The sequence below is a fragment of the Mesoplodon bidens genome (assembly GCF_964165515.1).
Source record: "Mesoplodon bidens genome assembly, chromosome: 4".
Classification (NCBI taxonomy): Eukaryota; Metazoa; Chordata; class Mammalia; order Artiodactyla; family Ziphiidae; genus Mesoplodon; species Mesoplodon bidens.
This window is the reverse complement of record NC_138160.1, coordinates 154,352,123-154,424,211: the sequence shown is the minus strand read 5'-3', so window position 1 is coordinate 154,424,211 and position 72,089 is coordinate 154,352,123. Positions and strand designations below refer to the sequence as shown.

The 72,089-nt window shown below is 42.1% G+C and overlaps 2 protein-coding genes across 2 annotated transcripts; one reads left to right on the top strand and one right to left on the bottom strand.

Annotated features, from left to right (window-relative positions):
* Window positions 1-50,106: 50,106 nt before the first annotated feature.
* On the bottom strand, window positions 50,107-52,700 carry LOC308616205 (homeobox protein prophet of Pit-1; the record flags this gene model as incomplete). Its single annotated transcript, XM_081232381.1, has 3 exons — window positions 50,107-50,445; window positions 51,187-51,419; window positions 52,592-52,700. 3 exons carry the CDS (start codon window positions 52,698-52,700, stop codon window positions 50,107-50,109), a joined length of 681 nt encoding a protein of 226 aa, XP_081088507.1.
* Window positions 52,701-65,303: 12,603 nt separating this feature from the next.
* LOC308616433 (olfactory receptor 1f45-like) lies at window positions 65,304-66,233 on the top strand (the record flags this gene model as incomplete). Its single annotated transcript, XM_081232675.1, has 1 exon — window positions 65,304-66,233. The coding sequence occupies one exon, from the start codon at window positions 65,304-65,306 to the stop codon at window positions 66,231-66,233; it is 930 nt and encodes a 309-aa protein (XP_081088801.1).
* Window positions 66,234-72,089: the final 5,856 nt, after the last annotated feature.

Sequence of the window (72,089 nt, the reverse complement as noted above, 5' to 3'; positions counted from 1 at the left end):
GAGGAAACTTTAATGGATACAAATTTTAAAAAATATCCAGGATGCTGGAAAATCCCAGGGTGGAATGCAGGCTGAAACAAATGAATATAACTATATTACGATTACATGACATAACCTCACTGAAGGTAGTGGGGAAAAACATGTAACTGACCTAAGTCACTTTGCAAAATACTGTTTCAACTGAGAACTGTAAGGCTGAAGACCAAAGGAACTGTCCATAAATGCTGTACTCTGGTAGGTATAGTTGTTTCACACAGGGGTACAGGGTAGCAATTTTGAAACTACTATACATATATATTGGGGTTGAACAAGTGAGTAAATAAACTATGGGTAATGAGAGCCTGGTTTCTCACTGTCCAAGAAAGAAGTTATAAATAAGCAAAGGGGGAAGCTGGATTAGTCAGAGACATTACTATGAGGTCATGTTTATGTTATGTACACAGACAGATGCATACAGAAATAATTACAGGACCCGGAGGAAGATGGCGGAAGAGTAAGATGCGGAGATCACCTTCCTCCCCACAGATACATCAGAAATTCATCTACACGTGGAGCAACTCCTACAGAACACCTACTGAACGCTGACAGAAGACCTCACACCCCCCAAAAGGCAAGAAACTCCCCACATACCTGGGTAGGGCAAAAGAAAAAAAGAATAAACAGAGACAATAGGATAGGGACGGGACCTGCACCAGTGGGAGGGAGCTGTGAAGGAGGAAAGGTTTCCACACACTACAAGCCCCTTCGCGGGCGGAGACTGCAGGTGGCGGAGGGGGAAAGCTTCGCAGTAGCGGAGGAGAGCACAGCAACAGGGGTGTGGAGGGCAAAGCAGAGAGATTCCGGCACAGAGGATCAGTGCCCTCAGGCACACACCAGCCTGAGAGGCTTGTCTGCTTGGCCGCCGGGGCGGGCGGGGCTGGGAGCTGAGGCTCGGGTATTGGCTTTCAGTCGGAGCGCAGGGAGAGGACTGGGGCTGGCGGCATGAAGAGAGCCTGAAGGGGTTAGTGCACGACGGCTAGCCCGGAGGGAGTCCGGGGAAAGGGTCTGGAGCTGCCGAAGAGGCAAGAGACTTTTTTCCCTTTTGTTTCCTGGTGCGCGAGAAGAGAGCATTAAGAGGGCTGCTTGGGGAAGCGCCGGAGACAGGCGCGAGCCGCGGGTAAGGCGCGGACCTCGGAGACGGGCGTGGGACGCTGGCGCTGCTGCCGCCGCCGCCGCCGCCGCCGCCGCCGCCGTGGGGCCTGTGTGCGAGCACGGGTCACTGTCCGCCCCGCCTTCCGGGGGGCCTGTGCACCCCGCCACTGCCGGGGTCCCGGGACCCGGGCTCGGCTTTCCTGGGAAAGCGCACGGAGCGCCACGGGCTGCTGCAACGTCACGCCGGCCTCTGCCGCCGCAGGCCCACCCCACACTGCGCGCCCCTCCCTCCCCTCTGCCTGAGTGAGCCAGAGCCCCCGAATCAGCGGCTCCTTTAAACCCATCCTGCCTGAGCGAAGAACGGACGCCCTCTGGCGACCTACGCACAGAGGCGGGGCCAGGTCCAAGGCTGAGACCCGGGAGCTGTGAGAGCAGAGACAGGGAAATCTCTCTGTGCAGCCTCGGAGGCAGCGGATTAAAGCTCCACGGCCCATTTGATGTGCCCTGCGTCTGTGGAATGCATAAATGGACAGCGAATCATCCCAAATTGAGGAAGTGGACTTTGAGGACAAGATTTAACACTTTCCCCCCTTTTCCTCTTTTTACAACGAATTATCCCAAATTAAGGAGGTGGACTTAGAGAGTAAGATTTCAGACTTCTCGCCCTTTTCCTCTTTTTACAACGAATTATCCCAAATTGAGGAGGTGGACTTGGAGAGCAAGATTTTTTATTTTTCCCCCTGCTCTCTTTTTGTGAATGTGTATGTGTAATCTTCTGGGTAAGATTCTCTCTGTATAGCTTTGCTTCCACCATATGTCCCAGGGTTCTATCTGTCCGTTTTTTATTCAATAATTACTTTTTAATTTTAATAACGCTACTATATTTCATACTTTATTCTATTTTACTTTACCTGCTCTTTCTTTTTTTCCTACCTTCCCTTCCTCCCTCCCTCCCTCCACTCCTCCTTTCCTTCTTTCTTTTTCTTTCCTCCCTCCCTCCCTCCCACCCTTCTTCTTTCCACTTTCTTTTTCTTTCCTTGCTCCCTCCCTCCCGTCTTTCTTTCTTTCCATCCTTCCTCCCTCCCTCCCTTTCTTTCTTCCTTCCTTCCTTCCTTCCCTTCTTCCTTCCTTTCCCTCTCTCTTTCTTTCTTCTACTAATTCTTTCTTTCTACTTTTTCTCCCTGTTATTCTGAGCCAGGTGGATGAAAGGCTCTTGGTGCTGGAGCCAGGAGTCAGTGCTGTGCCTCTGAAGTGGGAGAGCCAACTTCAGGACACGGGTCCACAAGAGACCTCCCAGCTCCACATAATATCAAGCAGCGAAAATCTCCCAGAGATCTCCATCTCAACACCAGCACCCAGCTTCAGTCAATGACCAGCAAGCTACAGTGCTGGTCACCCTATGCCAAGCAACTAGCAAGGCAGGAACACAACCCCACCCATTAGCAGAGAGGCTACCTAAAAACATAATAAGGCCACAGGCACCCCAAAACACACCACCAGACGTGGACCTGTCCACCAGAAAGACAAGATCGAGCCTCAACCACCAGAACACAGGCATTAGTCCCCCCCACCAGGAAGCCTACACAACCTACTGAAACAACCTTAGCCACTGGGGACAGACACCAAAAACAACGGGAACTACGAATCTGCAGCCTGCAAAAAGGAGACCCCAAACACAGTAACATAAGCAAAATGAGAAGGCAGAAAAACACACAGCAGGTGAAGGAGCAAGATAAAAACCTACCAGACCTAACAAATGAAGAGGTAATAGGCAGTCTACCTGAAAAAGAATTCAGAATAATGATAGTAAAGCTGATCCAAGACTCTATTTCCAAGATCCATAATCTTGGAAATAGAATAGACAAAATGCAAGAAACAGTTAACAAGGACCTAGAAGAACTAAAGATGAATCAAGTATCGATTAAAAACACAATAAATGAAATGAAAAATACTCTAGATGGGATCAATAGCAGAATAACTGAGGCAGAAGAACGGATAAGTGAGGTGGAAGATAAAATAGTGGAAATAACTGATGCAGAGCAAAATAAAGAAAAAAGAATGAAAAGAACAGAGGACAGTCTCAGAGACCTCTGGGACAACATTAAACGCACCAACATTCGAATTATAGGGGTTCCAGAAGAAGAAGAGAAAAAGAAAGGGACTGAGAAAATATTTGAAGAGATTATAGTTGAAAACTTCCCCAATATGGGAAAGGAAATAGTTAATCAAGTCCAGGAGGCACAGAGAGTCCCATACAGAATAAATCCAAGGAGAAATACGCCAAGACACATATTAATCAAACTGTCAAAAATTAAACACAAAGAAATCATATTAAAAGCAGCAAGGGAAAAAAAACAAATAACACACAATGGAATCCCCATCAGGATAACAGCTGATCTATCAGCAGAAACTCTACAAGCCAGAAGGGAGTGGCAGGACATAATTAAAGTGATGAAGGAGAAAAACCTGCAACCAAGATTACTCTACCCAGCAAGGATCTCATTCAGATTTGATGGAGAAATTAAAAGGTTTACAGACAAGCAAAAGCTGAGAGAGTTCAGCACCACCAAACCAGCTTTACAACAAATGCTAAAGGAACTTCTCTAGGCAAGAAACACAGCAGAAGGAATATACCTACAATAACGAACCCAAAGCAATTAAGGAAATGGGAATAGGAACATACATATCAATAATTACCTTAAATGTAAATGGACTAAATGCTCCCACCAAAAGACACAGAGTGGCTGAATGGATACAAAAACAAGACCCATATATATGCTGTCTACAAGAGACCCACTTCAGACCTAGAGACACATACAGATTGAAAGTAAGGGGATGGAAAAAGATATTCCATGCAAATGGAAATCAAAAGAAAGCTGGAGTAGCAATTCTTATATCAGACAAAATAGACTTTAAAATAAAGACGATTAGAAGAGACAAAGAAGGACACTACATAATGATAAAGGGATCGATCCAAGAAGAAGATATAACAATTGTAAATATTTATGCACCCAACATAGGAGCACCTCAATACATAAGGCAAATACTAACAGCCATAAGAGGGGAAATCGACAGTAACACAATCATAGTAGGAGACTTTAACACCCCACTTTCACCAATGGACAGATCATCCAAAATGAAAATAAATAAGGAAACACAAGCTTTAAATGATACATTAAACAAGATGGACTTAGTTGATATTTATAGGACATTCCATCCAAAAACAACAGAATACACATTTTTCTCAAGTGCTCATGGAACATTCTCCAGGATAGATCATATCTTGGGTCACAAATCAAGCCTTGGTAAATTGAAGAAAATTGAAATTGTATCACGTATCTTTTCCGACCACAATGCTATGAGACTAGATATCAATTACAGGAAAAGATCTGTAAAAAATAAAAACACATGGAGGCTAAACAATACACTACTCAATAACGAAGTAATCACTGAAGAAATCAAAGAGGAAATAAAAAAAATACCTAGAAACAAATGACAATGGAGACACGACGACCCAAAACCTATGGGACTCAGCAAAAGCAGTTTTAAGGGGAAGTTTATAGCAATACAATCCCACCTTAAGAAACAGGAAACATCTCGAGTAAACAACCTGACCCTGCACCTAAAGCAATTAGAGAAAGAAGAACAAAAAACCCCCAAAGTTAGCAGAAGGAAAGAAATCATAAAGATCAGATCAGAAATAAATGAAAAAGAAATGAAGGAAACGATAGCAAAGATCAACCACACTAAAAGCTGGTTCTTTGAGAAGATAAACAAAATTGACAAACCATTAGCCAGACTCATCAAGAAAAGAAGGGAGAAGACTCAAATCAATAGAATTAGAAATGAAAAAGGAGAAGTAACAACTGACACTGCAGAAATACAAAAGATCATGAGAGATTACTACAAGCAACTCTATGCCAATAAAATGGACAACCTGGAAGAAATGGACAAATTCTTAGAAAAGCACAACCTGCCAAGACTGAATCAGGAAGAAATAGAAAATATGAATAGACCAATCACAAGCACTGAAATTGAAACTGTGATTAAAAATCTTCCAACAAACAAAAGCCCAGGACCAGATGGCTTCACAGGCGAATCCTATCAAACATTTACAGAACAGCTAACACCCATCCTTCTCAAACTCTTCCAAACAATTTCAGAGGAAGCAACACTCCCAAACTCATTCTACGAGGCCACCATCACCTTGATACCAAAACCAGACAAGGATGTCACAAAGAAAGAAAACTACAGGCCAATATCACTGATGAACAGAGATGCAAAAATCCTCAACAAAATACTAGCAAACAGAATCCAACAGCACATTAAAAGGATCATACACCATGATCAAGTGGGGTTTATTCCAGGAATGCAAGGATTCTTCAATATATGCAAATCAATCAATGTGATACACCATATTAACAAGTTGAAGGAGAAAAACCATATGATCATCTCAATAGATGCAGAGAAAGCTTTTGACAAAATTCAACACACATTTATGATAAAAACCCAGCAGAAAGTAGGCATAGAGAGAACTTTCCTCAACATAATAAAGGCCATATATGACAAACCCACAGCCAACATTGTTCTCAATGGTGAAAAACTGAAACCATTTCCACTAAGATCAGGAACAAGACAAGGCTGCCCACTCTCACCACTCTTATTCAACCTAGTGGTGGTAGTTCTAGCCACAGCAATCAGAGAAGAAAAGGAAATAAAAGGAATCCAAATCTGAAAAGAAGTAAAACTGTCACTGTTTGCAGATGACATGATACTATACATAGAGAATCCTAAAGATGCTACCAGAAAACTACGAGAGCTAATCAATGAATTTGGTAAAGTAGCAGGATACAAAATTAACGCACAGAAATCTCTGGCATTCCTGTACACTAATGATGAAAAATCTGAAAATGAAATCAAGAAAACACTCCCATTTACCATTGCAACAAAAAGAATAAAATATCTAGGAATAAACCTACCTAAGGAGACAAAAGACCTGTATGCAGAAAATTATAAGACACTGATGAAAGAAATTAAAGATGATACAAATAGATGGAGAGATATACCATCCTCCTAGATTGGAAGAATCAATATTGTGAAAATGACTCTACTACCCAAAGCAATCTACAGATTCAATGCAATCCCTATCAAACTACCACTGGCATTTTTCACAGAACTAGAACAAAAAATTTCAAGATTTGTTTGGAAAAACAAAAGACCCCGAATAGACAAAGCAATCTTGAGAACGAAAAACGGAGCTGGAGGAATCAGGCTCCCTGACTTCAGACTATACTACAAAGCTACAGTAATCAAGACAGTGTGGTACTGACACAAAAACAGAAAGATAGATCAATGGAACAGGATAGAAAGCCCAGAGATAAACCCACGCACATATGGTCAACTTATCTTTGATAAAGGAGGGAGGAATGTACAGTGGAGAAAGGACAGCCTCTTCAATAAGTGGTGCTGGGAAAACTGGACAGGGACATGTAAAAGTATGAGATTAGATCATTCCCTAACACCATACACAAAACTAAGCTCAAAATGGATTAAAGACCTAAATGTAAGGCCAGAAACTATCAAACTCTTAGAGGAAAACATAGGCAGAACACTCTATGACATAAATCACAGCAAGATCCTTTTGGACCCACCTCCTAGAGAAATGGAAATAAAAAAAAGATAAACAAATGGGACCTAATGAAACTTCAAAGCTTTTGCACAGCAAAGGAAACCATAAACAAGACCAAAAGACAACCCTCAGAATGGGAGAAAATATTTGCACATGAAGCAACTGACAAAGGATTAATCTCCAAAACTTATAAGCAGCTCATGCAGCTCAATAACAAAAAAACAAACAACCCAATCCAAAAATGGGCAGAAGACCTAAATAGACATTTCTCCAAAGAAGATATACAGATTGCCAACAAACACATGAAAGAATGCTCAACATCATTAATCATTAGAGAAATGCAAGTCAAAACTACAATGGGATATCATCTCACACCAGTCAGAATGGCCATCATCAAGAAATCTAGAAACAATAAATGCTGGAGAGGGTGTGGAGAAAAGGGAACACTCTTGCACTGCTGGTGGGAATGTGAATTGGTACAGCCACTATGGAGAACAGTATGGAGGTTCCTTAAAAAACTAAAAATAGAACTACCATATGACCCAGCAATCCCACTACTAGGCGTATACCCTGAGAAAACCACAATTCAAAAAGAGACATGTACCAAAATGTTCATTGCAGCTCTATTCACAATAGCCTGGAGCTGGAAACAACCTAAATGTCCATCATCGGATGAATGGATAAAGAAGATGTGGCACATATATACAATGGAGTATTACTCAGCCATAAAAAGAAACGAAACTGAGCTATTTATAATGAAGTGGATAGACCTAGAGTCTGTCATACAGAGTGAAGTAAGTCAGAAAGAGAAAGACAAATACCGTATGCTAACACATATATATGGAATTTTTAAAAAATGTCATGAAGAACCTAGGGGTAAAACGGGAATAAAGACACAGACCTGCTTGAGAATGGACTTGAGGATATGGGGAGGGGGAAGTGTAAGCTGTGACAAAGCGAAAGAGAGGCATGGACATGTATACACTACCAAACGTGAGGTAGATAGATAGTGGGAAGCAGCCGCAGAGCACGGGGAGATCACCTCGGTGCTTTGTGACTGCCTGGAGGGGTGGGATGGGGAGGTTGGGAGGGAGGGAGACGCATGAGGGAAGGGATGTGGGAATGGATGTATATGTATGACTGATTCACTTTGTTATAAAGCAGAAACTAATAAAAAAATTTTTTAAAAAAAGAGACCATTGGCTGTGGGCTTAAAGCCGCTCTTGCTGGAAATGGCCACAAGGCGGCAGCATTTCTACATTTCCAACTCTGCGTTTTGGGCAGCAGAGCCTTCCTGGAAATCGTCTTAGTAGGCTGCAAATTAGAGGGGAAAGTGCCAGGGCACATCCACAAGACCTTATATCTCCTTGCTTCTTGTTTGTTTTTTAAATTTAATTTTTATTAATTATCAGAGCAAATTTGATAAAACTATTTTGTTTCTCCTAGGTGTACAGAATCTGGTTCATTATATCAATGTATCTGTCTATTTATCTTTGGATCCTTTACCGTGTAGGTTATTACAGAGCGTTGAGTAGACCTGTCTTGGTATTCCATAGGTATTTTGTGATTACATATTTCATATGTATTAGTACATGTCTGTTAACCCCCATATCGTAATTCATACATTCCTTACACTTTTCCATTTGGTTAAATTAAATTTTTTCTCTTAATCCATGCTTTTCCTTCTCTTGGAAATAAGTTCATGAGTATCAATTTTTAGGTAACACCTATAAGTGATGGCGTAGGATATCTGTCTTTCACTTTCTTTCTTACTTCAAGTTGGGTGATTATCTCTAGGTCCTTATATGGTGGTGCAAACGGCACTGTTTCATTGTTTTCCATGGCTAGTATTCCATTGTTTACATGGACCACTTCCTCTTTGTGCATTTTTCTGTTGATGGACATTTTGGCTTCTTCCAAGTCTTGGCTATGTTAAATGTTCCTGCAGGGCTTCCCTGGTGGTGCAGTGGTTGAGAGTCCGCCTGCCGATGCAGGGGACACGGGTTCGTGCCCCGGTCCGGGAAGATCCCACATGTTGCCGAGCGGCTACACGCATGAGCCATGTCCATTGAGCCTGCGCGTCCGGAGCCTGTTCTCCGCAACGGGAGAGGCCACAACAGTGAGAGGCCCACTTACGGCAAAAAAAAAAAAAAAAAAAAAGTTCCTACAGTACAGGATTGCCAGCCTGTGTCTTCTCCATTCTGCTCTGCTCAGCTGATAGGCGCATCAAAGGACCTACCAGATCACATAGTAGCTCAAATTTACCCTTAAACGCACCTCCATTATGTTCTCACTACTGGCTGTTACCAGTTTACACCCCCCCCCAGCAGCTAGAGGGTACACAGTTCTCTGAAACCCCTTCAGCATTTATTCTTTGTAGACTTTTTGCTGAAGAACATTCTGACGGCTGTGAGGTGAACGTTTCTGTAATTGAATTTGCACGGCTTTATTAATTGCTGATGTTGCACATTTTTCTATTCCCTTTTATTTTAAAGGAAAAAAAAAGAAAAGACAAAATGTGCGTAAGATATGCCTCTTGAAATGGTCTTCTTTAAATGTTGGCGTCTTTTGAATTTTCTGGTCGATTTACCACCCCAGGATTTTTTTTTTTTTTTTGATGGCAGGTGTCATTTACAGGCCTGCCATTATTTTGAATATTAAGTGACCATTACCGCTGTTGTGTGAAATGACCAGAAGGCAGCAGCACTTCTCCTTACCAAATCTGCTTACTAGGGCCACAGAGCCATAATGGAAGTTGTGTTGTAAGTTGTAAATTAGAACGGAACGTGCCAGGAAAAGCCCCTTAAGATTATGTCACATTACTTCTTGTTTGTTTTTTAAATTTAATTTTTATTCTTTATCACAGCAAATTAGATTACAATGTTTTGTTTGTTGTAGACATGCAAGATGTGGTTCTTTTACGCATATACATATATCTATTCTTCTTCAGATCCTTTTCCCATGTAGGTTAGGACACGACGTTGTGTAGTCTTCCCTTGGTATGCCGTAGGTTTTTGGTGATTATATATTTCACATGTGTTTGTATATCTCAACCCCAATATCGTGATGTATCCAATCCTCACAGCTTTCCATTTGGTGAACCATAAGTTGGTTTAATGAATCTGTGATTGCCTTTCTCTTTGGAAATATCTTCATTGGTATCAAGTTTGAGGTAACACCCATAAGTGATATGATAGGATATGTGTCTTTTGCTTTCTCACTTACTACAAGTGGCAATGATTACCTCTAGACTCCTCTATGGTCCTGAAAATGGCATTGTTTCATTTTTTGCCTTGGCTAATATTCCATCTGTACACGTACCAGTTCTTCTGTGTCCACTCCTCTCTTGATGGACGTTTCGGTTGCTTCCATGTGTTGGCTATTGTAATACTTCTACAGTGCAGATTTGCCTTCCTGTGTCTTTCCAATTCTGTCTTCTTAGGATTTAGCCTGGGAAGTGGGCCTGCTGGATCATATAGGAGCTCAAGGTTTACCTTTTAAAGGCACCTCCATTCTGTTCCCACTAGTGGCTTTTAGCAGGTTAGGTCCCACTTCCAATTGAGGGTATGCATTTCTCCAAAACCTCTTCAGCATTGATCACTTGTAGTTTTTTTTGCTGATGGTTATTCTGAGTGGTGTGAGCTGATACTTCTTTGTGGTTGGGTTTGCATGTGTCTCATACTCCCTTGAAATTGAGCTTTCAGGCATGTCCTTTTAGTTTTCAAACTGTTATTACAGCTGACTTCTTCAAATTGTTTTCTTGAAGTATGTGCCACATTTTGCAATGTTTTGGCCTTTACCTGCATCAAGACATTTTTTTTTTTTTTTTTTTTTTTTTTTTTGCGGTACGCGGGCCTCTCACTGCTGTGGCCTCCCCCGCTGCAGAGCACAGGCTCCGGACGCGCAGGCCCAGCGGCCATGGCTCACGGGCCCAGCAGCTCCGCGGCATGTGGGATCCTCCCAGACCGGGGCACGAACCCGTATCCCCTGCATCGGCAGGCGGACTCTCAACCACTGCGCCACCAGGGAGGCCCCCATCAAGACATTTTTAAGGGCAGGTTTCATTTGCAGCCCTGCAGTACTTGTGCATATGAAGTGCCCATTAGCACAGATTTCAAAGCTGCTGTTGCAGGTATCGGCCAGAGTACGGCAGCATTTCTACGTTCCTCACTCTGGCACCTAGGGAAACAGATCTTCCTGCCAGTGGTGCTCCTCAGTTATAAATTAGAGTGCAATGTGCCCTGATATACCCCCAAAAGCTTACGTCTCCTTACTTATGTTTTTTTTAAATTTAATTCATAGTTTTTAGTGGAGCAATATTCCATTCTGTACATGGACCACTTCTTCGCTGTGCATTCCTCTGTTGATAGACATTTTCGTTGCTTCTAAGTGTTGCCTATGGTAAATATTGCTGGAGTGCAGTGTTGCCAGCCTGTGACTTTTGATTATCATTTTCTCAGGTGATAGGCCCAACAGTGGGTATGATTCATTGACTGGTAGCTCAATGTTTACCTTTTCAAAGCACCTGCATTGTGTGTTCATTAGCGGCTCTTACCACGTCCCAATTAACACTGAGGGTGCGCGTTTTCCCACAACCCCTTCAGCATTTATTGTTTGCAGAATGTTTGCTCATGGCCATTCTGACTGGTGTGAGCTGATAGGTTTTTGTAATTTGGATTTGCATGTCTTTAATAATTCCTAATATTCAGCATTTTCCCACACATTTCTCTTTTATTTAGAGAAAAAAAAAGTGTGAGTACAGTATACCTCTTGAAATTGTCTTCTTGGAAGGTTGCCCTCTTTTGAATTTTGTGGTCGTTTTTCGACCCCAGGATTTTTTTTGAGAGCAGGTGTCATTTACATGCCTGCAGTGATTGTGAATTTTTAGTGACCATTAGCACTGGGTTTAAAGCGGGTGTTGTGGGAAACGGCCACAAGGCGGCAGCATTTCTCCATTCCCAAATCAGGTTACTAGGGCAGCAGAGCCTTTCTGGAAGTCCTGTTACTAGGTTGTAAATTAGAATGGAATGTGCCAGGAGAAAGCCCCTGAAGTTTATGTCTCATTACTTCTTGTTCGTTGTTTTAATTGTTTTAACCAGGGTAATGATTAGAATACAGTTTGTCCTAGGTGTACACAAACTGGTTCATTCGTACATCATATATATCTATTCATGTACACATCCTTTTCCCGTGTAAAGGATTCCAGAGTGTTCTGCACACCTCCCTTGCTTTGTGCTCGGGCTTTCTGATATATGTGCTTAATCTGCATTTGTATGGGTATGGTAAACCTAATCTTAATTTATCCATTGCCACCACCTTTCCTTTTAGATACACAGTTTGTTTTTGAAGTCTGTGTGTGTCTTTCTCTGTGGAAATATGTCCATTTTTGTCAGTTGTTAGGTAACACCTGTAAGTGATATCATAGGATATATGTCTTTTGCTTTCCAACTTACCTCATATTCTGTGATTACCTCTAGGCTCATCTGTGGTACCTCAAAGAGCAGTGTTCCATTTTTTCCCATGGCTAATATTCCACTGTGTACGTGGACCACTTCTTCTTTATCCATTCATCTGTTGATGGGCATTTAGGTTGCTTCCATGTCTTGGCTATTGTGAATAAGGCTGCAGTGCAGCTTTGGCAGCATCTGTCTTCTGGATTCTGGTCTTCTCAGGTGAGAGGCACAGCGGTGGGCCTCCTGCATCGAACGGTACCTCAATTTTTACTTTTAAACGCAGCTCCTTTCTGCTCTCATTATTGGCTGTTACCACTTTACATCTCACCAGCAGCTAGAGGGTACACAGTTCTCAAAAACCACTTCAGCATTTTTTATTTGTAGGCTTTTTGTTGATGGTAAGTCGACCTGTGTGAGTTGAAACCTTTTTGCAGATTAGATTTGCCTGAGTCTAATAATTCCTGAGGTTGAGCTTTTACCCATTTTCCTGTTTTCTTTAAAAAAGAGAGTCAGTCAAACTTACCTCTTCATACTATCTTCTTGAAAATTTGGCCAGATTTGAATTTTCTTGTCCATTCCCTACCTCAGCTCAATTGTTTAGGGCAGGTGTCCTTTATAGCCCTGAGTCCTTGGGAATGTTAAGAGACCATTAGCTGTGGGCTTAAAGCCACTCTTGCGGGAAAAGGCCACAAGGCGGCAGCATTTCTACATTTCCAACTGCGTTTTTGGGCAGCAGAGCCTTCCTGGAAATCGTGTTAGTAGGCTGCAAATTAGAGTGGAAAGTGCCAGGGCACATCCCCAAGAGCTTATATCCCCTGTCTGAAGGGGAAAAGAAATCTCGGCAGTGTAGTGTTAGCAGAAAGAGGAAAGGCCTCTGTCTTGCTCAGACTGGCTGTGGTGTGAGGTTATATGCTGTTTAATTCTACCAGAGCCTCAAGTCTTTAATCCTCCTACTTCTGGGGACCACCTTCAACTCCATCTTCACTGGCTCCCTGCATTACTTCAACCACCTAAAGGGAATGAAAGGGAAATAAGAAAAGGGGTTTACTCTATAGTGTCCAGGTAGAATCAGCCTCTGTTGTGGTTTCCTGCATGTGAGAGTCACACATGACATGAAGTGGTCATAAATTAAAGCTCAGGCTCATGCAGGGCATCGAGTGCCCTCTCCCCTTAGAAGCGAAGCAGTGCCAGGCTGGCAGAGTCCCCCCTGGGAGCAGCCAGGAAATCAGGATTGTGGCTGGGAATTCACCCTCCAGGGCCTGAGTTAGCAGAGGCCAGGTCTGTGCCAGGAGCCTCTTCTCTGCAGCTGGGACTCCCTAAAGACACCACCCCCACTTCACCACAGGCAACTTCCATCTAGCACTAGTTAGCCAAAAGGAACAGCTCTTTGTGAGCCCATTAAAACCATTTGGGCACAAACCATCTAGAGGGGTTGGATAGGGAGGTTGGGAGGGAGGGAGATGCAAGACGGAAGAAATATGGGAACATATGCATATGTATAACTGATTCACTTTGTTATAAAGCAGAAAATAACACATCATTGTAAAGCAATTATACTCCAATAAAGATGTTTAAAAAAATAAAATAATAAAATAAAATTGCAGCCTCCCTTTTAATATACTTTGTAACTGCTTGGGCTGTGTCTATATGAACTGTGTACTATATGCTTCTGTTATAGTCCTTACAATGTTTTATTGTCTTATTTTCTGTAACAATTTTCCATGGATTCTTTGGGCTTAAGGTATATTAGAAGGGAGACTGCAATTCTGGCACTTCCCTGGTAATGCAGTGGTTAAGAATTCGCCTACCAGTGGAGGGGACATGGGTTCGATCCCCAGTATGGGAAGATCCCACTTGCCACGGAGCAACTAAGCCAGTAGGCCACAACTACTGAGCCTGTGCACCACAACTACTGAAGCCCATGCACCTTGAGCCCATGCGCCATTTATTTTTTGGAGAATAAAACCACCTCTGAGTGATCAAAATTTAGACCAGCTAGTCAAAATGCTTTATCACCTGTTCTTCTAAAACCCTGATCAATGGAACAAGTTTTACTAGGGATAACAGTGTAATTGTATTCTGGAGTTCATATCGGCAATATGGTTTATGACCTTGATGCTGGATCATGACATTTCAATGGTATAACTGTTATTAACTGTCTGTTCAACGATTAAAGTCTCACGTGGTCTGAGTTCAGACTGGAGTCATCCTGGTTGCTTTCTGTCTATTGCAGATTTCTTCCAGTATGAAATGACAAGGGCAATACGGCTTACTTTACAAAATGTCTTCAAGCTAAATGATGATATAATCTACATTCAATTAATTTATACATACCCTAATGTAGAACAGGGTTTGTTACGGTGGCAGAGCCCAGTAATTATGTAAAACTGAAACCTTAATCTGCACTGGTTCAAGTCCTCTTCCTAATAATATGTTTATAATCAACATTCTTTCACAAATGACCCAATTTAATTCACCATAGCATTCCTCATATTAACTAAATGGAAAATCCTAGGCTCTATACAAATCCAGAAAGGGCCAAAAATCATCAGCCCCCATGGATGATTACAACCCATTTCTGAGTCATTCAAATTACTTATTAAAGAACCACTATGTCCATCAACAGCATCAATTTATATATTATTGCCCCAATGCTAGCCTTAACCCTGGCTCTCACAACATGAATTCCTCTTCCCATATCTTATCCACTAATTAATATAAATGTAGGCCTATTATTTATATTAGCCATATCACACCTAGCCATTTATTCCATCCTCAGATCTGGATGAGCTTCAGATTCAAAATACTCACTCACTGGAGCTCTAGGGACAGTAGCACACACAATCTCATATGAAGTAATGTAGCAGTTATTCTATTCTCAGTCCTACTGATAAATGGATCATTTACACTTTCAACAGTAATTATTACACGAAAACACCTATGACTAATTGTCTCCTGACCCCTACGCAGAATTTGATTATCTCCACAGTAGCAGAAATCCAATGAAGCCCCTCTTGATTTAACAGAAGTAGAATCAAAACCTGTATATGTCTCCAATGTAGAAAATGTAGCAGTCCCATTCACCCCATCCTTCCTAGAGAATATGTCAATTTCCTTATAATAAACGTTTCCACAACAATCTATTTTTAGGAGCATTCGACAATCCCTAGGTGCCAGAATTATAGATTCTTTCATCTTGTGAATATAGTTTTTTTAAAAAAATAATTTCTATAGTTTTACTACCTTTAAACAAAATGTACTCCATTGCTGTGGAATATTCCTTCATAGGAGTGTGCATGGTTCATTTCTGCATCCGCTTGTGATGGCCTTCAGGTTCCTTCAGGTTTGGCTCCTATGGCTGCAGAGTCCATGTCCTTGTGTCCTGGTTCAGGGCTGGGGGGTGGTTGTGTTCAGTTGGGAGGAAAACTGTGGGTCTGTGTGCACGGACTTCGCTCTCTGAAGCCCGATTGTTTCAGAAGTGGTTGCACCCCCCGCTGCACACCAGGCTTTCCATTGCTCCACATCCTGCTGATACTTGATACTGTGTCTTCATGTCTGCCATTCTGATAGGTGTGTGCACAATAATTTTCTTATGGTTTTAATCCCTCGGTTGTTAGTGAAGTTGTGCATCTTGTGGTATTCATGGACTACTTCCTGTTGTTTTTTTAAAAGTTTTAAAAATTGTGGTCAAATACACAAAACATAAACTTTACTATCTTAACTGTTTTTAAGTGCACACTTCAGGGTCAAGAAGTGATTCGCACTGTTGTGCAAACCTGACTGCCATTGTCCTCCAGAAGTTTTTCATCTTGCAAAATTGAAACAGTCCCCATTAAACACTCAGTCCGCATTGTCCCTCCCTCAGCCCCTGGCACTCAACATCCTACATTCTGTCTCTATGTTTCCGACTGCCCTAGGGGCCTTGTATGAGTGGATCAAACACTGTTTTTTTGTGTCTAGCTTACATCACTGAGCATAATGCCCACAAGGTTCATTCCTGCTGCAGCCTGTGTCACAATTGCCACCCCTTTTAGGCTGAATAACATTCCCTTGTATTGATGGACCATGTTTTTCTTCTCCATTCATCCATTAGTGGACACATGTAATATCTACATTAATTTCTCCTGTCATAATATTTGTGGAATAACATCAGAAAGTCCTATGAATCCAAAGTCATTTGCCATTAACTTTTTTCTTAAACTTTTTATTGTGAAAAACATCAAAGCTAAGAAAAGGGAAAAATACATGTCAGCTTCACTTGTGTTCAGGACTTAATGCTTTACGGATTCACTTTATGGATTCACTTTATTCCCTGTGTGTGTGCTATGTACATGCATGTGCATGTGCCTGTTTGCATACATATGCTGTGCATGTGCATAGGTATGTGCACTTGCACACGTTAGTGTGCACTTGCTCACATTAGTGTGTGCATGGGCATATGCGTGCATGTGTGTTCATATGCTAGTGTGTGAATATATTTGAATATATTTGTGCTGTGCACCTGCATATGTTTCTGTGTGTGCTGTGCCCGCCTGTGCACACAACTGTGTGTTTTCTGGAACCACTTGCAGATATATCCACATGCAGCTGCTCTAACAATCCTGTGTAGCCACGTAAAGGTCACAGATCTCAGGGATTTAAATGGATGGAGCAGGATGTCCTGACAGAGTCTGTCTTCCAATGACTGTCTCGGTCTCAGTAACATCCTTCACACCTTCTTTAAGCCCCATTCAGGGTCCAGTTTAGACCCCCATTACATTCAGTCACCTACCCCAGGTCCCCTAAAGCGACAGTGTCACAGTTGGAGAGCCTGGCCAAGAATGGGGGTGCCCCTCCTGTTGGCCTGGCCTCCAGGCTCTGCACTTGGCTCCTGTGTTCCCATCTCTCAGCCAGGCCGCGACTTGGATGGGGCCGCCACCTCTTTCCTCACAGTGTCCCATCGCCCAGTCAAGGGGGTTCATTCTCCCAGACTCAGCATCAGGAGTGGGAGTGTGACAGTCCCCACTGTGTCTCCTTCATGTGAGACCCTGTGCTGTTGAAAGAGCAGGTGCCCTGCCCTCGGGGGTGGGGGCTGGGGGGTGACATGCGGCCCACGATGGGCAGGTGGGTCACCAGGTGGGGCGAGCAAGTGTGCAAGGTGTTCCATGGTGGGTTCTCCTCTCCAACGGCTTCTGTGCCCCTACCTCTCCCCGTGCCTCCCCTCGAAGACAGCGCGGTGCCTGGGACCGGAGCCATGGGAGCCGTCAGCCACTGCCCCCTCTACACACACACACACACACATGCACACACACACGCACATGCTACAGGGAAGCAGGTCCTGAGTGCAGGGCTCTCAGCGGGCCTGAGTGCCCTGCCTGGAATCAGCCAGCGGAATGGACAGACCGGATCTTCTGGCCCGGACCATGCAGGACTGTCCTGCCTGGGCTTCCCGTGCAGCCACTTCCTTCTGGAAGCCTGGGAGGCTGGAATCAGGCCACTTCTTGTCTGTCCTGGCAACAGACTGGGCTGCACTCTCAGAAGTTTGTGGCTCACCCGTGGATCCTGACCATCAGGTGGCCAGAGATATTGGTAACATTTCTGTTTTGCCTGTTGAAATGTTTAATGACAAAGATTTTGTTCACTTTCCTGATGTGGGTGTCCAAAGATGAGAGACCCATGTGTGTGACCTGTACCTCCTATGAGATCAGCCCTAAGCTAGTTTAAACATGATCAAGTGCTGTCTACATGGTAGATTTAGACCTCTGCATGTCCTGTCTACTGATTATGTTTAGAGCTGACCATGTGTTGTCTATAATAAGAAGATTTAGACCTGACCATGTTCTGTGTACGCTTGGACTATGGGAACCTGGGTAGAAACCCGGCCTGGCCTCAGTACTGGGAAGCACCGTGCCTGCATCTGAAGGTCAGTGCTTAGCTGTCTGGGGTCTGGAGCTGAGGTGGGCTTGTCTAAGTAAGAGCCTCTCTTCTGAGTGTGGTTACCTGGTCCTCCCAAGGGTCAGTGCTATGGTCGGGGCCTTAGTCTTAATCCCTGCAAGGTTCACCTTCCCTGGGGCTTGTGGAGAATCCACAGGAGGGCTACCTGGCAATAATTCCAATTCACCAGCACGTGCATGGTGCGTAGGGAGGCAGGTTTAGCTGGTGAATTGATTGCAGGGCACACAGATTGGGCAAAACCCGATGGGTAACAGCTGAGGCTGCTGCTGAGCTCTCCTTCCAGTCTACCGTCCCTACTCAGAAGCCTCCAGAGCTGCCCCTTGGCTTTCAGCCCTGCTGTCCTGTGAGTTATCTCAACAAGCATGTGAGACAAGAAAGGACTGAGCCTGCCAGAACCAAGTAGAGTGTTCAACTCTAGCATGAAAGCTTTAAAAACAGACAAAATCAACAGAATCAAACTGAAAAGAGGAGGACTTCTCTGGTACAAGTGTGGGGAGAGGAGACCCACCTGCCACTTTTCCCATCCCAGGAGGCCCCAGGAACACAGCTTGTTTCCACATTAGGGGAGCCACCAGCAGAGCCATGGTGTCCTGACCAAGGGGACATGTCACCCCAGGTGCAGGGTCTGGGGAGGTGAGGTCACCCTGGAGACTGTGCACGTGTGACCCCAGTTGGGGGAGTCTGGGGAGGGCGGTTCACCCTGGGACTGTGGACATGTGACTCAGGTGGAGGGGTCTGGGTAGGAGGGGTCACCTGTTGAGAGAGAACGTGTGACTTTAGGTGCAGGGTCTGGGGAGGTGGGTTCACTGTGGTGAGTGTGGACGTGTGACCCCAGGTAAAGGGTGTGGGGACTGTGTGGGTCTCACCACATCTACATGGGTCAGGATCACATGTACGGGGAGACCCCATATGTGCTCTTTGCCTGCAGTGTGTCTTTTCCCCTTTGAGATTTCCAACCTCTGCATTAAGGGTGTTGCCCTGATTAACCTGTGGTACCTTTTCTTCTCTTAATCTTCTCACATTCACGTGAGGTCAGGCATGTTTGAGTGGGTTGCTGCTCTGTGTTCTGGTAAGTGACAACACTTGGTGGTATCATATTAATATATCATATCGTATGTCTAATCTATGGGGGTCACCAATGCCTGGGTCCCCCTGGACAGAAGTCAGGTGAGCACAGACTAGCCCCCCCTAAGAATGGTCTCCCATGTGCCATGTGAGGGTACCATGATGGGCCCTAAGGTAGGGGACTGTGTCTGGGCCTCCGACATTTGTGATGAAGGGGAGTCGAAATGGAACCTCAATTAACAAGACATTATTTTAAGAATTTATTTTAAGTGAAATAAAACACACATCCCATACCCTTTACCATCATCACCAATTTAAGTGCACGTTTCTGAGGCATCAGATATATTCACCTTCTTGTGGAGCCATCACCACCATCCCTAGAACTTTTCATCTTGCAAAAGCAAATTCCACAACCATGAACGTCTCACTCCCCATTTCCTCCCACTGCCCCTGGCACCGATATCCACTGCAGTCCCTGAGTTGTCGACTCCAGGGTGCCCACTGGAGTGGAATCCTGCAGCGTTTGCTGACTGGTCACTTTGGAAGAGGTGACTTTCAGTCTGAAGCTCTGCCTGTTTGCCTCTGAAGAATCTGCATTTAAGGAGAGGGTGTATGAGGAAGGGGGTGTATGAGAGACAAAGGTGTCCGGCGTGCAGATGAGCCAGGACCTGACCAGCTGCCTTTCGGGTCCTCTGGTTCCATCTCTTGGTCTGTGCCTCATCTGCATCATCACTGACCCTGCTGGCACCCCTGGGGGGTTGTTGTCTGAGTGAGATTCCCCTGGTGCCCCTGCTCTCCTTCCCTCCTCCTGCTGGTTGGGGAGGAAACTGCTTGCTGTGTGGTCTCTACTCCTAAGGCACGAAGGACCCTGCAGCATGGACCTGCAGAGTGTGGGTGTGGTCCCAAGAGCAGGGGACCCACATAGGACACAGCATTGGGGCATGACAAGTGCTATGGCTGCCTCATCACTGACAGGAATGTTGCCAAGATCCTGCTCGGGAGGGCGTGGTGGGTGGCCTGGGACCCCAGAGGCCCCATTCCAATCCCGGAGCTCAGAGAGTGCATCCCCATGGGCTCCAGATTCACCCCATATCTCAGCCATAACCCCCTGTCCTGTCTTTGAACTCAGGAAAATGGCCTCTACTGATCATTGTCCACAACATAGGCCTGGTCCTGTCGGTATTAAGATTCTTTAATTTAGGCGTCCTGGGAGAGCAGCTCTTTTTAGGCCTGAGAAGGAACAGCTCAGGAGTGTACAACAGTTTCAGATGAAACTAATATTCAATGACTATCTCTATACTGCTAGGTTGTTGACTTCTATTAATCATTATTCTCCTGGTTTTAGCTCTGATGTGGGGATTACAGAGCAGTCAACATTTAAATCTTCATAATCTGTGTATTTGTAGTGTCAGTATCATTACTGACCCATAGTTTTTATGGTTTCGGAAGAGTTATTGATTTCATGTATCATGTAAAGGATTCACAATGATGATAGAGCAGCGAAGCTTACAATAATGGTTGGTAAAATGTTCAAATTTTCTCTACCTGTGCATCTATTGTACGTATATGAGTTAGTTTAGTTGACAATATTAGTGAAATAATATAGAGGACTAGAGAACTTCTTTTAAAATCACTATTAATGTGTGTGATGAAGTTGTAAAACTTCTTCCATAATCAGTGATGTTGTATCTTGAGAAACTAGATGAAATTATGCCTTCGTGATATACACTATTTTAGCCTATAATTTAACTTTGAAAAGTTTACATTTTTTTATCTCATTTATTGAGAAAGACATAATTGTTATGCTGTTGGCTACAAACTGCTTGAAAAGAACTTGAGTCCTACCTTATTTTACATTTACATAGGTAGGATCTTCAAATATAGGATATGGTGGAGGGCATCCATGCAACTATTCTAGGTTAGAAGTAGCAGTTTCCACTGCTGAGACTTCTCATTTGGACACAAATGTTTTTCACAGTATGAAGATTATTAGCGTTACTGCTGCTACTGAGATGAATGAGCCTAAAGACAAAATATTTCATGTTGTGTGTGCCTCAGGGTAACGTAGTAACCTCCCTAAGAGGCCAAGAAAGTGCTGCAGGAAGTCATATTTACTACTACAAATATACCTGTGAAGTGAGTTTTGCTAATTCTGAGTTAACTGTGTAACCTGGGAGTAGTGGGAATCAGTGTAGGAAGCCTCCTATAATAGTGAAGACTGCTCCCATGGACACTAGGTCATGGAAATGTGCTACTACATAGTATGTAATCTGGAGGGCAGTGTCCGGGGATGAGTTGGCTAAGATGATTCCTGTCAAACCACCTACTGTAAAAAGGAAAATAAAGCCTAAAACTCATAATAGAGTGGGATCTCATATAATATTACCTCCGTGAAGAGTTGCTAATCAGGGACTTTCCTGGTGATGCAGTGGTAAAGAATTGGCCTGCCAATACAGGTGAAACGGGTTTGGTCCCCGGTCCAGGACGATTCCACATGCCGCGGAGCAAAAAGCCCATGCACCACAACTACTGAGCCTGCCCTCTAGAGCCCGTGAGCCACAACTACTGAAGCCCACACGACTAGAGCCTGTGCTCTGCAGCAAGAGAAGCCACCACCATGAGAAGCCCGCGCATGGCAACGAAGAGTAGCTCCCACTCATCGCAACCAGAGAAAGCCGGTGTGCAGCAATGAAGACCCAACGCAGCCAAAAAAAAAAATTAAATAAAGAGTTGCTAATCGGCTAGATACTTTTACTCCTGTAGGGATAGAAGTAATTATGGTATCTGATGCAAAGTATGCTACTGAATCGACAGCTATCCTTATGGTAAATATAAGATGGACCCACAAGAGAAATCATAAAAAGCCAGGGGACATGACTCATAATATTCCAAATAGCTGAAAGGCAGTTTTTGTCCTAAACAGTATGTAATGTTCTGTGAAATTATATCAAACCCTGGTAGGACATGAATACACACTTCAGGGTGACCAAACAATCAAAATTGGTGTTGGTATAGGATTCAGTTTCCTCCTGCAGGGTCAAAGAATGTAGTGTTGAGATTTCTATCTCTTAACAGTGTGGCAATTCTGGCTGCTCGGACTGAGAGTGGTAATTATAGTAATATGGCTATAGTTAGGGAAGAATAAACAAATAATGGTGTTTGGTATTGGGATATGACTGCTGGTTTTGGATTAAAGACTATAGTAATACAAGAAATAGCATGAAGAATTGAAGAGACACCTGCTAAATGTAAGGAGGAAATGGTTCAGTCGACAGAGGCTCCTGTGTGGGCCAGATTGCAAGCTAGAGCTGAATATACAGTTCCACTTGTACCAGAACCAGCGTCTACTATTGGTGATATACGTAGGAGTAAGAACGATGGGGGAAGTAGTCAAAAGTTTACATGATTTCTTTGGGGAAATGCTACCTCAGGTGCCCCAGTTATTAGTGGCCCAAGTCAGTTTCTGAACTCTGCAATCATAATGGGTACAACTATAAAGAAAATTATTACAAGTTCAGGGACTGTTATGACTACGTTAAAGATTTGGGCATCCCCAAGTAGTGCTCCAGGTTAGCATAACTCAGCCAGGGTTAATATACTCAAGGTGCTGCCTGCTACTCCAGCTGAAGCACCAAAGAGTAAATATAAAACACCGATATCTTTGTGATTTGTTGAAAATAATCAGCAGTGTATGAACAGAGGTAAAATGACTTGAGCTCGCGTTAGACTGTAAACGTAAAGACAGAGATTGAGCTCTCTGCTCTTGTCCCGTTTAGCTGTAGATCTAGACGGGGTCAATGCAGGTTTCATCACAGCCCCTGAACGAATTTTGTAACAGTTTCTCCCTGTGTTTTTTTTTTGTAATTTATTTTTATAATGGGGTATAGCTGATTTTCAATGCTGTCTTTCTTGCTGCTGCACATCCACTTGATTCACTTACAGAGAGACATCCATAAATTCTTTTTCAGATTCTTACCAGTCGTATATATTCTTTTATGGTGACTAGAGTGTGCCCAGTCCAGTTCTTTGAGCTATAGGGTAGGTCTTGTCGATTACCTATTTGGTCTTTGGAACCCTATCTGTGCTAATTTCAACCCTCTGGTTTATGCCTCACCCCACCCCACCTTTCCCCTTTAGCACCCATAAGTTTGTTTTCTATATGTGTGACTCTGTTCTATAATTTAGTTCATGTGTAGCCATTTTTAGATTCGACCTATAAGTGATATCTTATGCTAAGTGTCTTTTTGTGTCTGACTTATGTCACTTAGAATGATCGTACCTAAGTCCACCTGAGTTGCTGCAACTGGCCTTATTTCATTGATTTCATGACAGAGTAATATTCCATTGTACATAAGTACCATATCTTCTTTATCCATTTTTTCCTTCCAAGGACATTTATATTGTTTCCAAGTCGAGGCTCCTGCAAAAGGGCTGCCCTAATAGTTGAAGTGCCTGTGTGCTATGGATTTATGGTTATCCCGAGATATACACCCAGGAGTGGAAGTGCCATATGCTCTGTAGCTCTACTTTTTAAAATTAATTAATTTTTTTTTCCTGTGTTGGGTCTTTGTTATTGCACGTGGGCTTTCTTTAGTTGCAGCAAGTTGGGGCTACTCTTCGTTGAAGTGCATGGGCTTCTCATTGCAGTGGCTTCTCTTCTTGCAGAGCATGGGCTCTAGGCGTCGGGCTTCAGTCGTTGTGGCTCACGGGCTCTAGAGCACAGGCTCAGTAGTTGTGGTGCACGGGCTTAGTTGCTCCACATCATGTGTTATCTTTCCGGACCAGGGCTCGAACCCGTGTCCTCTGCATTGGCAGTTGGATTCTTAACCACTGCGCCACCAGGCAAGTCCCTATAGCTCTAGTTTTTAGAATGTTTAGGAAACATCATACCCTTCTCCAGCGTGGGTGTTAGCAATTGACACCCTATGGTCGTATTGTTTGCAAATATTTTTTCCCAGTCCATAGGTTGTATTTTTGTCTTATTTATGGTTTCCTTTGCTGTGCAAAAGCTTTTATATTTGATTAGGTCCCATTTGTTTATTTTTGCTTTTATTTCTATTGCCTTGGGAGACTGACCTAAGAAAATATTGGTATGATTTATCAGACAAGAAAAATAAATTAGAGGAATCCAAATTGGAAAGGAAGGAGTAAAACTGTCACTATTTACAGATGACATGACTCAGAGAACAAACTAGTGGTTACCAGTGGAGAGAGCAAAGGGGGAGGGTCAATTCAGAGGTAAGGAGTAAGAAGTACAAACTTATAGGTATAAAATAAGTTATGGGCAGAAGACTTAAATAGACATTTCTCCAAAGAAGACATACAGATGGCCAATAGGCACATGAAAAGATCCTCAACGTTGTTCATTATTAGAGAAATGCAAATCAAACTTCAATGAGGCACCACCTCACACCAGCCAGAATGGCCATCATTAAAAGTTCTACAATAACAAATGCTGGAGAGGGTGTGAATAGGTAAACCTACAACACTGTTGGTGGGCATGTAAATTGGTACAACCACTATGGAAAACAGTGTGGAGGTTCCTCAAAAAACTAAAAATAGAGTTGCCGTATGACCCAGCCATCCTACTCCTGGGCATATACTTGGACAAAACTATAAGTCAAAAAGATACATGCACACTAATGTTCATAGCAGCACTATTTACAATAGCCAAGACATTGAAGCAACCTGAATGTCCATTGACAGATGAAGGGTTAAAGAAGATGTGGTAGATATACACAATGGAATACTACTCAGCCTCAGAAAAGAATGAAATAATGCCATTTGCAGCAACATGGATGAAGCTAGAGATTATCGTACTGAGTGAAGTAAGTCAGACAGAGAAAGACAAATACTGTATGATATCACTTATACGTGGAATCTAAAACATGACACAAATGAACTTATTTACAAAACAGAAACAGACTCACAGATGCGGAAAACAAACTTATGGTTACCAAAGGGGAAAGGGGGTGGGGAGGGATAAATAAGGAATTTGAGATTAGCAGATACAAACTACAATATATGAAATAGATAAACAACAAGGTCTTACTGTATAGCACAAGAAACTACAGTAAGTCCCCTACATACAAACCTTCAAGTTGTGAACTTTCAAAGAGGCAAATGTGCGTTCCATCAGCTTCAGGCATGAGTGAAATTGCAGCTTGCCCTCCATCTCCTATTGCTGCCAATCTTTCAGCTCTACCTCTCCCACCTCCTCTCCGTCCTCCAGTCAGTAACTCTTCCTGGCATCCTGTTCACTTGATGCCAGCCCCTGTATGCCAGCTGTTGTACTGTACTACTGTACTTTTCAAGGTACTGTACTGTAAGATTTAAAATGTTTTATTTTTTGTGTTTCTTATGTATTGTTTGTGTGATAAATATTATAAACCTATTACAATACAGTACTATATAGCTGATCATGTTAGTTGGGTACCTAGGCTAACTTTTTTAGACTTACAAACAAATTGGACTTAAAAACATGCTCTCATAATGGAACTCTTGTATGTAGGGGACTTACTGTATTCACTGTCCTGTAATACATCATAATGGAAAAGAATATGAAAAACTATGTATGTATTTTTCTTTTCTGATTGCTGTATTTAGGACTTCCAATACTATGTTGACTAGAAGTGGTGAGAGTGGGCATACTTGTCTTGTTCCTGATCTTACAGGAAATATTTTCAGCTTTTCACCATAGAGTACAATGTTAGCTGTGGCCTTATCATATATAACCTTTATTATGTTGAGGTTTTTTTCCCTCTATACCCCCTTTGTGGAGAGTTTTTATCACAAACAATGTGGAATTTTGTCAAAACCGTTTTCTGAGTCTGTAGAGATGATCATGAGATTTTTATTCTTCAGTTTGTTAAAATGGTGCATCACATTGATTGATTTGCAGGTATTGAACCATGCTTGCATCTCTGGGATAAATCCCACTTGGTCATGATGTTATGAACATTTTAAAGTATTATTGGATTCCTTTTGTTAATATATTGTTGAGGATTTTTGCACCTATGTTCATCGGTGATATTAGTCTGTAATTTTTTTGTGATATCTTTCACTGGTTTTGTTATCAGGGTGATGCCAGAAGCATTATTTCATCTTCAATTTTTAGAATAGTTTGAGAAGAGTAGGTTTTAGCTCTTCTCTAAATGTTTGGTAAAATTCACCTGTGTAGCCATCTAGTTATGGACTTGTTTTTTGGGAGTTTTTTGATTACTGGTGCAATTTAATTATTCGTAACTTGCATGTTCATATTTTCTATTTCTTCCTGTTTCAGTCTTCAGAGAGTGTACTTTTCTAGAAATTTATCTGTTTATTCCAAGTTGTCCATTTTATTGGTATATAACTGTTTGTAGTAACCTCTTACAAGTGTTTTTTTGTTGTGTCTGTTATAACTTTTTCATTTCTGATTTTATTAATGTGGGCCCTGTCTTTTTTTCTCGATGAGTCTGTCTAAAAGTTTATCAATTTTGTTTAGCTTTTTAAAGAACAAGTTCTTAGTTTTATTGATCTTTTCTATTTTTTAGCCTCTATTTATGCTCTGATCTTTATTATTTGTTTTCCTTCTAATTACTTTGGGTTTTGTTTGTTCTTTTTGTAGTTCCTTTAGGGGTAAGGTTAGGTTGTTTATTTGAGATTTTTCTTGTTACCTGAGGTAGGCTTGTATTGCTGTAAATTTCCCTTTTAGAGCTGCTTTTGTTGTGTCCCGCTGATTTTTGTATCATCACGTTTTCTATTTCATTTTTCCCCGGGTATTTTTTAAATTCTTCTCTGATTTCTTCAGTGATCCATTGATTCTTTAGTAGCATATTGTTTAGCTTCTACGTGGTTTTTTTTTTGCAGTTTTTTTCTTGTAGTTGATTTCTAGTCTCAGAGCACTGTGGCCAGAAAATATGCTTGATGTGATTTCAATTTCCATAAATTTACTGAGACTTGTTTTGTGGCCTAGCACATGAGCTATCCTGGAGAATGTTCCATATGCACTCGAAAACAATGTGTATTCTGCTGCATTTTGATGAAATCTTGTACATATATAATCTTATATATATATTCCATTTGGTCTAATGTGTCATTTAAGGCCAGAGTTCCCTTATTGATTTTCTGTCTGAATGATCTGTCCATTGATGTAAGTGGGGTGTTAAAGTCCCCTACTATTATTGGCTTAGTGCTAATTTCTCCTTTTCTGTCTGTTAATGTTCACTTTATGTATATATTCAGGCACTGCTATGTTGGGTGCATGTATATTTACAATTGTTATATCTTCTTATTGAATTGATACCTTGATCATTGTGTAAAGTCCCTTGTCTTTGTCTGTTGTTACAGTCTTTGTTTTAAAGCCTGTTTTGTTGGAGAGTGGGAAGATAGCGGAAGAATAAGACGCGAAGATCACCTTCCTCCCCACAGATACATCAGAAATACATCTACACGTGGAAAAAACTCTTACATAACACCTACTGAACGCTGGCAGAAGAACTCAGACCTCGCAAAAGGCAAGAAACTCCCACGTACCTGGGTAGGAGAAAAGAAAAAAGAATAAACAGAGACAAAAGAATAGGGACGGGACCTGCACCAGTGGGAGGGAGCTCTAAAGGAGGAAAGGATTCTGCACACTAGGAAGCCCCTTCACGGGTGGAGATTGTGGGTGGCAGAGAGGGGAAGCTTCACAACCGCGGAAGACAGCACAGCAAGAGGGGTGCGGAGGACAAAGTGGAGAAATTCCCGCACAGAGGATTGGTGCCAACCAGCACTCACCAGCCCGAGAGGCTTGTCTGCTCACCCGCCGGGGCAGGCAGGGCTGGGAGCTGAGGCTCTGGCTTCGGTCGGAGCGCAGGGAGAGGACTGGGGTTGGCGGCGTGAACACAGCCTGCAGGGGGTTAGTGCACCACGGCTAGCTGGGAGGGAGTCTGGGGAAAAGTCTGGACCTAACAAAGAGGCAAGAGACTTTTTCTTCCCTCTTTGTTTCCTGGTGCACGAGGAGAGGGGATTAAGAGCACTGCTTAAAGGAGCTCCAGAGATGGGTGCTAGCTGCAGTTAACAGCACGGACCACAGAGACGAGCATGAGATGTTAAGGCTGCTGCTGTGGCCACCAAGAAGTCTGTGTGTGAGCACAGGTCACTGTTCACACCTCCCTTCCAGGGAGCCTGTGCAGCCCGCCACTGCCAGGGTCCCGGGATCCAGGGACAACTTCCCCGGGAGAACGCATGGCGCGCCTCAGGCTGGTGCAACGTTCCACTGGCCTCGTCCGCAGCAGGCTTACCCCGCACTCTGTACCCCTCCCTCCCCCGGCCTGAGTGAGCCAGAGCCCCCGAGTCAGCTGCTCCTTTAACCCCATCCTGTCTGAGCAAAGAGCAGATGCCCTCCGCCGACCTACACGCAGAGGTGGGGCCAAATCCAAAGCTGAAACCCGGGAGCTGAGCAAACAAAGAAGAGAAAGGGAAATCTCTCCCAGCAGCCACAGGAGTGGCGGATTAAATCTTTGCAATCAACTTGATGTACCCTGCATCTGTGGAATACATGAATAGACAACGAATCATCCCAAATTGAGGAGGTGGACTTTGAGAGCAAGATTTATTATTTTTTCCCCTTTCGTCTTTTTGTGAGTGTGTATGTGTATGCTTCTCTGTGAGATGTTGTCTGTATAGCTTTGCTTTCACCATTTGTCCTAGGGTTCTATCCGTCCACTTTTTGGTTTTTTTTACTTAAAAAATTTTTTTTCTTAATAATTATTTTTTTTATTTTAATAACATTATTTTATTTTACCTTACTTTATTTTATTTTATCCTCTTTCTTTATTCTTTCTTTCTTTCTTTCTTTTCTTTCATTCTTTCTTTCTTCCCTCCTTTCTTCCTTTCTATTTTTCTCTCTTTTATTCTGAGCCATGTGGATAAAAGGCTCTTGACACTGCAGCCAGCAATCAGTGCTATGCCTCTGAGGTGGGAGAGACAACTTCAGGACACTGGTCCACAAGAGACCTCCCAGCTCCACATAATATCAAACAGCGAAAATCTCCCAGAGATCTCCATCTCAACACCAACACCGAGATTCACTCAATGACTAGCAAGCTACAGTGCTGGACACTCTATGCCAAACAACTAGCAAGACAGGAACACAGCCCCACCCATTAGCAGAGAGGCTGCCTAAAATCATAATAAGTGCACAGACACCCCAAAACACACCACCAGACGTGGACCTGCCCACCAGAAAGACAAGATCCAGCCTCATCCACCAGAACACGGGCACTGATCCCCTCCACCAGGAAGCCTACACAACCCAGTGAACCAACTTTAGCCACTGGGGACAGACACCAAAAACAGCGGGAACTACGAACCGGCAGCCTTCAAAAAGGAGACCCCAAACACAGTAAGATAAGCAAAATGAGAAGACAGAAAAACACACAGCAGATGAAGGAGCAAGATAAAAACCCACCAGACCTAACAAATAAAGAGGAAATAGGCAGTCTACCTGAAAAATAATTCAGAAAAATGATAGTAAAGATGATCCAAAATCTTGGAAATAGAATAGAGAAAATGCGAGAAACATTTAACAAGGACCTAGAAGAAATAAAGGTGAAACAAGCAATGATGAACAAAACAATAAATGAAATTTAAAATACTCTAGAAGTGATCAATAGCAGAATAACTGAGGCAGAAGAACGGATAAGTGACCTCAAAGATATAGTAGTGGAAATAACTACTGCAGAGCAGAATAAAGAAAAAAGAATGAAAAGAACTGAGGACAGTCTCAAAGACCTCTGAGACAACATTAAAGGCACCAACATCCGAATTTTAGGGGCTCCAGAAGAAGAAGAGAAAAAGAAAGGGACTGAGAAAATATTTGAAGAGATTATAGTTAAAAACTTCCCTAATATGGGAAAGGAAATAGTTAATCAAGTCCAGAAAGCACAGAGAGTCCCATACAGGATAAATCCAAGGAGAAACATGCCAAGACATATATTAATCAAACTCTCAAAAATTAAATACAAAGAAAACATTTAAAAAGCAGCAAGGGAAAAACAACAAATAACACACAAGGGAATCCCCATAAGGTTAACAGCTGATCTTTCAGCAGAAACTCTGCAAGCCAGAAGGGACTGGCAGGACATATTTAAAGTGATGAAGGAGAAACACCTACAACCAAGATTACTCTACCCAGCAAGGATCTCATTCAGATTTGATGGAGAAATTAAAACCTTTACAGACAAGCAAAAGCTGAAAGAGTTCAGCACCATCAAACCAGCTTTACAACAAATGCTAAAGGATCTTCTCTAGGCAAGAAACACAAGAGAAGGAAAACACCTATAATAACAAGCCCAAAACAATTACAAAAATGGGAATAGGAACATACATATTGATAATTACCTTAAATGTAAATGGATTAAATGCTCCCACCAAAAGACACAGACTGGCTGAATGGATACAAAAACAAGACCATATATATGCTGTCTACAAGAGACCCACTTCAAACCCAGAGACACATACAGACTGAAAGTGAGGGGATGGAAAAAGATATTCCATGCAAATGGAAACCAAAAGAAAACTGGAGTAGAAATTCTCATATCAGACAAAATAGACTTTAAAATAAAGACTATTAGAAGAGACAAAGAAGGACACTACATAATGATCAAGGGATCGATCCAAGAAGAAGATATAACAATTGTAAATATTTATGCATCCAATATAGGAGCACCTCAATACATAAGGCAAATACTAATAGCCATAAAAGGGGAAATCGACAGTAACACATTCATAGTAGGGGACTTTAACACCCCACTTTCACCAATGGACAGATCATCCAAAATGAAAATAAATAAGGAAACACAAGCTTTAAATGATACATTAAACAAGATGGACTTAATTGATATTTATAGGACATTCCATCCAAAAACAACAGAATACACATTTTTCTCAAGTGCTCATGGAACATTCTCCAGAATAGATCATATTCTGGGTCACAAATCAAGCCTTGGTAAATTGAAGAAAACTGAAATTGTATCAAGTATCTTTTCCGACAACAATGCTATGAGACTAGACATCAATTACAGGAAAAGATCTGTAAAAAATACAAACACATGGAGGCTAAACAATACACTACTTAATAACGAAGTGATCACTGAAGAAATCAAAGAGGAAATTAAAAAATACCTAGAAACAAATGACAATGGAGACACAATGACCCAAAACCTATGGAATGCAGCAAAAGCAATTATAAGAGGGAAGTTTATAGCAATACAATACTACCTTAAGAAACAGGAAACATCTAGAATAAACAACCTAACATTGCACCTAAAGCAATTAGAGAAAGAAGAACAAAAAAAACCCCAAAGTTAGCAGAAGGAAAGAAATTATAAAGATCAGATCAGAAATACATGAAAAAGAAATGAAGGAAACCATAGCAAAGATCAATAAAACTAAAAGCTGGTTCTTTGAGAAGATAAACAAAATTGATAAACCATTAGCCAGACTCATGAAGAAAGAAAGGGAGAAGACTCAGATCAATAGAATTAGAAATGAAAAAGGAGAAGTAACAACTGACACTGCAGAAATACAAAAGATCATGAGAGATTACTACAAGCAACTCTATGCCAATAAAATGGACAACCTGGAAGAAATGGACAAATTCTTAGAAATGCACAATGTGCCAAGACTGAATCAGGAAGAAATAGAAAATATGAACAATCACAAGCACGGAAATTGAAACTGTGATTAAAAATCTTCCAATAAACAAAAGCCCAGGACCAGATGGCTTCACAGGCGAATTCTATCAAACATTTAGAGAAGAGCTAACACCTATCCTTCTCAAACTCTTCCAAGATATATCAGAGGGAAGAAACTCCCAAACTCATTCTAAGAGGCCACTATCACCCTGGTACCAAAACCAGACAAGGATGTCGCAAAGAAAGAAAACTACAGGCCAATATCACTGATGAACATAGATGTAAAAATCCTCAACAAAATACTAGCGAACAGAATCCAACAGCACATTAAAAGGATCATACACCATGATCAAGTGGGGTTTATTCCAGGAATGCAAGGCTTCTTCAATACATGCAAATCAGTCAACGTGATACACCATATTAACAAATTGAGGGAGAAAAATCATATGATCTTCTCAATAGATGCAGAGAAAGCTTTCGACAAAATTCCACACCCATTTATGATAAAAACCCTGCAGAAAGTAGATATAGAGGGAACTTTCCTCAACATAATAAAGGCCATTCATGACAAACCCACAGCCAACATCGTCCTCAATGGTGAAAAACTGAAAGCATTTCCACTAAGATTAGGAAAAAGACAAGGTTGCCCACTCTCACCACTATTATTCAACCTAGTTTTGGAAGTTTTAGCCACAACAATCAGAGAAGAAAAGGAAATAAAAGGAATCCAAATTGGAAAAGAAGAAGTAAAGCTGTTACTGTTTGCAGATGATATGATACTCTACATAGAGAATCCTAAAGATGCTACCAGAAAACTACTACAGCTAAACAATAAGTTTGGTAAAGTAGCAGGATACAAAATCAATGCAGAGAAATCTCTGGCATTCCTATACACTAATGGAGAAAAATCTGAAAGTAAAATTAAGAAAACCCTCCCATTTACCACTGCAACAAAAAGAATAAAATATCTAGGAATAAACCTACCTAAGGAGACAAAAGACCTCTATGCAGATAATTATAAGACAGTGATGAAAGAAATTAAAGAAGATACAAATAGATGAAGAGATATACCATGTTCTTCGATTGGAAGAATCCACATTGTGAAAATGACTCTACTGCCCAAAGCAATCTACATATTCAATGCAATTCCTATCAAAATACCACTAGTATTTTTCACAGAACTAGAACAAAATACTTCACAATTTGTATGGAAACACAAAAGACCCCGAATAGCCAAAGCAAACTTGAGACTGAAAAACGGAGCTGGAGGAATCAGGTTCCCTGACTTCAGACTATACTATAAAGCTACAGTAATCAAGACAGTATGGTACTGGCACAAAAACAGAAATATAGATCAATGTAACAGCATAGAAAGCCCAGAGATAAACTCACACACATATGGTCACCTTATCTTTGATAAAGGAGGCAGGAATGTACAGTGGAGAAAGGACAGCCTCTTCAATAATTGGTGCTCGGAAAACTGGAGAGGTACATGTCAATGTATGAGATTAAAACATTCCCTAACACCATACACAAAAATAAGCTCAAAATGGAATAAAGATCTAAATGTAAGGCCAGAAACTATCAAACTCTTAGAGGAAAACATAGGCAGAACACTCTATGACACAAATCACAGCAAGATCCTTTTTGACCCACCTCCTAGAGAAATGGAAATAAAAACAAAAATAAACAAATGGGACCTAATGAAACTTCAAAGCTTTGCACAGCAAAGGAAACCATAAAGAAGAACAAAAGACAATCCTCAGAATGGGAGAAAATATTTGCAAATGAAGCAACTTTGTCAGTTGGATTAATCTCCAAAATTTACAAGCAGTTCATTCAGCTCAATAACAAAAAAACAAACAAGCCATTCCAAATATGGGCAGAAGACCTAAATAGACATTTCTCCAAAGAAGATATACAGACTGCCAACAAACACATAAAAGAATGTTCAACATCATTAATCATTAGAGAAATGCAAATCAAAACTACAATGAGATATCATCTCACACCAGTCAGAATGGCCATCATCAAAACATCTAGAAACAATAAATGCTGGAGATGGTGTGGAGAAAAGGGAATACTCTTGCACTGCTGGTGGGAATGTGAATTGGTACAGCCACTATGGAGAACAATATGGAGGTTCCTTAAAAAACTACAAATAAAACTACCATATGACCTTGCAATCCCACTACTGGGCATATACCCTGAGAAAACCATAATTCAAAAAGGGTCATGTTCATTGGTGGCTGTATTTACAATAGCCAGGAGATGGAAACAACCTAAGTGTCCATCACCGGATGAATGGAGAAAGAAGATGTGGCACATATATACAATGGAATATTACTCAGCCATAAAAGGAACCGAAATTGATCTATTTTTGATGAGGTGGATGGACCTAGAGTCTCTCATACAGAGTGAAGTAAGTCCGAAAGAGAAAAACATATACCATATGCTAACACATATATGGAATTTAAGAAAAAATAAATGTCATGAAGAACCTAGAGTTAAGATGGGAATAAAGACACAGACCTACTAGAGAATGGACTTGAGGATATGGGGAGGGGGAAGGGTAAGCTGGGACAAAGTGAGAGAGTGGCGTGGACATATATACACTACCAAATGTAAAATAGATAGCTATTGTAAAGCAGCCACATAGCACAGGGAGATCAGCTCAGTGCTTTGTGACCACTTAGAGGGGTGGGATAGGGAGGGTGGGATGGAGGGAGACGCAAGAGGGAAGAGATATGGGAACATATGTATATGTATAACTGATTCACTTTGTTATAAAGCAGAAACTAACACACCATTGTAAAGCAATTATACTTCAATAAAGATGTAAAAAAAATACATTTAAATGCTTAGAATATAGTACACAGTTTACAAGTGTTTGTAATAATAATAATTACTATTATTATCATTATGATTATGCAACCTTTCTCTTTTCACTTTTTATTCCTTGAAGGCCTTTCTGTGGCAGTAAAGAAACTCTCCCTCATTCTTTTTAATGGCTGCAGAGAATTCTATCAGCTAGATGCATCATGATTGATGTGGTCCATCCTATAGACATTTTTAAGTTGTTGCCATTTTTTCAGTTTATAAACAATGCAGCTTTGATTATCCTTGTCCATTCAACTTTGTACAGGTATCAGTTTCTAGAAGTGGAATTGCTTAATTAAAGAGTACTTTTTAAAAAAAATTAATAGAATGAACAAATCGATCTCCAAAGAGGTTGTACCAATTTTATATTACCACTAACACTGTATGAAAAGGAAATTTCCTTTTATAAAGTCAGATGGTGATAATGGAAAGCAGTGAAAGAGGCCAGATAATAGTTCAAGTGCTACTCTATGGAGTATGAAATGCCAGGTACAAATCTCTTAAACAAATCAATTGCAATTACACAAAATGAAATGAAAATAAATCTCCCAAACAAAAAGTCTATTTTGTCTGATATAAGTATTGCTATTCTGACTTTATTTTGATTTCCATTTGCATAGAGTACTTTTTCCATCCCCTCTCTTTCAGTCTTTGTGCATCTTTAGATTTGAAGTGAGTCTCTTGTAGGTAGCATATATATGGGTCTTGTTTGTATCCATTCTGCCTCTCTATGTCTTTTGGTTGGAGCATTTAGTCCATTTACATTTAAAGTAATTATTGATAGGTTTGTACTTATTGCCATTTTGTTAATTGTTTGGGGGTTGCTTTTGCACTTTTTATTTGATCCTTTCTTCTTTTGTCCTCTTCTCTTGTGATTTGTTTGAATATCTTTAGTGTTATGTTTGGATTCCTTTCTTTCTGTGTGTCTATTATAGATATTTTGTTTGTGGTTGCCATGAGTTTTATATATGTATGATTATTTCAAGTTGCTGATCTCTGAATTAAAGAGCATTTTAACAGACTTGCATTTTCCTTCCCTCTCACCATGATTACTGTTTTTGTCATCATATTTTACATCTGTTTTGTGTGTGTACCTTAACTACTTATTGCAAATATAGATGATTTTACTACTTTTGTCTTTTAACCTTCCCACTCCCTGTGTACATCATTGATTTACCACCTTTACTATATAGTTACCTTTTTTCCATTCATAATTTTCATGTTTCTAGTTTTGGCCTTTTCTATTTTGCTTAGAGAAATGCCTTTAATATTATAAAGCTGGTTTAGTGGTGATGAAATCTTTTAGCTTTTGCTTGTCTGTAAACCTTTTAATCTCTCCATCAAAACTGAATGAAAACCTTGACAGGTAGAGTAGTCTTGGTTGTAGGTTTTTCCCTTTCATCCCTTAAAATACATCATGTTACTTCCTTCTGACCTGCAGAGTTTCTGCTGAAAAGTCAGCTGGTAGCCTTATGGGAGCTCCCTTGTATTTAACTTGTGGGTTTTCCCTTGCTGCTTTTAATATTCTCTTTATCTTTAATTTTGGCCATTTTAATTGCAATGTGTCTTTTTTAGCTCCTCTTTGGGTTGATTCTGTTTGGGACTCTCTGTGATTCCTGCACCTTGATGTCTGTTTCATTTCCAAGGTTAGGGAAGTTTTCAGCTATTATGTCTTCAAATATGTTCTCAGCAGCTTTCTCTCTTTCTTCTTCTGGGACCCATATAAGCAAATGTCAGTATGCTTTATGTTGTCCCAGATGTCTCTTAAACTGCCCTCATTTCTTTTTATTCCCTTTTCTTCTGTTCAGCTTCAGTGAGTTCCACTACTGTGTCTTCCAGCTTGCTGATCTGTTCCTCTGTATCATCTAATCTACAGTTGGTTCCTTCTATAGTATTTTTCGCTTACTGTATTCTTCATCTCGTTTCAGTTCTTCTTTCTATTCTCTATCTCTTCATTAAAAACTCTAACTTATCCCTCTGTTCATCCATTCTTCCAAGTTCTTTGATCATTTCTACAATGGTTACCTTGAACTCGTCATTGGGATTACCTATCTCCACTTAGAGTAGTTTTTCTTCTGGAATTTTATCTTGTCCCTTTGTTTAGAACATGTTCCTGTGTCACCTCATTTTTCCTAATTTGCTGGTTTTATTTCTATGTATCTGGTAGGTTGTTTACATTTCCCAACCTTGGAGAAGTAACCCTTTGTAGGAGGCATCCTATGCAACCCAACAGCACACACCTCTCTGGTCACCAAAGCTAAATGCTCTAGTGGTGCCCCATATGTCGGTTGCATGGGTCCTTCTTTTGTGGCAGACCAACTGCTGTCATTGGTCTCGTAGGCGTTTTTGGTCCCTGGTCTGGTTGCTTGCCAGACCCTTCCTTGTGTGGAGACTGCTGGCCACTGGTTGGAGTGGCCAGGTCACAAGGTGGCTGTCTTTGGAAACCCGGGGGCTTCTGGGGTATTGCTGGTTCACTGGCTGGAAGAGGTAGTTCTGGGGTAGGTGGTTAAGGGCTCAGGGTTTCCAGACCTAGTGTCATCCTGCTATGGGGCCAGTTCCTGACATGGCTGGCTGTGGTTTCTGGGATGTCCCAAAGCTGGTGCTGGTCCACTCACCATGTGAGATGTGCTTGATCCCAGCCTAACTGGCTGAGAAGTTCAAGGTATCTTGGAGCTGGTGTTGGCCTGCTGGTGTGTTGTCTAGGTCCTGACAAGGTACACTGTGACTATACATTGGTCCTGGGGCTGGTGTCTGCCTGCTGTTGGGCAGGACCAGTTCCTGACACAACTGGCTGTGGATTCTGGGGTGTCTCAAAGCTTGTACCTGCCCACTGGTGGGTGGGACTAGATCCTGAAGTGGCTGTTTGAAGGGCACAGGGTGTCTCAGAACTGGTGTTGGCATGCTGGTGGGTGAAGCAGGGACTCAGGGGGTTCTGGGGATTGTTGTGGCCTGCTGGTGGGTGGGCTGTGTCCTACCATCTCAGGCTGTGGGGCTGCACTAGTTCTGGGGCTCGTATTCACCCACCGGTGGGCAGAATCAGGACCCAGGGGAACCCAGGTCTGTTTCCTACTAACCTGTGGATAAAGCTGGGTCCTGGGGCTAGTGCTAGCCCTCTGGTAGGTGGAGCTGGGTCCTAGGGTCTCTGATTGCAGGGCTCTGGGGGTCCCAGTGTTGGTGTGTCAGCCCACTGCTGGGTGGGGCTGGGGCCCAGAGGGTCCTGGTGCTGGTGTTGCCCACTGGTGTGTGGGGCCAGTTCCTGGACAGGGCAATATCCTGGGGTGGCTGTGAGTTCAGGGTGTCTTAAGGAAGCCTTTCTGCTGGGTGGTGGGGTTGTGTCCCTACTCCACTAGTTGCTTGACCTGAAGCATCCCAGTACTGGTCCTGACGGGCTGGCAGGTAGGCCCAGGTCCCAGTGTTAATAAGCTAAAGGGATTGCAAAATGGCCCTTGCCAGCATCAGGTCTACATGGTAGAATAAGCTCCCCAAAGTGGCTGCCACTAATTTCTGTGTCCCAGGGTGAACTCCTGTTTCCTCTTGCCTCTCTGGGAGACTCCCCAAGATGAGCAGGTGGGTTTAATACAGGCTGCTTTCAAATTAATGCTTCTGCCCATGGTCCCAGAGTGTGTGAGATTTTGTGTGTGCCTTTTAAGAATAGAATCTCTATTTCCCACATCCCTCTGGGTCTCCCAAATGTAAGCCCTGCTGACCTTCAAAGCAAATTCCTGGAAGTTCATCTTCCCAGTGCAGGATCACCAGGCTGGGGATCCTATTGCAGGGCTCAGACACATTGCTCCTTGGGGAAATCTCTGCAGTTGTAATTATCCTCACATTTGTGGGTCACCCACCTGGAGGTATGGGTCTTGACTATTCCACAACTCCATTCCTCCTACCTGTCTCAACTGTGGTTCCTTCTTTATATCTTTAGTTGTAGAAGATCTTTTCTGCTAGATTAAGGTCTTTGTCATCAATAGTTGCTCTGTAAACAGTGGTGATTTTGGTGTGAAGGAGGTGAGCTCAGGATCTTCCTGCTCCTACATCTTGACCAAGCTCCAGCTGAGAACACACTTTTTTATTAATTTATTTTTTTTCAATTTTTTAAGGTTTGTATTATTTCTCAGAACATGGTGTATCCTGATCAATGTTCCATGTGCAACAAAAACAAAATAGATTCTGCTATTTTGGGCCTAGAGTGTTCTATGAATGCCAATTAGGTCAAGTTGGTTGATAGTCCTGTTCAAGGCATCCATATTTTTACTGAATTTCTGCCTACTTGTTCTTTCAGCTAATGCGAGAAGAGTATTGAAGTTCCAACTATTATTGTGGATTTATCCGTTTCTCTCTTCAGATCTATTGGCTTTTGCTGCATATATTTGGAAGTTTGTGTATGTGTGAAGGTTCATACACATTTAAAATTGTTATGATCTTCTTGGAGAATGGACCTCTTTTTCATTGGTAATGCTCCACTTTATCCCTGACAGTATTGTTGTTCTGAAGTCTAATTTATTTGAATAAATATGATGACCTCAGCTTTCTTTTGGTTACTGTTTTCATGACATCTCTCAAATTTTTAACTTTTAAGCCAAGGTTTCTCAACCTTGGTACTAATGAAATTTAGGGACAAATCATTCTTTGTTGTGGGGGATTGTCCTGTCCACTTTAGAATATTTAGCAGTGTCCCTGCCCTCTACCCACTAGATGTGAGTAGCACCTCCTCGTTTTGAAAACCAAAAATGTCTTCAAACATTGCCAACTGTACCCTCGTGAGCAAAATTACCCCACTCTCCTGTATAACTATTGTTTTAACCTATGTCTTTTTATTTAAAGTATGTTTCTTATAGACCTTATAGATCTTACTTCCATCTTGCTTTTTTTTCCAAATCTATTAACAGAGATTATTTAGGCCATTCACATTTAAGTGATTATTCATATCATTGGGTTAAAATCTATCTTCTTACTGGATGTTTTCTACTTGTTCTATTTGTCTTCTTTTTTCCCCTCTTCTCTTGCCTTTATGGATTTAATTTTATGATTTCTCTTCACCTCCTCTATTGACTTCTTATTATTTAAACCTCTTACTTTATACTTCCCATGTAATGTAACAATCTTATATATGTATATTCCCAATTCCTCCCTTCCATCCTTTTGCCATTGTTGTCATACATGTCACTTTTAAATATGCTATAAATTCACAATACATACAACTTTTGTTTAAGCAGTTAGCTTTTAGAGTGATAAAAGTAAGGAATAAAAAGATTTCACTTATGACTTCCCTGGTGGCGCAGTGGTTGAGAGTCCGCCTGCCAATGCAGAGGACATGGGTTCGTGCCCCAGTCCAGGAGGATCCCACATGCCGTGGAGTCGCTGGGCCCCTGAGCCATGGCCGCTGAGCCTGCGTGTCCGGAGCCTGTGCTCCACAACGGGAGAGGCCATAGCAGTGAGAGGCCCGCATACCGCAAAAAAAAAAAAAAAATAGATTTCACTTTGCCTTTATTTATTCTGTTTCCAACGTTTTTCATTTCTTTGTGTAGATTCAGATTTCTAACATATATTGTAGTCTTTCAGCCTGAATCACTTACTTTAAGTTTTCTTGGAGTGATGATGAATACTGTGGATGCCAATCAGTGACCAACCCTCATAGCTTCCAAGAAGGGTAGCCAGCTGGGAGGGAGGGGGAAAAGGTGAGGTGGGTGCCTGGGTCCCCTTCATATGACCCACCCCACCCAGGCAAGTTATGGAGTAGACATACCTCAGATGGCCTGCAGCCCCTCCCTCTTCCCCTCCCCAGATCCAGAAGCAAGGAAAAGTTTCTGAGATCTGAGCACAGGAAGTAAACTCTTCACCCAAAGGCAGCTGCCTCCAGGAATAGGAGGAGGTGACCTGACTTGGGCCAAGTCCACATTACCAATCCCAGTGGGGTCATTCCCAGAACTGTACAGACAGGAAATATGGGCACTGCCCTCCTCTCCCTGCTGGACCAGATGCCCTAGACCTGATCTCTCCCAAATGATTATTTTTCTCTTTTCATGTCACCACTGCCTACTTCCCAACACATCCTGTACTCAAGGCAGGTTGGGGTAGGAAGTTGTCTCAGTCCCCCACACTAGGGACAGACAGGTAATGGGAGGGAGGAAGCAAGGGAGGCAAAGACCATTTGCAGCCGCCCCACACTCCTGCCTGGTCCAGGTGCTGTGGTTATTAAAGCAGGACTGAACCAAGTTAACCCAAGGTTAAAGGATAAATGTAGGGGAGATAAAGAAGAGAGCAGAGTGAGCCTGGGAAAAAGGAGGGAGAAGGGCAATTTTAGAAAAGAATGGGGATGCAGGAAGGGAGAGAGAACCATCTCTACCAGGTCTGAGGGCCAAGGGCCCAGATGGATGAATGTGCCTGGAAGACCTCTGGCTTCCACTCTAAGGACAGGCAGGAGTTTAAGATTCAAGTTTCCTGGGCCTGGGACTAGGCCCTGCTGGGTCTGATACTTGCAGGAATGGGGTCTGATACTTGCAGGAATGGGGCGGGTTCTGGGGTCTGGAAAATGCAGCAGACAGTGTGCCCAGGACAACGTGCCCTGAAGCAGTGTACAAGCTCCAGAGGAAGAGGTGGGATTTGAAGAGTCTAAAACAAAACAAAACAGCAAGGGGGAACTCGGGGTTTGCTTTTAGCCCTAAGGAAGAAAATCCATCCTTCACAGGTCCCTTCAAAAACAAGAGACTCAGTGCCCCAGCTCCTGGTCCTGTGCTCCTCCCACTTCCCTTGCTTCTGTGCTTTGCCTCTGTGGTGAAAGGGGGACGCCAGTACTTCCACCCCTCTCCTCTTCAGAGTAACTGCTGGACCTGAGTGTATCTACCACCTCCTCTTAAAAAGAAAAAAAGTTAAAACACTGTCCACTGGACTATAAAACCAAACCTCTACTCTGGCTGACCCCACTGGGACCCTGCCCTGTCAATCTGAAGCCCAAGCACCAATTTTCATCCATTACCCCAGGAAAGTTGAATGTCTCAAGTTTAAGGGTGATAAAAATTAATTCCCACAACTGTAATTAGTGGGAGTTTGTGCAGGCAGCACCAAGCATTTCTGGGCACAGACAGTGGGGATGGCTGCACCTTTAAGTCCATCCTCCCCAGCCCCCTCTGCGGCTCCTGAGCTCACCTCCAGGCCCCCATGCCGTGTCTCAGTCTTGGCTCTGGCCACTTCTCTCCTGTGAACAGATCCCAGATCCTGGAAGCAAGACTTGCCCCCACACCTGACCATGGTGCTGGGCCTGGGTCTCTGCCAGGATCCTGCAGTCAATGCTACTGCTTTATCTCTTCTGCAAGTAAGAAGAACAGCAAGTTTGAGCCACTGAGGCTGTTATTATATTATGACTATTATTAACTTTAAATATACACCCTGCCAACTTCCAGAAGCAGCAGCCACCTCTTCAGGATACTCTTGGGGATCAATTCCTGTCTGTTGGTATTTGGTCCTTAGGGATGATGTTCAGGCACCTGCAGCATCTGGTTAGGGAAGGGAGTGTCCCTTGGGCTTACAGTAGCATCAGAGGGAAATTTGCATTTTTCACACACTGAATTTCTGTGTGGAGGAGGAATTGCTGAAGTAGCTTTTTTGTTTTCTTTTGGTTTGGTTTGGTTAAAGAGGTAAGGAGTGTTTAACAAGGGAGGGATATATATAGATCATGTTAGCTACTTTCTCTTTTCCTGATTGGGCCAAGGTTGTGTCGCATCCCTCACAGACCCCCCTGGACAAGCCCAGAGACATTCTCTCCTGCCATCCCCCCTCTGCCACAGGACCTCCTTCGCACTCAGACCTCTCGCTTCCAATGTGGTCCTGGGAGGGCAGAAAACGGTGTCTGGACCCCCTGCATGGCCTCCAAGGAAGAAGCAGCCGGGGAGCCTCCTTGAATTGAAGGCTTTGCAAAGGCGGGACTTCTGAGCACGCCCAGAGCCCTACCCTGGACCAGGGAGAAGGCTCTGCTGCCAGGGGTGTTCTCTGGCCCGTGCGCTGCTGGAGACACCTAGCTTACCCAGGAAGATGTCAGGAAGCGCACCGCAATTAGATCTTCAGAGTCCACTGCGGGAGATCAGTAAACAAACGAAATACCTCTCCTGGGTGGCCAGCATATACTCAGAGATTCTGTGTCCAGAGTGGCTAGGTTTCAAGGCCAAGGGCTTCTGTGGGTGCCTGTCTTGAGCAGTGGCTGCCATGACCCTCACATTCCTCCCTTTCTCCACGACCCTCTGTTCTCCACACAGAGGGGACAACGCCTGTAAGTGAGCTCCGAGAGGAGCTCAGCAGAGCGAGGACAAGTCCTCTGAAGTGGGGTGTGGGGGATCTCCTTTCAGACACTTCTTTTCTTCCTCTGTCAGAGGCTGGGTTCACATGTCCTCTCCTATCTTGGTATGTCTCAATGTCTGACAGGAATTTCTTGGATTCGAGATGAATCTCCAGCTTTTGACTCCCACTTGGCACTAGGAAGGTACCCAATAAATGTTTGCATGGAATTCTATAAGGATATTAGAATTCTAGCTTTGATAACTGAGAAGTCTAACAAAAAAGGTGGAAATGTTTATAACAACAAAGGGGGAGGTGGTAGTGGAAGTCTTGGAGACTAAGCAGTTTGCCCTACCACACTGCCGCTAGGGCAGGTAGCTTGGTCAGGAGTCAATTCTATCCTCTGGAGATGGGCAAGAGGACCTGACTTCTTTGACCGTGGGGTTCATGTCCCTGTGATGGCACAGTTTATATGATGGACAGGAAGCTGTCTCTACCCATGCTCCCCCTCACCTCCCTCACCTGACCAGGCTTAGGCTCCAAGCCTGAGTTTCTGAGATGCCCATGGCTTCCTTACCCTGAATGCATATGAGGCCATCTCACTCTAGAAAATGCCAGAATTTCCCAGAGGTGTTCTAGCTGCTAGTTGAGATACCCTATACCAGCTCCTCAGGTTCTATTTGCTGGTACAGAGATGCCAGGGCTCAGATGGACCCAGAAGTCCAGCAAACAAATTGATAAGGGCACATTTTGAGCACCCTGAATTCCAAAGCCTTAGGCCATGTGGCTTCCTAGGCCTATCCAGACACTGCAGCCCCCAAAGACCCACACCCACATGCTAACACAGACACATACACACACACACCTTCAATGAGTCACCCTGTGGTGCTGACGCCTACCTTATTCCATCTTGGGCTTCTTAGCTGGGTGTTAGGAGAGCTGTAAGGGACCCCCTAGGCTTTCAGATGCCTAGTATTGAGGGAGTTGAATCTGAGGGGCATGTCGTAGGGAGTGGAGGAAGGACCTCCTGGAGCAAGAACCTGGAAAACTCTGAAGCTAATTGACCAAATTCAAAAGAGACTGAGTCTCCGAGCTGCTCTTGTTACTGGGACTTTGGGTTCATCTTTTGTTTCTAGCGTGAAAAAGAGTGAGTATTTTAATTCCAGGAGAATTTGGAAAAACCTGGAAAATAGCGGGGGGATTGATTGGGAGGAACCCCTGCGGGGGAAAAACCACCCAGTACAGTCTTAGAGCCTGACACTGGGTCCCCTACTCTGGACCCAGCAGTTTGAAGGCCCTCTCTTGTCCTCATCCAGCCGCTCCTGTCTCCACCAGGTGAGAAGCTTTCAGGGTCCAGGGTGCTTGCCACCTGGAGCTCCAGCTCCTTCCCCCGCTTAGGTCTAATACCTAGGTCCCCTGTACCGCGATTCCCTGACCTAATGGCACTTATCTCGCTTCCTGGGTCTGCCAGACATTCCCAGGTTTCATCCTCCGAAAGACAGCTGAGTCAAAGAGGGAGTCATTGAGCCAAAGGGGGCGCTGTTTGCGCAGGTGGACGGTTCAGACAGCGCCTAGATGTGCAGTCTGGGAACGAGCGAACTGAAGAGGTCTCTGGTATAGGAGGGAGCAGACGCCAGGCAGGCAATGGGCCGGGGTCTTCACGTGTTCTCCTGCCAATCTCGGGAGCCAGAAGCCCCCGGTCTGGATGCGCGGAGAGGAACTCTTCTCAAGACCCTTACAACCACGAGCTCAGAACCTAGAGAACAGGTCCTGCGACCGTGAAGGGACCAGGTGTCGTTTGCATTTGGCAGACAGCCCGAGGGCTGGAGAGGAGCCAGACCCCGGGACCAAGAAGTGTCTGAAGCACTTAGAAACGCGTTGCTCGAGCTCCCGGGAAGGTGAGGCTGGTAGAGCTAGAAGCGGCCCAGGCCTCGAGTCCCCAGGTGTCTGGGAGGGGGTTTCTCACAGGAGCTGAATGTTTTAACTCCTCCGCTTTCTTAGGCCTGGTTGTTTTCATTGCGTTGAGCATGCCCCGCCCGTTCCCAGCCCGGACCAGTAGGGTCTCCGGGACCTCACCTCTCAGCCTTCTAGGAGCGCCCGGAAACTCCATGGTTCAGCCCCACGGTCTTCAGTAGCTTGCAGGAGCGCCCTAATTGTTTCCAAAGTCCCCTGGAGCAGTGCGCCCCGCTATGCCACCCCAGAGCTACTGCTCTTACGCCCTGCACACCCATTTTGGACTCCAAGTCATTTCGTTTTCTGAACTCGGATTTGGATCCTGCTGGGAATGGATCTTTCTGAAAAACCAGGGGTTTAGATTTCCCAACGCAGAGAAGAATTCGTGACTTCTTTACCCTCACGTGGCTGCATTTCTTCTTTGGTTGGCGGGGATGAGTGAAGGGATGTCGCTGCTTCAAAGACAGTTCTTTTTCTTTTTAAACCCCAGTTGGGGCAAAGATTCCAAACTTCTGCCAGTTTGAACTGTAATGGTATCTCTAATCCCGAGAAGGAAGGACAGGGGAACCCGAAGAATCGAGGTACGCCTTGCCCTGCCTCTTGGGCTTTCTAAGACCCACAGGGATGCTGAGATGCCTTGTTAACCTCACCGGCCTCAGCCCCTCAGTTCAGTCCCTGGCTCTGTAGGCACCAGGACCCGTGCAGGCTGACAGCGAGAGGGGGCCAGTAGTGCGGAAACACCCTCTGCCTTCCTTCGCTCGCGCCCCTTCCTCCCCCGTAGTGGGTCCGCGGGCCGGGCAGCAGGACAGGAGGCCGAGAGGGGCTAGGAAGGCTGGAGTGAAGGGCACAGAGAACTTGACCTCGTATGTGCCAGCTCACCAGCAGGTGTGATGAGGCCGAGGGGGACCCTGGGTGTGTGCCGCTGCCTGCGTGATCCTAAAAAGCTAGTGGGAGAACCGACCCTCGAATAGAGAACCAAGAATAGATTTTTAAACCTCACACGAATTTAATTTATGATATATGATAAACATAGCAATTTGATTCAATGAATAAGGTAGTTTAATGAATAGCGCTGGTATATTTTACTTTTGATCTAGAAGAGACTCAGTCCCTTGATTCTCAGCATATACAAAAGTAGGTTCTGTATTTATTTTAGATTTTTAAAAAAATCAGACCTTTAAAGAAATATTAGGGGGAAGTATTTTCTAGGCTTAAAGAAAAAAAATTTAAACTAAACAGAACATTTTCCTAAGCTACACTTTTTGGTAAACCAATCAGGCTGTATCTCTTACAATTTTAAATGTATGTAACACTTAACACAGCAGTCCAACCTTGGGACATCTAACCTACAGAAGTAAAAAGCACCTGGACCAGAGGAAACTGTAGGGGGAAAATGTGATTCAGTGGAAAGCCATGCACTGTTTAGGGCCCACCTTTCCAGTTTATTTGATTTTGATTCTTTGTGCGCTCTGAGGTTTTCTTTGCCTTTGAGCTAATTTATAACTCTGTAAATTATAGATAACTGAGGGCAATGCAAAAAAATTCTTGTCTATAGACACGTAAATAAATCCCATCCCCTGAAGGGTCAATTGAAGTCCCTCCTCAACTAGGAAAGAAGGCAATTTTACCTCCATTTACACATTCATTTCACTATTCCTCATCTATAAATATGCTTGGTCTTTGTCCTTTGAACTGGCTTTGACATCTTTATTGTTGCCTTATGAGTTAAATGAGTTAAATAAAATTTACATATCTATGAGAGTCATGATTTTACCTTTTTTTGAGAACTATCCTTTAATGAAACAACTACAGTGGCATTTGTGGTGGTAAAACAAAACAAAATATCAAACTAACTCTGAATCTCAAATGATAGGAGAATGGTTAAATGGCTCGTAAAATTGCCAGTTAATGGAATGAAAACAATAAAAATCTATGTGATCCAGTTGAAGGATGTTTTTATATCTATATCCACTTACAGTAGGATCTCATTTTTATTCTTGAAAAGGAAAAAATATTAGTGTATGTGTTACTGAGTCCAAGCTAGCTCTGCTTGCCACATAACAGGCAAATAAATCAGGAGATGAGGTGTTGAGGCAAGGAATGGCAACTTTATTTGGAAAGCAGGCAGACGAGAAGGTGGCAGACTAATATCGTAGAGTAACATCTTATCAGGGTCTGGATGCTAGCTTTTTTTTATAGAACAGAGAAGGGGAGGAGGTGAGGAAGTAAAGTAAAAGGCCATAAGTCTTGCAAAATATCTCCTGGTTTTTGGCCAGCCTCAGGGAGGGGCTGTGTTAATTTCTTCTTTTCTGCAGCCATTCACAGTTGGGCAGGGTCAGGGTGTTTCCTTGTGAGCTGAACAAAGGCACTTTAATATTCAGGCAGAGGGTCAGGGTTCCCCGAGGGAGGCCATTATGTATGCCTATAGCTATAGACATCAGCCTTTTAGTGATTATAGTAACAAAAAGTAATGGAGAGCAAAAGTTAAAGTAAAAGAAACAGATCCAACATGGAGTCAGATTTTGTTCTTCCCTGTTACATGTGTATGTCTGTATATTTTTCTATGAGCACAATAAGTTGTGGACAGATACACACTACTAATGTTGTTTATCTCACGTTGAGGTGAATTTGCTTAACATGGGGTTTTGTGATTAATCCAGGTTAATATGTGTAAATATATATTCATGTATAATATATATTCATCTATATAATATATATGTCTTATATGTATATAAATCTTTTGGGTTGACTGTTACAAAGACCCTATATAACTTTTGTAATTTATAAAACTCTTATTAAGATTTGTTTTATAAAAAAATACCAAGAAGTTTCCTGAAGGACATAAGAGAAATCTGGAAAAAATAACAAGACACACCTTGTATTTGGGTAAGAAAATTTAACATTTTAAAGATCCTTACATTTTTGGTAATAAGACACTATGGTACTGATATCAGAATAGAGAAGCTTATTGGTGGGAAAGAATTAAGAGTCTACAACTGTCCCATATGAGATCTTAGTGTGTGGAAAAATGTTTTTACAAACCAATGTTAGACTGTTAAATAAATTATATTGGAAAAACCAGCTAGCTGATTGAGGGGAAATTGGATGACTATTCTACCACACAAACTAAAATAAATTTAAAATGATTCAAGGCATAGTATTTTGATCCAAATAATGAGGAAAACATGGGTGAAGCAGTAAAATTAAGGGGAGATTTCTCACTTGGGGTTCCTCAAGCACTAATAAGAGATGACTAGATCAATACACAAATAACTCAGAAAAGCAATGCAGAGGAGAAAAAAATGTAAATTGTCAATAAACATGAAACTATTTTTAACTTTCACTAGCAATAGATTAAATGAAAAATGAAAAAAATAACCAACTAGGAGACATCACTCTCAGTTAAAAAATTGTCCAAAATGATCAATGTCGATAAGGATGTGCTGAAACTGACACTGACATTTTGGGAGGCATGCAAACCAGTATTATCTTTCAGGAAGGCAGTCTGGCACAAGGGGATAATTACATGGAAATGGAATTGTGCATCACAGAGGTTTCAATTCCAGACTTTTAAAATATAATACATACAAAAAACTGCAAATAAAATCCCTAGAGGCTTGTTTACTCAGAATTCTTCTATGTATCTGCCCATAAGTGAGGTAGACCTACTTATAAATAAGTAAATTATGAGTAAAATAAGTACATTATAAGCGATATGGTATATAAATGGCAAACCAACTAGGCCACAGCATGTTTCTGTTAGGAGAGCTCAGACTAAGGCACTTCACAGCAGATTCTTTTCTGGGAATGACCTCTTATGAACCTCAAGACTCACGGTTTGCTCTTGGAAAAGTTTGCCCTTAATCAAATTGTTTCTTCTCTATCACAAACTGAAACTGAGCCCCTCTAAAATTGAGTTCCCTCTGTGAGTTTATGATTAATGTCTCTACTCAAAACTTTATTCCTTTGTTTGCCTCTTCTGACCTCAATCCTGTGCTAACTGAACACTAATCAAACAGAATCAGATGACTAAAATTGCTATTGTCTATAACATCATTAATGTACTAAAATTGCTGTTGTAGATATCATCATTAACACACAAATCAGGTTGTTTCTCCAGAGCAGGATGAGCTCACAGATCCCCCAGGTGGCTAGAGAATTGTAAACTGGAAACATCCTGACTTCCACAACTATGATTAAGAGATGTCACAAGATGATGATTAATCCCAACTTCTTTTTTCTTCTTCTTTAAAAACACTCCCAACTCAAGGGCCAAGTTGGAGCAGATCTGAGGCTTGTCTCCCACTCCCTTGCTTGGCACCCTGCAATAAACCCTTACTTTACTGCAAACATCAGCTGTCAGAGTTTGGCTTTCGGTGCTGTAGTCACAGGAGCCCTTGCTCAATAACAAAGCCACATGCAGGTGACTTGAAAGTTACGTTGAAGGTAACGCTGAAGACTCAGGCTTAGCAAATCAGGTATTATTTATTTATTGTTTATAAAACACTGGAGAGCTAATATTTGATGATCAGATTTACAAAGCCTGTTGGAAGTGAGAAAGACTGGAGCTAAGGGAACCAAGGAGGAGGATTAATTAGAAAACGTGGGGCCAGAAAAAGCAAAGTGTCTGCTGGAACAGAAAGGAGAGGAATAAATTCAAGAGCTATTTCCAGGATAGAATGAATAAAACTTAATGATGGATTCAGATGGTGGTGATGGGGAAGAGATGTATAGGTAGACTTTAAATCAAAAGCCTTATTGAAATCAGCTAGAAACAATGGGGATGAAGGTCCTCAACTGTGATCTCAGTGAGTGAAGTCCCAAAAGTTCTATCCCCTTCAACCATTTCCAGCCACCAGCAGCAACCACTGCTTCCCTCAATGTCACTTTTCCACCAGTCACCTCCACTGGGACTTTTTAACCTATATCTTCCAGTAGTTTCACCTCCTTAAATTCACTCAATTAATCAGCTCAGTGAGCCTTCATCATGATCTCCCATTTTAACATTCCCAGTCTCTGAGCTATCATTCACCATATTTCTACTTTGCCCTTAGAAGGAAAGGAAACCACCCAGTTTTCTCTGTTTTGTGAGGGTCACAGGCTGGGAAATTACCTTATCAGTACTTGTTTAACTTTAGTTCCAGGACTTTGGTGGCTCAAGGCTGAGGGGAAGCATGGGTGGGGGTGGAGGGCAGGGCATATGACCAGCAGGGGTTGGGTGCAGGGTGGGGTACCAGTCTTCAGAATGGTGGGGTCGAGCAAAGGAACCACCAGTGGAAGGCTGAGAGGGAAGGGCATGGTTGTAGGGGTGAGGGAAGCAGGTCACTGGGGGAGGTGGTGTTGGGTAGGAGTAGGGGCAAGCAGGGCGCTCAGGCAAGAAACCGGAGAAGGTGGCAGGAGACAGATGGGCCAGTGGCTGGAGCAGTGACCGCTCTTGCTTCCTCTGCTTAGCTCTGCGGTTCTGGAACCAGACCTGAGGAGGAGGGAGAATAGCCACATTAGAGCCCCTCTCTCAAATAGGTGGCATTGTCATATGCGGCTACAGACTGGTACAGGGCATAAGACTCCCCCACATCCCCAGAGGAAGTAAAGCTCTTGCAGAAGGCATAGCTGAGCCAGGACTAGTGACAAAGCAAGACCCACACCATTCCCCCAATCCATATCTAAATTTGCCCTGCTACAACTTTGGGTGAGTAAGAAATGTCAACTTGTAAAAAGAAAGAGATAAACATGACACAGTGGCATTTTACCTCCACAGAGAATGGGAAATTTCCTCTAGGTTTATTAGAGACTACGACTATGGATGAGTTTAATTGTTACAGACCAGGTTAGATTTAGGGTACAGTTTATTCTTAAGATTAAGCAACTCTATAGTTAGAATTGAGCAAGCATCAGGTTGAGTTTCAAGACCATGGTTAGGGACAAGTTTACGTACGTGTGTGAATAGTTAGGATTGAATTTCTGTTGGAGTTCACATCACTGTTAAGGTTGGGGTTTGACATTGAAATTCAAGTTAGATTAGGTTAGCTGCAAGGTTAAACTCAAGTGACATTCCTGACGTAGATGAGGTTATGCTGACTGTTGGGTAAGACTCTGTTCTGGTGAACATTTGGGTTAGGGTTATAGTGCCCTGAGAATTTATGCCCCAGTAGTTCCCAATCACTGAATCTGCATTTCTTCAGGGGATGGTGGGTGGAGGATCCTGGGCCATCACCTGGATTCTGGCCTCGCTGAGACCTGTGTCCCGGGCCAGGCCTTCTCGGGCCCAAATGTCAGGGTACCGGTTCCTCCCAAAAGCTGACTCCAGCTGTTCCAAGTGCGCTGGACTGAAGGTGGTGCGGTGGCGGCGCCGGGAATGTGGGTGACCCCTCTGTTCTCCTTGTGAGCAAAGACTTGGTCTCCCCACTCCTATACCAGAGAGGTTCCTGTAGGGCTGAGTGCTCATGTCTGAGAAGGAGGGGGGAGGGAGAGTTTGCTGCCGCATGGATCCACCCATCCATCCCAGACCACATATGCTGGAACCCCCAGTGTATTGCTCATATACTCTGCCCTGACCAGAAATTCTTCAGCTTTCAGAATTAGCTGAATCCAGCTCAGCCTTGGCCCTGATTCACTTCTGATTCCCTTAACCCATGCTGCCCTCTCCACATGAAGTCTGCCCCTCAGTCTCACTTGTCCTAGGCACTCACGCTCCCTCTGCCTCACTTCTGCACCTTGTGCCCACTCCCCATTACACTCCCCCAGATGCATCCCCATGTAAGGCATGCCCCTCCATAGCCTTTCATCTCTCTCAGCACACATACCACCTTCCTGGGTCTCACCCTGTGGATCTCCTATTCGCTCTGACAACCTAACAAACTGCCCAGGTCTCTGTCTAAGACCCCTATGACTTGCTCCCTGCTCTCATGGTTCACATGCAACTTAAACCTTTATATTGTTCCCATTGTCCTATTCCCTCCACCTGGGAAGATGAAACATTCCTCACTCTTCCGCTCAGACACACCCTCCTCACACATACATTTCATCTTCTCCCCTATCCCAGTCCTGGCCTGGCCACCAGGCTGCAGGAACCTGAGCTCGTGGGAAAGGCCTGCCTCTTCTCCCTACAGACTCACTAAGCCCCCACACTAATTAGTCTGAGAGCCAGCCGGGGAATAGAGAACAGGAGCAAAAGGAAACACCTGGGAGGCACACACTGAGAAAAGATATCTGGAGTGAGGATCCCATCCCCATGGGGACCCAGGCGGTAGTCCCTACCCCGTGCTCACTATCCACCTGAGCCCCCTGCTCTCCTCGGATCCAAAGCCCTGGCCCCTCCAACTCTCTTCCTTGGAGAAAGCAGTGCAGTGAGCAAACTCTGAGGTCAGGAGTGAGGAGACAGCTTTTAGCTCAGCCTCTGCCGCCTCCTCATCCGTCAGGGTCTCAGTGTGCCACTCTGTAAAGCAAAGGAGTTGTATCGGCCCATGTGTTCTAAGATTCCCTTGTTTTTAACATTCTAGGATTCTGGTTTTTTATTTCTCCTCTTCACTTTCCTCGTGATGAACCATCGCCCCACGGAGCCTGAGCATGGAGCATGCACACCTGCTGTCTCCTCAGGACCACCCCAGAGATTCACTCACCCACCGTGGAGGTCAAAGTCCCAGCGGCTGCATAGCCCTCGGGCCAGAGACTGCTGCAAACTCGCCCCTTCTTTTGTTTACCCTGCTCACTCTTCCCTTCTGCATCCATGGCTCACAACAAAGACCAAAGACAGCTCAGTCTCGTGTCCCTGAGTCTCTGATTCTGGATCAGTCTTTCTCTGTTTCTGTTCCCCTCTATGCCTTGTTTTCACTGCTTTCCCCCTGTTTATACCTCTCTCTGAATCTCTCTCCCTGTGTAGATATAGATAGATAGACCTTTTTCTCTATCTCCTTTTTTCTAACTTTTCTTTCTATTTCTAATTCCCCATTCCTTTGCTTGAGTATCATCTCATTCTGCCTTGCCCTCACCCTGTTTCTCTGTTTTAGTCTCCACTTTTCTCCCCCTGCACCTTCTCTCTCTGGGATGTCGTTCTCTCCTTTTGCTCTCAGCTGCCTACTTTCCCAGCTTGCAATCCCACACTAACTCTTTCTCCCTGAGCCTTGGAGGAGTGACCTGTTCCTCACCCCTGTGAGCCCATCCAATCACTGCCTGGTCGCCAGAGCCCCCATCATCAGGGGAGGATCACAAGCCAGATGAGGGAAGGTGCTCTGTTGGAGGGTCCAGGGACTGGGGCCAAGAGCTCATATTCCCAGAGGACCAAATTCTTTTGTCCTGTTAAATCCCCTCCTGGGAGCAGGCAGGGGAAGGAAGAGAAAATGCATTCCTCCTGAGACTCCTCCTCAGAACCTCAACATGAGAGGAGAGGGAGAGGGTGTGCAAATGGAGACCAGGAGTAGGGCCTGCCTTGTGTCTCAGTACGTGGGTGATTCCCAAAGACTTCTTTCCAGGAAACTAAAAAACTAAAAACACAAGTACATTCTGGCCCCTCCTAAATATCCTGATTCGCAGAGTACACTGGACACCGCATCAGGACAACCTGAACCATAGGATGAGTCTCCCAGACACCATAGTTCTCAAGTACTTTCTGATTTCCGCTCCCAAATGTCACCTCCTCATTCACTCAGAGCCCCCCAGGACTCCATGACCCTCCAAGGTCACCCAGACCATCAGAGAACAGTTACCCTCAAGAGCATCTGTATTTCAGGTGCATCCTGATCTCCCTAGACCTCAGGACTCTGCAGAAGACTGAGATTCCCATGACATCCCGACATTCTGATTCTTCAAGGAAACCCTGACATACCCAGCATCGCTGAGCAGTCAGGACACCCTGACACCTGCAGTACTCTGCTTCTTGAGATTACTTAGATCTAGGAAGTACATTCTGACATCCGTAGGACATCCTGACCCTTTAAAGACAACCCAATATCCTAGGACTCTAGGGTTCTCTAGGACACACTGAAACCTAGAGTATTCAACCTCAACTAGGAGATTATCCCTGTCCCCCGCCATGAAGTTCTGAAATGTGAGAATAGACTGAATCAATGAGGGCACCCTAATCCCCTTGGAACACACTGTACTCATAGGACTGTCTGATCCCCAAGGTTATGCTAATCCTTCACACACATCCTTTAAAAGAACAATTCAAGACAGAAAAACATGGTAAACTTCCAGGATCCTGAGGCTTACAATATGATCCATGGATCAGAAGTATAAGCAGCACATGAGAGCTTGTTAGAAATGCAAAATTTGAGGCCCCACTTCAGTCCTACTGAATCAGAATTTTCACTGTAACAAGATCCCCAAGAGAACTGACTGTACACTTGTCTTCATCAGCTCTGGCTGCCATAACAAAATACCAAAGCAAGGTGGCTAAAACAACAGATATCCATTTCTCACAGTTCTGCAGGCTGAGAAGTCCATGATTAAGGTGCCAGCTGACTCAGTTCCTGAGAGACTTTTCCTGGGTTACAGACAGCCACCTTCTGTGTCTTCACAAGACAGAAAGAGAACTCAGTCCTGGTCTCTTTTCTCTTCTTATAAAGACACTACTCTCATCTTGGGGCCTCAACCTCATGATCTCACTTAACCCTAATCACCTCCCAAAGGCCCCACCTCCAAATATTATTGCATCACATTGGGGTTAGGACTCAACATATGAAGTGGTGAGGAGACACAAACATTCAGGTCATAACAACATAAAAGTCGAGAAACACTGATCCAAGATGCCAACCCCTCTCCCCCTACCCCAGGGTATACTGTGACCTCCTAGAGAAACTCGAGCTGCATGACAGCTCTGCCTCCCAAGATTCATGTAGTCAACTTGGGTCCACAAGCACACACTGAATTCCAATACTCTTGCTGCCTCAAAATAGCCTAACCCTATAAGGGAACTCTGACCAGCCATCCAAAGCAGGCTGATGATCCCAGGAAACTCTGATATTACAAAGAAACTCTGACCTACTACCCTGCTCCCCAAGACATTGAGACACTACAGGTTTGACTTGACATCCCAGGATACCATTATTTCCTAGGAGGCTGGGGAGGAGGTTTTTTTCCAGGGCATCCTAATTCCCACTCCCAACCCTGACCTTCAAGGAAGCCTGATACCCAGAGTTCTCTCATCCTACAAGAGGCAGGATGGTGTGGTGGGGAAGAATACAGGTTCTGGAGCCAGGCTGCCCTTGGTTCAAATATCAGCTATACCACTTACTAGCTATGTGATCCTGGGCTCATTACTTTGTATCTCTGCATCTCAGCTTTATCATCTAGGGATAATAATACAGTCAATTCTCTTTATATAGGTAGTTTTGTTCCATAAAGTCATGATAAACACTGAATTGGTGAATACTGAACCACTGCTACTAAGGGAAATAGGTTCCTGTGAGCCTCTGGCCACAATATTTTTGGTCAACCAATCAATACATAACATTGTTGTATGTGTGTCTCAGTTTAAATACACCTTACTTAATATATATTGTAAACTCATTAACATTGAACTCATGGCCAACAGCACTATAACTCATGCCTGAACAAAGATTATTTTCTCTGTTAAACACCTCATGGCCCTCCTGCACTTAGGAACACTAGACAGCATTGCAGCACTATGCTTGGGGGCCATTTGGAACAGTACTATTACCTTCAAAAGACAAAAATGTATAAAATGTTGGCTTAGACAAGATAGAAGTTTATTTCTATCACACACAAATTAAGTTCAGAAGTAGGTATTCAAAGGCTGGTACAGTGGATCTAAGATGTCATCAGACTCCCAAGCTCAGAAATTTCTACCCCATTATCTTAGTGTAAGTTTTCCATCCTCATCTTATGGTCCAGGGTGGCAGCTGGAGATACTGTCATTATTTCCACACCACAGGCCAGAGAAAGAAGGAAAAGTAGAAGAGTGAGCATCCACGTGCCACGAGGGTGGTGTACCCCAAACTCTGTGGGACAGAAGTTCCTGCACTCAGGACCCTTCCTGACCTTGCCCTGGCCCTATGTGCCTCTTCCTCTGGCTGGTCATTTGTGTCTTATTTAGTATCCTTTAAAATGAACCAATAATAGTAAATAAACTGTTTCCTTGAGTTCTGTGAGACATTATAGCAAATTATCCAATTTGAGGATGGGGTCATGGAAACCCCGATGTGTAACCAAGTTTAAGAGAGTATGAGTAACCTGGGGGCCCAGTACTTCTGATTGGCATCTGAATGGGGGTAGCTTTGTGGGACTGAGCCCTTAAACTCTGGGGTCTGTCCTAGGTCAGGATAGTTAGTATCTGAATTAAATTATAGGGCACCCAATTAGATTGGAAAGGAAAAAGTAAAATTGTCTTTGTATGTGGACACAATAATCTGCCATGCAGAATTTTTGATGGAATTATAAGGAATCTATTATAGCTAATTAGTGAGTTTAGCAAAGTTTCAAGATTCAAAACCAATATTAAAAAAATAATCATATAACAACAAATAATAAATAATTTGAATTAAAAACTTAGTACTATTTACAGTAGCATAAAATATGAAACATTTAGTGTTAAAGTTGTCAAAAATATGAGCAATCCATACACTGAAAACTAAAAATAATATTCATGAGTGGAATGAAAGAAAACCTTTTAAAATGAAGAAATATGCTATGCTTTTGGGTCAGGAGACTAATTATTGTTGTTAATTCTGAAATTGATAACATTTCATGTGGTCTCAAAATTTCATCAGACTTTTTCATAGAAATTGGCAAACTGATTCTAAAATTTATATAACAATGCAAAAAACCTAGCATTGCAAAAACAGCTTTGAAAAAGATCTAAGTTGGAAGACTTACACTGTCCAAATTCAAGAATTATTATATAAAGATTGTACTCAAGACAAATGAGTCTTGGCCATCAGTCTTGGCCATGAGTACTGCCATCAGTATAGACAAATATATGAATGGAAAGGAAAGAATTCAGAAATAAACCCAAATACAAAGGCAATTTAGCAGAGAAAGTCTAGCTTTTTTAAACAAGTGGTGCTGGACCAGTTGGCTATCTAAATCACATGGGGTGAGGGGGGATGGAACTTGGATCCATACCTCATACCATATTTTAAAATTAACCTAAAATGGACCACAGATCTTAATGTAAAATCTAAAATTATAAAACTTCCAAAACAGGTAAAAAATCTTTGGAGGGCTTCCCTGGTAGTGCAGTCATTGAGAGTCCACCTGCCGATGCAGGGGACACAGGTTCATGCCCCGGTCCAGGAAGATCCCACATGCTGCGGAGCGGCTGGGCCCGTGAGCCATGGCCGCTGAGCCTGCATGTCTGGAGCCTGTGCTCCACAACAGGAGAAGCCACAGCAATAAGAGTCCCGCGTACCGCAAAAAAAAAAAAAAAACTTTGGGAACTTGGATTACATAAATATGTCTTAGATATGACACCAAAAGACCATATATAAATGAACAAACTGGTAAATTGAACATCAAAGTAAGAACTTCTGCTCTTCAAAATACACTGATAAATGAATTAAAAGACAAGTTACATACTGGAAGAAAACATTTGCAAATCATATATCTAATAAGAACATTTATCTGTTAATTCATATATCTGATAAAGGTTAACTATGCCCAATATACAAATTCAAGAATATAAAGACAAACAATGTAATTTTTTAAAATGCAAAAAATTTGAACAGGCAATTCACCAAGAAATATATGCAATACAACAACCTTGGAAAAGAGTTTGGCATTTTCTTAAAAATGTTAATTTCTTAAAATGATCCAGCCTTTCCTCTTCTAGTTAATTAATCCAAGAGAAGAAAAAGCATAGATCCATACCAAGTCTTGTAGTTGAATGTTGCCTGTGACTTTATTTCTGAGACAACACAAGCCTTCATAGATAGGCGCCTGTATGAACCGTTGTAGTATAGCCATGAAATGGAATATTACCTGCAATAAAAAGGAATAAACTACAACTACAGCATGGATGAATCTCAAAACAATTATGCTGTTAAAGAAGCCAGACAAAAGTGTACATGTTATACGATTTCATTTCTGCAAAACCCAAGAACAAGAGTTGGCAAAGCACAGCCTATAAGCAAAATTCAGCCCTCTGCCTTTTTTTCTTTTTTTAACAAGTTCTTTGGAACATAGCCATCATCATGTTTTTCATATTTTCTATGACTGCTCTCCTTCTACAATGGGAGAGGTGACATTGCAACATCTAGAGTACTCAGTAACTGGCCTTTTACAGTAAAAATTTGCCGACTCTTGCCTTAGTGTACATGTTGAAATACATAGAAAACACAATGGAATCTATAGAAACATTCCTAGAATTGATAAGCTAATTTCAGAGTACAAGGTGAATATGCAGAATCAACTGTGTGTCTATATGTTAGCAATAAAAGATTAGAATTTAATCCTCCCCAAATTAATCAACAGATTCAATACAACCCAATCAAAATCCTAACAGACAATTTTCAAGAAATTGACAAGCTGATTTAAAGGTTTATATTGAAAAGCAAAGGACCTAAAATAGCCAAAAACCTTGAAAATTAAGAACAAGTTCAGATCACTTATACTATTGATTTCAACATTTAACATAAAGATTCAATAATCATGACAGTGTGTTATTGGCGTTAGATAAACATAGAAATGAATGCAACACACAAAAACTCCAGAAATAGAATTGAAGTTCAACAAAGGTGCAAGTATAATTCAATATGGAAACAGAAATCTTTTTAGCAGGTGATGTTGGAGCAACTGGTTATCAGTATAGATAAAAACTAACTCTAATTTTTACCTCACATCATATTCACTCATGGAAATGAATCATAAAGTTAAAGACAAAATTCTATTAAACTACTGGAAGAAAACATGGTACAAAATATTTGTTACACTGACTGAGGCAAAGATTTCATGAATAGGACATAAAAAGCATAACTTTAAGGGGAAAGAGTGATAAGATGAACATTAAAATTAATTTTTTCTTTTCATAAGGCATAAGAAAATTAAAAGCAAACCACAAACTGGGAGAAAATATTTGCAAAATTTACAATTGAGTCCAGAAAAAAAACTCAAAAATGAGAAGAAAAACAGCTCAATAAAAATAGGCAAACAACCCAATAAAAATGGGGAAAATATTTGAACATAACTTCACAAAAGGAGATATATGAATAGGCGATAAGTATAAGATGCTCAACATCACTAGTTATCAGGAAAATGCAAGTTAAAACCACAATGAGATATTATTATACATCCAGTAGAATAGTTAATGTTAAAAAGACTGACAAGGGCTTCCCTGGTGGCGCAGTGGTTGAGACTCCACCTGCCGATGCAGGGGACATGGGTTCGTGCCCCAGTCCGGGAAGATCCCACATGCCGCGGAGCGGCTAGGCCCGTGAGCCATGGCCACTGAGCCTGCACGTCCGGAGCCTGTGCTCCGCAAAGGGAGAGGCCACAGCAATGAGAGGCCCGCATACCTCAAAAAAAAAAAAAAAGACTGACAATACCCAGCGTTGATAAGGATGTGTAACAATTAGAACTCTCAAATATTGCTGATAGGAATGCAAACTGTCCAGCTATTTTTTGCAAAAACAGTATTGCAGTATCTTATAAAGTTAAAACATTTACCATAAAAACCAGTAATCACATTCCAAGAAAAATGAAAGTATATGGCCACACACAAACTTCTACAGAAATGTACATGGTAGTATTATATGCACATTGTATACATATAGAGAGATATGCATACATATTATACATAATATTTCTAAACTGGAAACAAACCAATTTCCTCAACTGTTGAATGGTTATAAAAATTGTGGATCTCCTTACTATGGAATACTACACAGGAATGAAAAGGAACACAATGTTAATAAATGCAACAAATTTGTGATACATTGACAACATGGATTAATCTCAAAAGCATTATGCTAAGTGAAAGAATTCAAACACAAAAGACCACATACTGTATGATTCCATTTATATTAAATTCTAGGAAACACAAAACTGTAGTGAAAGAAAGCAGATCAGTGATTACCTGGTCATGGGAGGGTGCTAACTGCAAAGGGAAACAAGAAAATTTTTAGGGTGATATAACTGTTGTGTTTCTTGATTGTGGTGGTGGTTACATGACAACATGATTTTAAAATTCATTGAAGTGTAACTTAAATGGGTAATGTTTATTATCTATCAATTATAACTCACCCCCCCCAAAATTAATTTCAAAATATGGAAAGAAAAGAGGCATAAAAATTAAGCAAATGAAAAAAATAGGCAATTATTTTTTTAAAAAATAGGCAATTATTAACTTCAGGAACATTCAAAAGATGTGCCAGGAAAAACAAAAAGATTAGTACACAAACAGTGTATAACACAGTCAGAAAATCAATAATAGATATTGACATACCTCCAAATTGTTATGTGCCTATAATAGGAGCATTTGAGGAAGAGGAAAAGGGATGGTGAAGTGGTATTAACTCATCACCTGTCAAAATGGGAAGACAATATATTGTAAATCAATGATCAAAAATAGCATTATAAACATATTATTTAGAAATATATAAAAGTATTTATATTGGGAAGTTGAATCATGGAGGGGAAAGACAGGTAGGGAACTACCTTTCTCATTTAAAGAATTGTTTAACTTTTAAAGCTATGCTAATATATTTATTTGACTAAAATAATTTTAAAATAAAAATTCTTGATTAAATACTTGATTTATTCAGTTTTTATATTCCTTTATTATTAATAAGAGCATTTAAGGCTATTTTCCCATAGCTTTTTATATTTTTTCTCTAATTTATGAATCATTTGGTTTAAACTTTCTTTTTGATATGGGGATTATGAAGAACACTGTTTTAAATTTTATCAAATGAACATTTCTTTTTACATTTTGATTTCTGGTTTCTAATTTTTTGCTTTGTGGTGAAGCCCATAAGAGAATATATCCTATGAAATCAATGTTTGATCTCATTGATTCAGTTTTCATTTCAAAAACTCTATTATAAAGTTTTTGTTGTAGTCAAGAAAATGGCCAACATTTGTAATTATTCCCTGGTCTTAAAATAAGAATATATATTCTCTATTTTCAAGGTGGAAATATGTGTATTTTATATGTGTATATATATATATATATATATATATATATATTTTTTTTTTTTTTTTTTTTTTTTTTTTTGCGGTACACTGGCCTCTCACTGCCGTGGCCTCTCCCGTTGCAGAGCACAGGCTCCGGACGCGCAGGCTCAGTGGCCATGGCTCAAGGGCCCAGCTGCTCCGCGGCATGTGGGATCCTCCCGTACCGGGGCACGAACACATGTCCCCTGCATTGGAAGGCGGACTCTCAACCACTGCGCCACCAGGGAAGCCCTATATATATATTTTTAACTGATGTATAGTTGATTTACAATGTGATAATTTCTGCTGTACAGCAAAGTGTTTCAGTTATATATGCATTTTTAAGATATTCTTTTCCATTATGGTTTATCACAGGATATTGAATATAGTTCCCTGTGTACAAATCAAATTTCTTTGTTGTTTAAACAAAATCTCTGTCATATTTTTTAATTAACTACTTGATCTATCAAATTCTGGGAATCTTATATTAAAGTCCATCATTAAGACATTAATCAACTTCTTTTTTTTTAAACCTTTGCCTAACCTATTCCTATTCTACATTGCTTACAATGCTATTGCAAACAGTTGCTACATTGTTTTGTTTGATTTCATAACTGTGATTAAGTTTTATGAATTTGTCCTTTGTTATCATAAAATATTACTCTTTTGTGATTTATGCTTTCAGTTGACTTAATTATTGCTTTGTCTGTAATTAATAATGCCACCAATGTTCTCTAATTTTTGCACTTGCCTAACACACCTTTGCCCAATTTCATATTTCTGTTCTTTCTTTTTTTAAAATTGGTTCTAAAACTCACCTTGTAAAAATTTTGTTGTGTATATGCACACAAATAGAAACTTAAAAATACACATCCAAGTTCCAATAGCCCACAGATATTATTTAGATGACCACATATATAACCCACACCCAGTATTCCCTACCCCCGTCCACAGGCCAGCATTTCTAAGTGGTACGTCTGGTTTCCTATGTCAGGGGCACAGCAACTATTACAGAGATTAACTGAGACAGAATTGAGGGTCTGTTCTTAGACATTACTTTCTTACTATAAATTGACAAACCTTTTATTTGAAAGAAGAAAGAGTGCAGAGTCCTAAAGATTTAAGGAGTATACAAAAGGGAGTCAGTGTAGAGCAAAGAATGGAGCTACCATGAATATCTGTGGGCCAAGTTCACTGGCTTCACAATTTTTCTTCAGATCAATTCTGAGCACAGAGCAAGGGACCAAGTATATTTTGTCTGTGACATGGGTGTGAGATGTACTTGATGCAATGGGAAGCAACAAGTCTGAACACTAAACTGATTTCCCCTCAGGCTGAGATATCTGTGTCCAGAGAGGATAGGAACAAAGAACCCTTAGTATGTGTGCCTTTAATGAGGAGCTGTGGGGAATCCACCTTAGAGGCACCTATCTGAATCTAAGTGTTCTCCTCCAGTGAGAAAATCTTTCTGACTCCCCCACTAGCTGTGACTTTCTCATGATTCAGGGTCAAGCAAGGAGCCAGTGGAGACAGGGGTCCCATGATAGCGTCAAGCAAGGAGCCAGTGGAGACAGGGGTCCCATGATAGCCTCTCACAGCAGCAGAGCAGCCAGGTAAGAAAATCTGGGAAAGCAGGTGAGGACACAGTTATCTCCAACAGAGACAGATTCACACAGACAAAAACATACGTTTACATTTGGAGAAACACACACTAAATTCTTCAGCATCTCACCAAGTTCAAACGGGAAACATCACCTGGTTTAACATGTACAAGCCTTTCCTCTTTCAGGATGTACTGCCCATTGCAGAATAGAGCAAGCATGTTTCCAAGGTGGAAACAGAAAATTAAGCAGTGGGAAACGAAAGAGGTAATAACTAAGGGCAGCAGTGCTAAGATCAGTGACGGCCGGCTCTTAGAAATTCTGGCCAAAAGCTCAGAGCCAAGAGCCACCCTCTTTCCTCACAAAAGAGACTCTTCTGTCAGACATTCAAGACCCTCCTATTCTGCCCTTAAGCTCCACCGTTTTATTAGTTGCTTCCTTGTGTACCTTCACTGTGGTCTATGACCACATTAGAGAAGTGTCTCGGAGGGAGGTTGCTTGGATGCCACATGGAACCCCACAGAGGGGGTCAGCTTGAGCTGGAGTCCAAGCACTAAGCATCCTCAGTTTTAAGGTCCAGGAACACAAACACTCAATGCTGCAAAACATGAGATGTCTCAGGGACAGTCACAAACTAAAGAGATTCACAAGGGACTGATGTATGAAACCAGGCCCTCTTACCATATTGACTTGGGGGTGGGGCCAACGTTGCTTGTACTCCTGGTAGGACTATCCCAGCAAACATTGACAGGAAGTGGCTAACCTTAATGCTGGCAGGTCTCTCGACATAGAGTCTGGGTTATTTAGAGCCTCTACACCTGTTTTTGCCTTTGCCAGTTCCCAGACAATAGGAAAAACCCTACACCATCCTGCTATACTTCTTTCACCTTCTACTACCATTTCCATTATGGGAAATAGCTTACAATTAAGACCCTAATATCAACATCTACTCTTTGGAGCACAATGAAAACGTCTGCACAAATATTGTTTTGGTTTTTCCTTGATGCAACCCCTGTACCCCCACTTCTACATTCTACATCCTTTCCCTGAAGTACTTTCTTTCAATAGCTCTGGGTACTGCCAACTTCTGCCTTTCTACCTTTTAATTCTGTGATATAATTTATGAGAAAATGGCTTCAGATCTCAGAATTTTACATTGGTTTTACTAATTTAACTCTCAAAATGCTGGATATTTTATAGTCACCATACTATATACATCCTGCAACCACTCTCCTAAAAGTATTGCCTGTGACACCCTTTATCCCAGTCAGTCAAGACATTTAACCTGTAAATCTCCTCCCCTGAAATGCCATCTCCTCTCCTCTTTACTATTCGAATACTGTGTATTCTTACATATTCAAAATTCTCTATCTGACTCTTTCTGCCTGCATTAATTCCTTAAGGCTGGGATTATCACTTGGATATGCCCCCATAACTTGACTTTCTCTATGAATCTCCTTTTCCTCTTCAAAAATAATACCAAATACCAGTGATCCTGTTTTGGCCAGCACAGGGAGAAAAGAAGTCTCTTCACAGAATGTCGTACATAGCAAACTCACTAGCACGCTTAGCTCATCCAAGCCAACATTTGTGAGCTACTGCAATGACATTTTGATGCTATCCAGTTACAACGTTGAGGGAAAACTGCCAGGCAGATCCTTCAGTGCCTAGAATTAGTATAATCCTGAGAAAATAAGAGAGATCCAGAATGAATTTGAGTGAGTTGTATAAAGTTATTCGGGTAAAAGAACTTATGACTTTAAACAAATAGCTAAATCTCATTGCTTCATTTTTCCCTTCTGCTTAATGAAGCTTGTTATTTTTTAAATTTACATATTTTAAATCTGTAAGAAATGTATGTAAAGCAGGAAGACACTGCCTGGCACTTGGTTATAGTCTCAGTAAATGGTTGATAATTGAAACTTGGAAGTAAAACTAGGGAGGAATATAAAGAAAAGGGCATTTCAGCTGTTTCAAGACTATAAATGTTATGCTTTCTTTCAATCTAATCTGTCATCACCTAATTTCTCTGAATCCCAGGTTCTTCATCTCTGATTCTTCTTCTCAGGGTCCTCACTTATGAATGATGGATGACAGAAGTTCCTGGTGGCCTAGTGGTTAGGATTCTAGGCTTTTACTGCTGTGGCCCAGGTTCAGTACCTGGTCAGGGAACTGAGATCCCACAAGCCATGTGAGGCGGCCAAAATATATATATATATATATATGAATGATATGGATTAAAAGAAATTGTGTATGTGAAAATAACTTGTATATACCAGATATTCATTAACTGTTAGTGAAGTATGAATTAAGCTGCATGAAACCAAAGATAATTAAACACAAATTAAAATTATAGAAATTAACCAGCTATTTATTTCATTAAAACTCGCTTCATAGAATTATCTAATGTGAATTAATTCTCAATGACAAAACAGTATCATAAAAAATTTGCTCAAATGATGACATTATCAATCTCATCTACTTTTATGTTTGAAGTGTTATTAATTAAGAAATACATTTTGGATCTGGTATCATTAAAAACTTGTATTCTCTAAACAATATATGGAGGCTAATTAAATAAATATTTCCTTTTACTTTTGACCACATCTTCTCCCCTGCAGCCATGGGCAGAGACAACCAGACTGGAGTCACAGAATTCATTCTCCTGGGACTCTCTGGGCAGTCAGAGCAGGAGGAGGTTCTCTTTGGGCTGTTCTTGTGGATGTACCTGGTCACCCTCATTGGGAACTTTCTCATTGTCTTGGCTATCAGCTGTGACCGTCATCTCCAAACACCCATGTACTTCTTCTTGGCCAACCTCTCCTGTGTCGACATCTGCTTTTCATCAGTCACAATCCCCAAGAATCTAGTGAATCACATACTGCGAAGCAAGTCTATCTCTTACATGGAATGTATGACCCAGATCTACTTCTTCATCATTTTCATCAACATGGATGGGTTCCTCCTGAGTGTGATGGCCTATGATGATTATACTTCCATCTGTTGCCCACTCCACTACACCATGATCATGAGGCCCAAACTCTGTGTCCTTCTGGTGGCTGCATCTTGGGTCAGTACAAATCTGCATGCTCTCCTACACACTCTTCTCATGGTGCAACTCACATTTTGTTCCAACAATGCTGTGTATAACTTTTTCTGTGACCCTTATCCTATTCTAAAACTCTCTTGTTTGAATACCTTTATCAATGACCTGATGGTATTCACTGTGGGTGAACTGGTATTTATGACACCATTTGCATGTATCATCATTTTATATGATTCCATCTTCTCTAATGTACTGAAGTTGCCATCTGCCCATGGAATAAGGAAAGCCCTGTCCACATGTGGATCCCACCTCACTGTGGTCTCCCTCTTCTATGGGGCAATCCTGGAGGTCTATAAGCACCCTTCATCCTCGTACTCAGTGCAAGATGTGGTGACTACTGTCATCTTCACAGTGGTGACTCCTCTCATCAATCTCTTCATCTACAGCTTGAGAAATCATGACACGAAGGGAGCTTTAAGGAAACTAATTTCATATTCTATACTTTAAAACTTTTAGAACTGAGAGGACTCTTGGATAACATACATTTTTTCATTTTACAAACCAAGAAACTGAGTCCCTATAGGTATAAATTTACCCATGACTATTCCTCGAATTAATGATATGTGATCATGGTCATGCTTTTAAATATGAGGCTGATAGGTGCTCATAAGTCGTAAAACCATTAGTTATCTATAAAAAGGTGTGATTTTAAAACACTTATTTTACAGACAACAAAAATTCAGGAAAAGACAGGATTGGGTCCAGCAACCTTATGAGACAGTGGCTACCATATGGTCTGAGAATTTCAGAAAACTTTAGAGTTAGCTCTCCTCAGTGTCACCTGTCCTCTATGGCCTCACATTAGGAGATGTTAAATTTTCCCCAATTTACTGACTCACAGAAAAGTTACCTTTTCCAGGGCTGTACAACGAGCAATTATTGGTTACAAATGGTCCTGTTACTTTCAGGGTCTTTGGTCATTACTGAATTAGTTAACTTTTCCTCTGTCTTAGGCTCAATTCCTACCCTCACCTCTCACAGCTCAGAACCTACCCCTGCACTATTCTTCCCCCACCACCAATCTAACTTTTTGGTGCTTTATTGCCTGGCATGGGTGTTAGGGATGGGTATCAGAGGGTGGCGAGCCTCAGACAGTAGCTAGAATTCCTCATATAAATCTCGGTATCCCTTCAAATTTAGATGGGCTAAGAGAAGCAGAGGTTCCCTTAATGCTAAAGTGTCCAGAGTTACTATAACACTTTAGGAACATGAAAACATGAATTAATTACAGGATTTGGATTAGAACCCAGAACTTCTGACTCCAAGTCCAGAGTTTGTTCCAATCCAAGGAGCAAGTTTCCAGGAGCCCTTGCCGCTTTTCCTACTCTACATCTGAGGGTTCCCACCTCGTCTTCCCTGGTGTCCAGGGAGCACTCACCTAAATCTCCAGTGGTCATTCTTCAGAAGCCTTCAATTCCTCATTGGCCTTCTCTCCTTTCTCAATCTTCTCTACTCTCGTGAAAAATCAGTACTCATTGTCCTCACTATCACCTCCTTTCCCACTTGGTCCCAACACTGACCAGCTCTTACCATGAGCACAGCAACAGGCTTATAGTGGTTCTGACTGCCTCCTGCTTCCCCCTACACATATCTGTCCTGCACACAGGATCAGTTTAATCCTCCTAAAACATTGATGGCATCCTGTCAGCCACTCCTTATAGAAATATTGAAGAGGCCAGGATAAATCCAAGTATTGCCTTCAAATACAAGCCCAAGATGACTTGGCCCTGAGCCATACTTACAACTTTTTTTGTCATCAACTCACATAATTATATGTTCCACGACTTTCTCCTAATTCTCTTCCTCTTTCTTTCATTCGTCTGCTGAAAGACTCCTTTGATTTTTTTTGTGTGTGTGTGATACACGGGCCTCTCACTGTTGTGGCCTCTCCTGTTGTGGAGCACAGGCTCCGGACGCGCAGGCTCAGTGGCCATGGCTCACAGGCCCAGCCGCTCCGTGGCATGTGGGATCTTCCCGGAACAGGGCACGAACCCGTGTCCCTTGCATCGGCAAACGGACTCCCAACCATTGTGCCACCAGGAAAGCCCTCCCTTGATTTTTTAAGACTCTAATAATTGTGCATTCCCCTTAACTCCTTTACTAATTACATCTCACAGACATGTACTGAGCACACAACATAGTTCTTCTTGGATGTAGTAAATGAACTCCCAAATGTATGTTGGTGCCAGTGGGAACCTGACTACATGTGATAAAATCAATGTAGTGTTCTGAACTGTTAAGTTTTATTTTAGAAGTAGTTTAGTGCAAATGTTTGAGATATAGTAACATGGACTAATGTTGGTGTTTAAGGTTACATGACTCATTTTGGTCTCATCATATTCTTCCTTGCATTACCCATATCTGCATACATGTCTCCTCTGGTTATTACATTACATATTCACTTTGATAAAATACCATAGATTATGCATGGGCACATCCCATACAATGCTCAGTAGAGTTTTTGTTCATCCCAAATAATCATGTATTGAAAAATCACTGATGATGTGGTAGGCAAGTCTAATGGTAAACTGGGAAGTGAACATTCGTAGACACAAAAAAATCAGAAGGGTGAAAATTTAAATCTACGGAACTAAAGTCCTGAGAATGTTACTCCAGAACACAGAAAGATTTCACTGCATTCTGGGACCCAAAGAAGCAGCAGGGTTGAATGAAAAGAGTCATGTTTGGGATATACTTTTATTGCTCATCCCTCTCTCCCTCAACTGTCAGTCAAAAGTTGGCTGTGAGAAGGAGCATGAGGATAAAGAGAAATCAGTGAACTTACAATAGGGTACAAAGTCAAAGGGAAAATCACTCTCTATCTACCTGGTCCCCACTCATTCACCTCAAGGGAGAAATCATCATTCACCATACAGAAGATCCTGTCTGAAGGGGAAAAGAAATCTCAGCAGTGTGGTGTTAGCAGAAAGAGGAAAGGCCTCTGTCTTGTTCAAACTGGCTGTGGTGTGAGGTTATATGCTGTTTAATTCTACCAGAGCCTCAAGTCTTTAATCCTCCTACTTCTAGGGACAACCTTCAACTCCATCTTCACTGGCTCCCTGCATTACTTCAACCACTTAAGGGTAATTAAGGGGAAATAAGAAAAGGGGTTTACTCTAGGGTCCAGGTAGAATCAGCCTCTGTTGTGGTTTCCTGCATGTGAGAGTCACACATGACATGAAGTGGTCATAAATTAAAGCTCAGCCTCATGCAGGGCTTCGAGTGCCCTCTCCCCATAGAAGCGAAGCAGTGCCAGGCTCGCAGAGACCCCCTGGGAGCAGCCAGGAAATCAGGATTGTGTCTGGGAATTCACCCTCCATGGCCTGAGTTAGCAGAGGCCAGGCCTGTGCCAGGAGCCTCTTCTCTGCAGCTGGGACTCCCTAAAGACACCACCCCCACTTCACCACAGGCAACTTCCATCTAGCACTAGTTAGCCAACAGGAACAGCTCTTTGTGAGCCAATTAAAACCATTTGGACACAAACCACCTAGAGGGGTGGGAGAGGGAGGGTGGAGGGAGGGAGATGCAAGAGGGAAGAGATATGGGAACATATGTATATGTATAACTGGTTCACTTTGTTATAATGCAGAAACTAACACACTATTGTAAAGGAATTATACTCCAATAAAGATGTTTAAAAAAACCAACAAAAACAAACAAACAAACAAACAAAAAACCATATGGAGAGAAAAGTTTGGCTTCACCTCACTGATGTTGGAATAAAGGCTCATCCTTCTTCCTGGCACATTTCCCCAGATACTGTTCTCCCTGGAGGGAACAAGGATTGCTCCATGTCACGGCCATTGGAGGTATTTTCAAGTTTCATGGAATCATTTTCCTCTAACTTGTCCTTCAAGTGTCTGTTCCAAGGCCACGGTTTCCATCAGAGACCAGCACCATCTCTCATGAGCTGAAGAAGCCCTTCCTGCTATTCTCTGGATATTGTAGCCTAGAAGATATCCTTAGTGTTCTGCCTGTAATATCTTGTCTCCTTGTGCTTGAGGGCAGAAAGCTAGGCTTTACATGAACTTTATCTATCACATTGTCAATTGGCCTTCAAGTAGATGACTTTGTTCTCGGCATTGATCTTTTGTCACTTGAATATTGAAAGCTGGCTATGTGTAACTTATGAACTCTGATTCCAAATGAATCTGGTTTTCTAGATTAACTTTTCATTTGTGAGCCACACAGAGGTACACAGTGTATTGCCAAGCCCACCGTCAAAACAGGCCAACTTTTATTCATTCTAAACTTCAGGCATATCCTGTTGCTCATCAAAAACTACTGGTTCAGGTTCATCATGATTTCTAAATGTGAGATACAACTGATATAAAGGCACAGACTTGCCCCTGTATTGTGGGTGGATATATTTGCCAAGAAGGATGTGAGGTTATCTTTGTTGCATGAAAGTAGCTGCAGATGTCCCTTAAGAATTCAGACTTGATGATGCAGATCAAATCCCACAATACAAAGCCATGATTACAACACAAACTCCCTATAGAACCTAAAAAGACCAAAGAACTGCCTAGTGATCCAGTTGTTTCAAGAAATTTCTATCGTAAACAAATTCAGCTTATATCCTTAAAAATTGTCATAATGAAGCCAAAAGTAGTCTCAAGAAATCATATCTAATATAATATTTTGGTAAAGAAATCATTCAAAGCCAAATAGGTAAATAAATTACTCTGACTTTACTACATGAAGTGGGGAGGAGAGGATCAGGAAGGAGGGAACAGGGACATGGTATAATACTGATGACATTTATATGGTCAGGCCACTCAGGATAGGGGTTCTCTTCCTCTCTGAACATCCCCTGCTCAACCACTGCCTGCTTCCCCTATACCCTACTCACACGACTGAACTTCCTACATGCTTGCCCCAGGCCCAGGCTACTGATTGTCCTTATCAAAGGGGTAGTATGGGTCCTGGTAACTAATGCGCCAAACTGATGTAATTCCCTCTATAACTGGCAATCTACACCCCCTACCATCCATTAAGCCACTGATGTCTCTGTTGCTGACTCCAGGCTTCTTCTTTGGTCTTAAACTGGGCAAATGTAGGCCTTAGAGGCCTGCTGGGTGCAGCCCAACAGTTGGCAGAGCCAGCCAGGAGAACAAGGAAACTCCAGTGAGCACTGAGATGTTGGGAAATACAGGATGGGGAATGGAATGTTGCAGGGGTTGTCCACTAGCTTGTGGGGCCTGAAGGTTGTGGGTTTTATCCCGGGGTGGCCGGCCATTCACACGTGGGGTCCAAAAGTTGAGGGGGTAATCCTGAAAGTTGCAGGGGTAGTACTGCAGTGGATGTCTACTAGTATGTGGGACCCTGTAGTGGCTGTGCATGATGAATGGGGGCTGCCAAGAGATCTGGAGAACAATGGCCCCTCATGGCTCTGCTATTGTATCAAAGTGAGCCTTCTGTTATTGGTTAAACTAGCTCTCTGGAAGGAATTGGTATTTCTCTTCCTGTACCTTTGAGATGTATATGATCTACCTGGGTTCTCAGGAACTTTAATCTAATCATATGTGATCTCTAAGAGTACATGAACAAAAAGGAGCAAGGTTTTTAAAAATCTTTATTGGAATAATTATGTTTTGGGAATGTCTATCTAAAACAGTCTCTCAAGATTTTTGTAACTTGAAACTAAACTAAGTTACATGAAGAGAATTCATTGACTAAGTCATTTCAAAAAAGGTAAAATATTGGAACATTAATTGCTGGGCAGGTCTAAGTTTATCTACTTTTGCCTGCTTAGGAGAATAAGACTAAAGCATTAAGCTTTCCAATCAGGAAATGCACAATTGTTTCTTGGTTTTTGCGAGAGATTAAGGTTTTTTAGGGTTAAGATTATAATCAGTCATAATTCTATTTACTATAACCAAGTTTCTTTATCGCTTACATTGTGATAATATGTTTAACTGTGACTTTTTAAGTCTTTTGTCTTTTGTAGACAGTTATTGTTGTACTCTGATGCTTTTGCAAAAGTGCTTCATCTTCCAGATTCATAGGAACGACTTTTTGACAATAACAGGTCTCTGATAAATTTCAGATTACACTTCAGAACTGGGTAAGAACTTAAATAATCCTAAAGGAAAATCTGATGGCTTCATAAAAAGTTAATGGAAGGATTGGTTACTGAGTGAACTGGTGAATATGGTTATAATATTTATGGGTTTTGTCTGGAAAGTTTTGATCTGTGTTTTCCAGATAGAGGGATGCCCTTCTCCTCAAGTTAGTTGTGACTTACAGCAATTGGGTATACTACTCCTGAGGGTAGAATTGAAACATTTTTCTTTTCTCTCT